Raw genomic sequence first — 72,089 nt, 5'->3', positions numbered from 1 at the left:
AAAGGAATGAAAGGGACTGCTCTGGAAATCTAGGTATACTTGAATACTTTTTACGGTACGGCAATCAATCTTCCCGAATGCTGTGTTCAGTGCATTGCGATCGATAGGGCAGCAGACACGACTTCCTATGGATAAAGGATTAAGCCTATCGGCGCCTCCCAAAATATACTCGACGGTATGTGGGAGCACAAGTCCGTACTGGCACTTATCGTCTCAAAGTGGAGGAATCACCCAACCATGAGTGAGAACAACAGTTACCAGGCTTTACGACGCTGGAATACGTCTCTAGCCTAGACTTCTAAATGTTGTGCATTAGGTTCCAAAGCATTGTTAGATTCATTGAATTTATTTTATAGTTGATCTTGTTTATGAAGTTTACCTTTCAGGTTCACCGCGAGATGTAGATGTAATTCCTAAAATGCAATCTAAGATGATAAAAAATCTTTTTATCTTCTTTGTGCAATGAAAATCCTAGCTACTAAGGAAAGAAAGACAAAATTCTTTCACAAAGAGCAAAGAGCACACTCTAAATGCACTTTCCTAAATCAAACCAATTAGACTGTCTAAATGCAAATGCACATGCATGTATTTGTTTTCGACTTTCTTAGTATATGAATGATAAGAAGAAAGTTGATGCACAAATCTGAATTTCTTTTCAAGCGACAAATATCAACAAGTTCCTTTTCGAAATAAAAAATGGAGACGATCACAACACCTTACGATTTTGAAATGAATACTTGCTTTTGATACTAGAAAAATTACAAATTCAGACCAAAAACAATAGTAACAGGATAATCGACCATCAACAGCGATCAAACTCTTTCCTATGATTGAAATCGACACTTGCGACACTCTCAAATCAAAGGACGACAGTATGATTATGCTACTTTTGCAAAGGAGAACTGAAAATGACTCAACAAACACATAAAAACATTTACAGTTCTTTCGTACAAAGGAGGCAGAATAACAGCAAGGAAAAGGGGTTTCAAACAGACATATACTGATCACAGGCAGCAAAATTCAGGAATAGAACTGGAAAGAATGAATCACAGAAACCAAAACTGCACAAAGCCTAGCCTGATCAGCGCACCTTGTCGCATGGAATAAGTCGATCTTGTGGACAAGATAGACCTTCCTAGAATCTAAAGAAGACCTAATGACAAGCAAACCAACCAGAAACTATCTTTCTCTAAATATGATTTGATAAACAATATCAAACAAGTGTTTTTAGGGCCTACCTTAGGTCCAACGCAAGCTTGTGGATGCCCTCGCTCCTTTGATCCAAATGAGCTCCTTTTCGCGAATCTGCAAACACAAACAAGGCAAACAAATTAAATAGCACCTAAAAAGCCAATTGCATAAAACATATTTAACATGAAAGTCAAGGAGTCCATGAAACAAATAACATGAGATACTTGTTGAGAAAAATGAGTTTGATTGTATTAATTCAAAAGAAGAAGAACTTTACAACCTTTGCCTTGACATTGTACAAGCTCCTCCCAGGGTCCAGCAAGAAGTCTCCTCTACTTTGACAAGTTTCACTCACTCCCCAATGAAACCAAAAAGGTATGTGATCTCTCCTCTTAGGCTTAACTAGGAAGTCTTGATTTCACCGGCATTTACCCTAAAAAATGTTCAGCTTCTAACCTTTCTAGCAACCAGCCCAATGCCTGTATTTATAGTGCAATGGAAGGAGGTTACTAGTTCCTCCTTCAAAGGGATAGCTCCTCTCATCAAGGGATTAGCTCCTTCTCTTTTGGGATGCATGAACCACCTCAGAGCGAACAATCCACGTCAAAATTCCTTCTAGAAACCTCTAGAATTAACCCAAAGTGAGTTTTTTAAGATAAAACTTGTGCCTTTTGACTTTCACAGGGGTCCACACCTACACCGTTAGGGATAGAGCGGGCAGGTCCACAGTTTTTGTACACAGAAGGTGCGGGACCGCAGGTGACCATGAGAGAAAGTGTGGAACCAGAGTTACATTGATTTTTAATGTCTTTCTCTCATTTCCAAAGCTTGATTTGAAGAGCTGAGGTCTGAGACTTGCTTAGGAGGACAGTACAAGTGATGATAGACCCATACTGACTACAAATAATCATGGTGACGATATTTTTGTGTAACAGATTGCCCCCTAAAGTGCGAAGTCTGTAGTATATGAGGATTTTTTATCATTTAGGAAGAGTGAAGTACTTTATCATTTCGAGGATCATCTTGTGGAGAGCCCAGTTGGAACCTGTAAAAACATTCAATGCAAGATATATATATGAGATCATATCATCGCTGAGGTAGGCATTCCCATACTCAGATCAAAACTGACTAGAAAAACTAACTACTGCTCTGATACAGGAATGATCTTGTAAAACATCACAAGTATAGACTCATGTGGACACAGTATGGACGCAACCATCTGTTTATGAATAGTCCATTATATAATGAATACAAAATTCCTCGCAGCCTGGATTGTGGAAACTAGATCCGGGGTCTTCATTTCTACTTCCCGAAACAGTACGATTCTATCCATGCGAATGAATGTGTTGATGTCGAACATGGTAGAAACCACTTGATTACCAGTCAATGATGTAAACTGTTAACAAGTGTGAGAGAAACCACCAGTGATGTCAATGGCTCTCAAAGTACCCAATACAATCCATGAGATGCGAATAAATGTGTTGATGTCGAACATGTCATGGAATCCTTTGATCGAAAGTCAATGATGTAAACTGTCGTCAAAGGCGAGAAACCTGCCATTGAGGCATGCAGATCTCAAGGTACTGATGATTCCTAGATCATCTTTCTAGATAATGAGCTTATGTCGATAGAAAGCGATCCGTCATAGGCAAGCCCACAACACGAAATCATAGATCAAGTTGAAGAAATTTAGTTGCAAGGACTAACTCAGGGATGGTCAAGATGGATGACAGATATTTTGCAAATGAATGGCTTATTGGTAGTGACCTCTTGAACACATAATGACACGACAGGTGGCTTGGTGACAATTGACCCAAAGTTAATACCCAGAAACTGGCTGAAGACTTTCAATGTGGTTTGATCAACTGTTAGGCAAAGGATTTCCCAACCCAGGTGAATGAAAGTGTCATGTTCAAGAGTGGTTACAAAGTATGACAAACAGGCACATTTTTCTCTCTTTTCCCCCACCATTTCTGGCAAGTACCTCTTTATTTTTGACAAGCTTGAGGAGGATAACATTTGCTTGATTATAAGCTCATCCTTCAGATGGGTCCAACTTAGTTTAAATTCGAACCCTAAAAAGGCATGGTTCGTTCCCGTTTTTAATTGAACAGGTCCTTTACTGTGGAATTTTAATGAGTCCAGTATAGGAGAAACTCGGCGTTTTTCAATTTTAGAGAGTCTGAAAAAACTTAAGAAGACTCCAGGGTTGACCTTTTTCGTAAATTTGTGTCTCCCAAGCCCGAAAAAGTATAAAATAATACTTGAGAGAACCGCTTGATCTTTTACGACCAAGGAGTACTTTTCGTCATTAGTGCCTTTGACCTGAAAAAGTAAAAAAGTGATCAACGACACGTCGTTCTATGATCGATATCGAATTTGAAACGACAAAAATCCGGCAATCTTTTCATGTTTTTACGGTCGGAAAAGAGCTGTAAGTGGACCGTCTTTTAATTCTGTTTTAACGAGTTTAAAATAAACACTCGGCAATCTTTTCATGTTTTAGGAGTCAGAAAAGAGCTTAAAGATGACTCTACATGTTTTTCCATCGAAAATGATAGATTTCGCCTGAATAATCCTTTATTCTGCACAAAAATACAAACATTACTCATACCTGTTTGAAATGGATAAAAATGTCGCAAATACCTTTTCAAAGTGAAACATAAACAAATTTGCAATTTATTTACTCAAAAAACTTATAAAAAGGGCCTTTGTCAATTCATTTTTACCGTTTGAGTTTGGGTGAGAAAATAGTGCTTTTGCTCAGAAAACTTCCCGTGAAGATTGCAGAAAATCCAACCGTCAGAATCGAACGCAGTCTTCTCCAGGTAATCCACATCATCCCACTCTTCATTTTTAACCATTTAATTTTGTGTTTTAGTCATTTATTTAATTTTTGGGAGGGTTTTTAGGCACAAAACCCGCGCGCGGGGGCCCGCAGGTTTACCATTGCGGGCCTGTGGACCCCGACTTTTTCTCCATTGGGAAAAAGCTCGAGGTCCACACCTTCCATGTAGACAAAGTGTGGTCCCACGCACTGTGTCTAACCTGGAGGGTGCGGTCCCCGCCACAAGGGTTTTTAACCCAAAAATGCTCAAAAATGGACCACACAAAATAATTTCTAGCAATTTAATTTGTCTTTATACTTGATCGAGAGAGTACATCATGCTAGATTGGCATGAAGAGAGCATGAGGACGTGGATGCTGCCACATGGAATCATCAGCCTTCACTTGATGCTTTGAGGGCATGCGGCTTGTATAAATTCTGGGGCATTCCTAGCATGAGGGCTCAGATGGATTTCTTACAGTGGCTGGTTGACAGATGGAGCATACAGGACCAGTGCTTTTTCATCGGCAGCCACCAGCTCGAAATCAAGCTGGCGGACATATATTTCTTGACTAGTTTGCCTAAGAGAGGCGAAGAATTGACTCTGCACGGGACTAGGCCAGGTGGCCAGTCTGTCGATAGCCTCCGGCTAGAGTACTGCAATAGCCAGGCTAGAGACAAAGGGATAGACATAAAGACAATATCCCGTCCTGAGCTCATGGTGATTGTGTTCACTGTCACCAGACTTTGCGGAGCTGCTGCATTACATATTGCCACCGGATCCCAGATGCGTATGGCATTTGATTGCTTTCGAGGCACCATCTTCAACTGGTGCGATGCTGTGTTGGCCAATGTGAAAGGCCAACTGACCAGGGCCAAGAACGGACGACTAAAGACCTTTGGTTATGGGGCTTTGGTCGTGAGTTTTGGCCTGGAGAGGGTTCCTATGTTGATCCCATAGCACCTTACTGTTGGAGCTGGGCTTCCTCGAGAGCCCAAACTGATGCGATGGGTCGCAGTCATGGCCCGTCACCCGGACGAGAGGACAGAGGTTGCTCGATTCAAACCTGAGTATTTCCAATGGCTGGAAAACCAGGTCTTTTCTATTCAGGACTTCCCTTACGCTGGGATAGATTTTCGTGGTGACCCAGACATGGCTCTTCCACCAGGAGAGCAGTGGGACGAGTCAGGTAAAATCCTTTTCAACATTTTTCTATTTTAATTTTTTTTGTTATTTTTTCATCGTCTCAAAACTGATAGTAAAAATTTCAAATGCAGATGTGGGTCCACAGTGACCAGCCGCTCTCCGGCCTTACGAGAGGAGGCAACCAGTTGCACCCGTGCCAGCCCCACAGGACGAATCAGCAGAGGTTTTGGCCGAGTTGGAGGGTCATCTCGAGCGCTTGACTGTAGATATTCCTGAGACCACTATAGACGACATTCCTCGTCGACTTCAGCGCTATGTGATTGGGGTCCCGGGACCTTTTAGGAGGTTCCTTTGCAAGGTGGCCCATGCAGTGGTTTCTTATAGAGATCATCACCAGTGATAGGATGATCGCCTATTGTGGGCACATGTGACATTTTTGTTTTTTATACTTATCATTTTTGCCGATCATAAGGTGTTTTTCAACCTATGATCGAGGACGATGTATTTTTTGACACACTCCTATATATATATATATATATATATATATATATCACTATTACTGGCTTATCTTGTAAATCATGTTATGGAATGGTTTTAAATTTACATGTATGATTATTGCAAATGTCTATTTAACATTCGAGAAGCAATTGCATCTGCTAATGTATTTAAAGACCTTGGAATATGCTGATATTCAATATAATCAAATTCACGTTCCAAGAGACGCACTCTCAAAAATAATCTTAATAACATTGGATTTCTAATGGCATACACTCTATTAAGCTGTAATACAACGAGTTCAGAATCTAACCTCACTATCAAACTCCGAATCCCAAATGAAATAGATTCAAACAATAACTCAATCACTGCACTATACTCGGCAATGTTGTTCGTTGTTTGACCGAGGCTTACCCCATGCATAGATACTAACTCGTCAGAGGGCGAATAGATAACCCAAGTTGCGGAAGAGATGTTCCGTGTATTATGACAAGCACCATCAAGGAAACCAATGTATGTTTGGAGAGGCATCGACATCTGCAATATCAAGAGTAAAACCAAGATAAGCAGGAATAATGACAAAAAAAAACACTCTAAGCTAAGCACACTGTTTAAACTAAAACACACCAGCTAGAAAGAAAAACTATCCTAACTAAAAATCTCCATAACCATTCTTTTAAGCATAATACCTCTTCAAGTAAAGGCCATTTCTGGGTTTACCCAAAGAGTCCCCATCAAAGTCTACCAATTCATAAGCCCCTTTGGCTAGCTTTCACTTGACAACATAGGGACCATGCCACATAGGAACGAATTTTCCAGCGCCTAATTTATCATTAGCTTGATCGTAAACTAAGACTAGATCTCCTTCCGAAAAATTTCGAGGGGTCACATTTCGATCATACTGAGCTTTCATTCATTTTGCGTGAGTCTCGATCGCCAATGCAGCATCACGTCGATTCTCATCTAATTGATCCAAGTATAACAAACGCTTTTCCTCTTCGGAAGTGGCTGGAAGTAACTCGATGGCAATTTGCAGTGACGGGATTTCGCATTCAATGGGTAACACAGCTTCCAAACCATAGACTAGTTGGAAAGGAGTGAACCATGTTGATGTTTTTACTGAAGTTCGGTACGCCCAAAGTGCTGAAAATAGCATGTTGTGCCAATTTGACTGATGAATCCCAATGATTCATCGGATCATGATAACTAAAAATTTGTTGATGGACTCAACTAGACCATTTGCTTGTGGATAATAAGGGGTTGAACTATCGTAACGTAAACCAAGCTGGCCTGTAAGTTCGGTCATCATAACGTTTCGAAAATGGCGCCCATGATCAGTGATTATTGCTTGCGGGACACAAAACCTAGCAATTATATGATTGAACACAAAAATTGCAGCTGTCTTGCCGTTTGCCTCGAATGTAGGCATCGCCTCGGCCCACTTAGTAAAATAATCTACCGCAAGGATGATATTCGCATGCCCCCCGACCGAGTGAGGGTTACATGTAATAAAATCGATACCCCATTTCGAAAAAGGACCAAAGACAATTATAGGGTGGAGAGGAGCAGGTGGAGCGCGCATCTTACGATCAAAAATCTGGCAGTTGTGGCATTTTCGGATCGCTGTAATACAATCTTTAAATAAAGACTGCGAGAATTAGCCGGCGCGCAATATCTTTTGGGCTGTGGCAAACCCAGACATATGACCGCCACACGCTCCAGAGTGATAGTCATTTAGAACCCTTTCAGCTTCCTCGTGAGTTAAGCAATGTCGAAAAACAGAATCTACCCCACGGCGATAAATAGTATCTCCAATAATCCTGAATTGTTGGGACTGGAATCGAATTTTTCGACGTTTTGACTTGGAAATTTCTGGCCGAAAGGATTGGGTCTGGAGATAAACGATGATATCCCCATACCACGGATCTAAAGTGCTGATTAGAAACAAGGATTCGTCCGCAATGGGCTCCTCCGCCACAGTTTCCGTGTCAGCACGCGGGAAGTCACACATTAACTCCGCAAAAACTAAAGATTTCTTAGACTTAGATTTCTCAAATTCCAAGTCGAACTCTTGCAGGATAACGATCCATTTAGAGTACTTTCCCCCTAGCAATTTCTTGGTCAAAATGTAGATCATAGGGTTGCAATCCGAAATTACCGTAGTTTTACGTAGTAAAATGTAGTGACGAAAACGTTGGACAGCTTGAACGGCTGCCAATGCCAATTTCTCCACATGTGAGTATTTTAGCTCAGTTGGATTTAAAGTTCGACTAAGGTAATATATCACATGTTCAGTTCCTGATTCATCTTCCTGAACTAAGACCATTCCAACGGTGGAATGAGAGGCGGTGAGATACAAGAAGTAATCCTGGTTGTAGTTGGGAGGATGCAACAACGATGCATGGGTCAACGCGTATTTGAGTGCATCAAAAGATTTCTGAGCTATCTCATCCCAATATAATGGAGTATTCTGCTTCAACAACCGGGTAAAACCCTTTGTAACCTCGGCGTAGTTTGGAATGAATCTTCGTAAAAAGTTTTCTTTCCCCTGCAAACTTTGGAGTTGGCAAAGACTCGAAGGAGGAGGAAATTTGATGATAGCTTCGACCTTCGAGGGATCAACGCGAATGCCGGCTTTCGAAACTACAAACCCCAGCAATTGACCCGTTTCTATACAGAAGACACATTTGTGTGGGTTCAACCGAATCCGATAATGCCTACACCTCATAAAGATTGCTCGTAAATGGACGAGGTGATCAGCTCGATGTAAGGAATGAGCAGGCAAATCATCGAGATACGGTTGCACAATGTGTTTGATGTCATGAAACGCATAAGACATCGCCCTTTGAAAAGTTGCTTCGACATTCTTAAGCCCAAAAGGTAATTTGAAATAAGCAAATGTCCCCCATGGAAAAATGAAAGTCGTTTTTGGTTGATCGGCAGGTAGAATATTGATTTGATTGTATCCGGAAAAACCGTCCATGAAGGAAAATATTTTGCTGCCGGGACAATCATCAATGATTTGATCAATATAGGGAGTTGGGTAATTGTCCTTTGGACAGGCTCGATTAATGTCCCTATAGTCGATGCATATTCTTATTGTTCCCTGCTTTTTATTAACCGGAACAATATTCGATACCCAATCCGTTAACGAGATCGGATAAATGAAACTTACTTTCAATAATTTTTCAACTTCTACTTTAATTGCAGCAGCTTTTCGTGGGTGAATCTGACGCAAATGTTGCCGAACGAGTTTAGCGTCCGGGTAAGTCTTGATTTCATGAACAACGATCGCGGGATCAATTCCTGGCATTTCCTCAGTACCAGGCAAACACGTCGTGGAATTCTTGAAATAGGGCCTTATATAATTGAATTTCGTCATTTGTACACGAGGCACCTATATGAATGTTCTCAACAATTTCGGGCTTAACCGAAATGTCAATAGGAATAGTTCGAGAGATGTTTCCCAAATTTAACTCTGAATCGGTTTGTTTCATTGGATTCTGAGGTTCCTTGACATATTCAGTTGTAAAAATTGATGAGAAATCATTTTCAAAACGATCATCCTCAGGTAAAAACGAAGATCTGTGATGGAGATCTTCCCATGGTAAATCATCTACACATAGGATTTGGCGAATTTGCTCATCAGAGTGAACAAGTTCAGCAAACGTGATTAAATCTGAGGTTGATGTGAAAAGTGATTCCTCACGGACCACATTCATTAAGTCATTTTCGATTGAAGATGGGTCGGCAAACGACTGCACGGCTTCATAGGCAAGTTCATATGGACTCAAAGGCATGGCATTACCAAATGAGTCTATCTCAGATTCAGAAGGAACCAAGGATCATCATAAACAATGGTGTCTGATGTAATCATATGAATGGTTGCAAATGAAGATGATGCGTTGATTGGAGGAAAAGGAAAAGTTCCCAGTAAACCGGCATCTTTAACTAATCCTACTCCAACATCCTTATATGGGATAGTCGTTTTACCGACATGCTGAATACTCTCCGAAGAGGCTGGGTCGGATGAAAAGTAAGCCAGCTAGTCTATTGTTACGATCTTTCCATTATGTGGAAACTTTATCACTCGAAAGACCGATGAAACAACCACTGTCATAGCGTAAGACCAACTTCGACCCAAGAGAAGGCTGTAGTTTAGAGGGGCATCAACCACCTCCACATCTAGACTAATGGTTTTTCCTTCAACCCCTATAGGCAAATCCTGTAGAATGCCAAAAGGATGAAACCCACGGCCATCAAAGGCCTTTAGAATCGTCGAGGATTGATTTAGCGAAGGAGAACCAAGCGATATCCAACACTGTATCGACATAATACACATTGAGGCTCCCTCATCAATTACAGTTCGATGAATAGGCCTGTTTTTTACTATCACTGGAATCTGGAAAGCCATTTGATGAGGCAAACGCGGTGTACTATTTTCTAGATTGAAGATTATTAGGTTCGGGTCCTAAACATCAACAGCTCCTATAGCTGACAAAAGTAATTTACGTTGTGCTGGACATGATTGCAGCACTTCCAAAGCTGACATTGCTGAGGGTGAAACAGTTAAATCCTCAACAATGTTATAATTCTGGGCCGCTCTCGCATGTGGATTGAAAGCTGACTTTCGAAGTATACCCTTGGCAAGCGGTTTGATTACCAAGTCTGGATTAGGTTTCTCGATCTGTAGTGGATCGGAACCGGGAGCTGAGGTTGATGGATTAGAATGAGAAGATTCTGCTTCTTTACCATCAACATGACTTTTACTACCATAATCTTGCGATCGAGTCGCAATCCTAACATGGGACATCATCAGTATGGGTTCTTCATTGGCATTCGAGGATGAACCTATCATCTTACTGTCTTGAGCCGGAAAGGGATCCTTCAAAACAACAGGAGTTTGGGAACCCTTGACAATCTTCGCAACCTCTGCACGATGAGGGCAGTCTCTTGTAAAATGTTCATCATTACAAATGAGACAAGGATAACGAGGTTTGCGCTTTTCATCATTGGATTCCACCTTTTCAGGTTTCTCCTTTGAACTTTTGTCTGTTTTATTCTTCTTCTTTCCTTTCTTCTTCCCACCGGATTTTGATTTGGTTGTAGATGACTCTACAACGTGAATATCGGTGCAAATCTCTGCAGAAGAATCTCCTGTGGGGGAATCAGGCAAGGTTATGATAGGGGAAGAATTCTTGAAAGACTTCTTCTTACTTTTAGTGTTAACCGTGCCAATCATACCATCGGCGGCATGAGATCCCGAAGGAGCTGCAGTGATTTGATTTTGCTTGGGAAGATCGGGGGTTTTTTTTGTGTAACGTACCTGACTAAGTATAGACCAAGTCAAGGTACTGTGCTTGAGCAATTACTTGCTCCTCAGTAACAACTCCGGCTTTAGCAACATCTTCAGTGATCTTTGGCAACAAAGATTTTACAAACCACTCAGCCAAGATTTGATCCAGAATAAATACCTTCACCAAACATCGTCGACGTCTCCACTCATGAATATGATCTAAAATGTAAGTGGATGTCGACTGTTTTAACGAAGTTAACAATTCCGTGCCATTTTCATATCGGACTGGCAACTGAAAATGAGTTAAAAACGAGGTGGCTAACAGACTAAAATTATAAAAAGTGCCTCGCGGTAACTCAATGTACCACTTGGCCGCGAGACCAATTAGAGTGCGCTGGAAAAGTCTAAGACGGATTGAATCATCTGTGATGGAGTTAGACGCACACCAGAGGTGGTAAGTCATCACATGGTTCGACGGGTCCTCTCCTGATTTACCTTCGAACTTGGGAATGTCACTGGGAAACTTATTCGGCATGGGCGGCCAAAACGGAAGATAATTAATGGGATCGTTCATTAGGCGCGACAAGTTAGGTAAGTCCAAAGTTGCGATAAATGGTAACTGCCGATTAGGATCCCTAAAAATCTGGGTCATGAGACCAGCCCTAGGAGGAGGATATCCAGGAAAACTAGGAATAGGAATTGCGTTTGGGATATTGTATCCTCCCAGAAAACCAGGATTAATCGGACCGTACTGGGGTTGTTGAGGTTGTTGATAAGTGTACCCAGGGTACGGTTGATGCTGATAGACTGGCTGCTGCACAGCAGGACCGAATTGGTATTGTCCCTGGTACGGTTGATAAGTGAATTGTGGTTGACTTGTGACAACCGTACTTAAACCAGGTTGTCCTACAGGCATCTGAACCAAAGTTTGAATCGTAGATCCAGACGGTGGTAAAAATGTCTGAGAAGTAGATACAGGAACAGTAGAAAACGGAGCTGTCGATACTCCAGAAGTAGGTGGGGTAGATTGAACAGATGTTGCGGCAGTTGTAGCAGTCGTTTGAGGCGGAGTTCGAGGTGTACTAGGCCCAGGCTGAGAAACTACCGAAGGTACAAAAGTTTGAATGTTAGACTGAACTGGTTGCTGGGGTGAACTAGAAACTAAGGGTTGTCCAGTTTGGGATGACAACTGTACACTTGGCTGCAACACCTGTTGGGTTTGCGATGTGTTATCACTCACGTTGTCCTTAAAGCTCCTTAAAGGATACGGCCGAGGTAACCACAAACCAATCTTTGGACTGTAGGTCCTAGCCTACCTGCAATCAGAGAGGGCTCTCTCTTTATAATTTAGCTTTGTTTTGGGTTGATTTTAGGCTAGTTATGATTTTCTTGGGTTTTGTTTTGATTTTGGTGGGATGGAGGATTCTTTCAAACAGAGTTGGGATGCATAGTGTGAGAAGTTCAAACCATTAGGCATGGAGTTGTGGATTAGGCTTGTTGTTGCATTTTCTTGGTCACAAGAGGAATACAGAGCAGGATAGCTACACATAAAACAATATCGAGCTGGAATAAAGATGGAACGAAGGTCAGTGAATGAAAGGCAACTAAGCAGCTCTCATTATGCTAACAAAGGGAAGGTGAATGAACATTTATATAGGAGCAGTCAAGGATTCCTAAAAAACATTCATATATGAAGGAACTAGCGTAAATATGAGCAAATCAGTATTCATATTCAGGACTAATTCAAAGGAAAACATAGATAAATCACAAAAATTGAGAACAGAATACAACTAAGTGAGCTCTGAACTATTCTTTCTTTCTGCTATTTAGATAGTGAAACAATGATGGCATAAAACATATAAACTGTAAACAGAGATAAGAAACACTTATTGGGTTATGTAGAAGCGTTAGGATTCCATAGTCACTCTTCAGTCATTAAAACACAACAGTTAGTTCATCTCCCAAACATTCCAGCGATCTTTGATTATAGAGACTCTCAGAAAATACAATGCAAGTCTAGAGGAATTTATCGACCAACCAACCCTTTTTTCATAACAGAGGGTGGTTTAAATAGAAAAAATATCTACAAACAACAGATTTGAGATAGATCTCATCAAATAAATGCCTTTAACCTAATTTGTACATAAGTAAATGGCAGAAATATCTATCTAACAGCTGCGCTGGGGCAACTGGCATCTCAAAATATCTATTACAGCAGATCTTAGGCAGATCTGAGGAAAATGAGTGCTTTAATTTATTTTATCTTGAAGTAAATGCTTAAAACATTTATCTAAGTGCTGCGCTGGGGTAGCTGCCTCAAAAATGGATCAACATCTGTCCTTATGGCTCTGTGCTGGCTCTTTTAGCCATAAGTGTGCTTTAAATTCATTCATCTGCGCCTGCAAGTGGTTCTGCTGCCTTAAGTGGCCAAAACTGTGAGTTGGTGAGCCTTTATGGCTCAGAGCTGCTTTATTGACTTTGTTGGGAGGCTCTTTAATGATTTCCTGCTTCGGGTTCAAATTTTCCATTGAACACCTTCACTGATACACTTTGCCGCATCCTGATACACTTTGGCACTGAATCTGGGCCTTTTCTCACCGCTGATACTCCTTAAACTGTCCCATCGCCCCCTTTCTGCCTATTCAAGGCGAAATAATTGCCGCAAAAGCTTCCGTTGCCATTGGAATGCTATCGGCGCTCTGGCCGATCAAAACTAGCTTTAAACTTTGAAAAATGGTGCAAACAGGAGGAAAAAGTGTTGCCGATTGTGCCGAGGCCGATACTGGCCCCCTGGAGCAAAAACAGGGCTTGGAGCGATCCAAAATGGCTAAGGAAACCATCATTTCCTTTATACCTGGGCGGGCACGGGCGCCGCACAGAAAACATTTAAATGGCCCTTTTATTATAAACAGGTGGAATGCCATAAAAACATGAATTTTCATTAAAAAACGGCCAAATAGTGACTGTGTTCATTGAATTAAATCGTGGCCGTTGGATCCGGCGTGGGCCGATCCAACGGCCCAGATCTTATTGCAATATCGGCGTCGGGCGGACCGGGGGGTGGCACATAAACAATCGCCGAAACTGCGCGGACCCAATATGCTATAGGCCCTTCCTTTTATTTGGAATCGTGTCCGGCCCATCGGCGATGTCATATCGGCGGATTTACAAAAATTTTCGGCTCTGCCATATCGGAGCAGTCCCGCTTAGCTGCACAAAGGGCCTTTTGGACCCGAAATCCCTATATGCCGAGCTATATAATATTTCGGCTCCGCCAGTAGGACATGGGGAAAGCCGCGAACAAATCATGACCGTTGATCTGGGAGGGCGATCCGACGGCCGGCGCTAAATCGCATCGGGGCGGACCATTGGTCCCAACACATAAAACTTCCGATGGAGCGATATAGCTTGCGGACCCGAAATGCCTTTGTGCCCATTTTTAATGGAGATCGGGTCCGAACCATCGGAACCCATCATATCGGCAGATTTACATTTGAAACGGGTCCAACGGACCCGAAATCCCTTTCAAAACTGCCCTTTATAAATTATCGGCTCCGGAATATCGGAGACCTCCCTTTTCGCTGTGCCCGGGGACCTTACGGACCCGATAGCTTTTATAAGACCCGCCTTTATAATATTTCGGCTCCGCCATATCGGAGCCAAACATAAGGGGTGATCGCCGATCAAACATGGGCCGTTGATTTGGTGAAGGCGATGGACGGCAGAGATTACGTCGGCATTTCGCTATCGGCGGGGTCATGGGGCTGCCACATAGAAATGCCGAAACCCATCGGACCCGAAATATATTTATGCCGCGCTTTATTACTTTTCGGCTCCGCTGGTCGGAGCCATATGGGAGCGATGCGATTACATACGGGCCGTTGATCTGGGGGCCCAAAAATGGATGGTTGTGATTATTTCGGGACTTCGGCAATCGGCGGGGTGGAGGGCATAGCCTTTACACATTGCGATCGCCGAAACGCCGAGGGCCGTTTGATTTGGGCAGAAAGATGGACGGCTTAGATTTGGTCGGCACTTTCGCTGTCGGAGCCATTATTTGCACAAAAATGCAAGGCAAATGAATTCGGAGGGGTATTCTTTATGCTTTTGAATGGTTTATAAGCCATCGGAAGGGGTCTGATAGCCAAAAAGGGAGAATTTTATCATTTTGTGAAGGTTTTTCATGGTTTTTGTATTCTTATGCCTTGGAAGGAGTCCAAAGGCACTTAGGAGGAAAGTGATGTGGTTTTGAGAGGGGTTTAGTGACCAAAGAGGGTTTCATGCCTTCTAAAGGCAAACCAAGGTCAAAGGGGTGATTTTTCAAACATGTGAAGGGAAACTATGCAAAGGAATGAGTCCTTATACATTTGGAAGATGGTTAGAGGGGTTAATGAGGGTTCTTGCTGAGTTTCAGATAAACTTAGCAATTCCCGAGGATATATATGGTTATTTTTCAACCAGGGGGAGGGATAAATATATAGGGGAGTTATATACATAGTTTTAGTAGGGGAAGGGGAAATAGATAGGGAGCTACGTAGTAAAGTTAATAGTTAATATGATAATGATGAGAAAAAGCGCTAAGAATGATGTCTTAGGCTATCAATGGGGGAAAATGACTGATAGAAGAAGTGTGAACATTCCTTGAGTGAAGCAGATCTCCACCAAGGCAAATGATATGGAGAATGATGAATCTAAGAGGTATCAAGCAGATCTTGACCTCTTTAGGGGAAGTTAGTGAGTGACTTGGGGACAGAGGAGGAAGGGGAAGTTAGACATGCCTCGCTTGAAGTCCTTCAAATGGAAAACTGCCTCAAACTTGTGATATGAATAGATATGACACTTGAAAATCTGAAATGGATCACAAGTCATGATTCTGCAACCACAAAGCTACCTACCCGGCTTATTCACCTAGCATTTTCTCTTCTTTTTGGTTTGGGTTCACTTGAACTAGCATACCCAGCTTTTCATTCTTTTCTTCTTGTTGTCCTCCTATCTAAATCTACACTTATTCCATCCAGGGGCTCAGATTAGGCTATTGAGCACCCTTGTTTCTCTACCTATTTACAGATCTGCCAAGATTGAACAGTTTGGACAGATGTTTATTCTCTATATTCTAAAACAGGAAATTGAAACCTAGGGAGACCAAGATTAAGCTATTTGGACCTCCCTTAGCTGAAAACTCATGAAAATGGATCAACTCATCAAAAATGGAACACAGCAGTGGCATTTAGACTAGCACACTCTCATGGATACTTCTCTGGCCATCTGTAGCAAATATGGAGCATTGTAGCAAGCAAAGTATGACATATTTGGCATGTAAAAATGTCGATCATGAAAGATGATTAACCTGCTACAGCACGAGGCTAATAGTGGCTCCACTTGGGGATGGCTTTTCCTTGTGACAAGCCAAGAACAGTAGGTCAGAATGCCTTGATCCTCTGTAGTTGCTGTTAATTGAAAATCTCTTCCGTGCTAACTGTTGAATGACTAGAACTTTAACTTCTGAATGCAGCACTCCTCCTTATATGAAACACTATGAAAAATAAAGCATCGCCTACTTTCTTCTGTGTGCTTGATATTGCATACACTTTTGCTTGAGCACTGCCTTGTGAAATAAACACAAAAAGGGAATAAAACTGGAGCTCTTCTTTTCTTGTCTTTGAAAGGGTGTTGAAGTAAACTGAAAATCCTCCTTTCTTTTTTATACTGTTGACTTGAAGACTACAAGTTGCAAACAGCTTCTCTTTAACATAAATCATTGTGATATGACAGCGCTGCTCTTGCTGTTTTGCTGAGATTACTACAGAGACAGAGATTAAAAATAGAGGACTTGCATTGGCTGTGTCTTCACAAACTTTGTTGATGCTCCTCTAACAATTGGACTGTTTATACAAAATAAAAACAAAAGTGCTGATATATACAAATATCAATGTACAAAGAGATATTTACAAATCTGCGTTATGTTCAACAAAAGGGATCATGATAATGCTTCAGCATACGGCCATTTACAGGGCCTTCTTCAGCAGTGCTGCCCTCTACAGATTTGAGGAAATATGTGTTATTTCCCTGAATAGCAGAAATAACAAATGGCCCTCTCCAAAGGAAATCAAATTTTGCATGTTTTCCCTTGTCTTCTCTTCGTGAGTCCCACCTTAGAACTTTGTTGCCAACACAGAAATTCTCAGCTTTAGTCCTCTTATCAAACATCCTTTTGAGCTTCTCTTGCATAATTTGAGCTCTATCATAGACCTTCTCTCTTGTCTGCTGCAAATGAATTGTTTGGTTTATCCTCCTTTGTATATCATTTGGCTCAGCTTGAATCTCTTGCAGTAGCTTGATAATAGGAATGCCCAGTGATGAAGGAAATCTGGCCTCCATGCCATATACTAGCTCATAAGGGCTCATCCCAATGGATTTCTTGGTTGATAATCTGTCTGCCCATAGGGCATTTGTGAGCTTTCTATGCCAGTTCTTCTTGTTTTCTTCTAAGATCTTCTTGATAATACTGATCAGGCTCTTGTTAGATGACTCGGCTAAGCCATTACCTTGAGGGTAATAGGCTGTAGAGTGGCCTAAGGTAATGTGAAATTTATGGCAAAAATTGATCATCTTTTTGGATTTGAAAGCAGCGGCATTGTCAGTGATGATCTTCTCAGGGCAGCCAAATCTAGAAAGGATATTGCACTCAAGGAATTGGATAATGGTGGTGTCATTGGCTTGCCTGCATGGAATGGCTTCAATCCACTTGGTGAAATAGTCGGTAGCTGTTAAGATCCACTTATGCTGGCCTGAGGAAAAGGGATGGATTTCTCCAATGAAGTCAAGACCCCATTGTTGAAAAGGCTTTTCGGTTGAGATGGGCTTAAGAGGCAAGGGCAACAACTTTCTTTTTCCCTCAAAGATTTGGCATTTGTGACATGAGATAGCAAACTTCTTTACATCTGCAAACAAAGAGGGCCAATAGAATCCAACCCTTAAAATTTTATCAGCAGTGGACTTCCAATATAGATGTCCTCCACAGTTCCCTGCATGGAATTCTTTCATGACATTGTTAGTTTCATTCTTGGTCAAGCAATTGAGCAATATGCCTTCATGATTTTTCCAAAATAATGCACCATCTAAGACACAAAATTTCAAAGCCTTCATTCTTAAAAATCTCTTCTTGGTCCTGGACAATCCTGGGGGAGCACACAGGTTTAACAATACAAAGCAAATATCAGCATACCATGGGGATTGCAAAAAGGTGTCACTGATCTGTGGAGTCGCCAGCTCCTGTTCATTGTCCAGTTGGTTGATGTCTAAGGCTTGAAAGTTTGTTTCGGACACCAGTTTGGCTAAACCTTGCCCCTTTATTAGCTTGGTTGGTTTTATTTCTATGTCATACTCAAGAATGTTAGCAATCCACTTGCCTCTTTTGCCTTCTAACCCTTCTTGAGTTAATATGTCTTTTATAATAGCATTTGGGACATAGGCAGTCACGTGTGAATATAAAATGTAAATTCTAAAGTCTTTGATTGCTTTAACGAGGGCATAGGCCTGCTTCTCCATGATTTGGTACTTCAAAGGGGCATCTCTTAAGGCTCGGCTGAAAAAAGCAATTGGCTTTTCATTTCCTTGGTCATCCTTTTGCAATAGGACAGCAGCTATGGTATTATCAGATGCAAATGAAAATATGATAAAGTCCCTATCAAATTGAGGACTTGTGAGGACTGGGGCTTGAGTTAGGGCAACTTTGATACTCTCAAATGCTTGCTTGGTTTCAAGAGACCACTTTACCTTGGCATCCTTCTTGAGCATGTTGCTTAGCATTCTTATTAATTCGGCTAGATTTGGAATAAATCTTCTCAAAAAGTTGATTTTCCCAAGGAATGCTTGTAGCTCTTTTATGTTTCTGGGGTATGGAATTTGGAGGATGGCCTGTATTCTTTCAGGATCAATTCTGATCCCATCCTTTGATATGATGTGGCCAAGTAATTTGCCTTCTTCAAGGCCAAATAAGGATTTCTTTGGATTCAAGGAAATGCCATATTTCCTGCATGTCATGAAAATTTGCCTAAGATGTTCGAGGTGTTCTTCATCAAATTTTGAAAATGGGGTTAAGTCATCCAAGTAAACAACTAGGAAGTCATGTATTTCTTTTGCAAATGTGATATCCATTGCCCGTTGAAATGTAGCACCAGTGTTTTTAAGTCCAAATGGCATCTTTACATATTTAAATGTTCCCCACGGTGTGGTAAAAGCCATTTTGTCTTGGTCGTCTGGGTGAAGAAGTATTTGGTTGAAACCTGAAAATCCATCTAGCAAAGAGATTCTAGAAGCTCCCACTACTCTCTGCAATATGTGGTCCATTTTGGGCAAAGGATAGTGGTCTTTCAAGGAGACTTGGTTTAAATTTCTGAGATCTACACAAAGTCTGATTTCACCTGTCTTTTTTCTTGTAGGGACCAGGTTGGACACCCACTCAGAAAATCTGATAGGTGCTATGATGCCTGCTTCATACATCCTCTTTACTTCTTTCTCAATCAGTGGGAGAAGGATAGGGTTTATTCTTCTCATCTTTTGTTTAAATGGTTTCTGATTTGGTTTCAAGGGAATTGTGTGTTGTATTATAGAGGTATCATAGGATTTTAAATCCTCATAGCTCCAAGCAAAGACATCTTGGAATTCTTTGAACAAATCCACGTACTTGGGCTTTTGATTAGCTGGTAAATTTTTGGACAGTTTGATCATTTTCGGGTTCTCTGCTGTCCCAATGTTATGTTCTTCTATCTCAGTGTTTATGGGTTGCAATTTTGGTTTTCTGGGGACATCATTTGCATCAAACATGTCTTCTAGTGGAGTGAGGCCAACCAGGAGAAAATTGTCCTTTAGATCAATGATTTCGGCCTCTGTTTTGGCTATTTCCTCCAAATGCATCTGTTTCAACTCTTCTATGTTTTCTTCATCAAAGATGGTTGGCTGTAGCAATTTTCTAGCCATTTCAGCTGTTACAGTTTGTTGGATTTGGTTTATTGCTTGCAGTGGATCATCCATAGCATCCATATCAATGTTTAGGCCTGAAAACTCATGTTGTAAGGTAAGAAAATTGTTGATTTGAGCATCATCCTCAAACACTTGCCAATCTTTAACATTGTTAGGGACAACAGGCCTGTGCTTTATCTCAGCAGTAAAGTGGTGATTGGACTCAAAAGGAAGCTTGCAAGTGCTAGCAAAAGTAGCTAGGCTGTGAGCATGCATGTTATTGTTTCTAGAAATCTTAGCAAGTTTGGATTCAGTGAAGGTATCAAGTATTGCAGTGGCAGCAGTCCTATAAGCTCTTAGCCTTCTATCATTGGTAACGAAGTTGCCCTTCATTTGTTGTATGATTAAATCGGAGTCACCTAGAATGGACACCTTTGCAGCTCCTAGAGCTTTGAGCAGTTTAAGGCCTAAAAGGAGAGCTTCATACTCTGCCATGTTGTTGGTACATCTGAAGTTAAGTCTGTAAGCATGACCCTCTGCATGGCTATTATGTGTATTGTGAATCCATATTCCTGCCCCTGCTCCTAGCTTATTAACAGAACCATCAAACTCTAAATACCATGTGATTTCTTGCTTGTGGTTGACATTAAGAGTTTCAGTCATTTTAGGATTGGGCAGACCTAGGTTTTATGCTTCATGTGGTTCTTCTTGTATGCTGGTTGCGCTGACTGTTTTAACAGTTTCCTGGGTATGAGCAACCGATTCTTGATTGATGTATGTTTCTTGTTCTAAAGGCAAAGGCCTCTGATTAGTTGGAGGACTTGTTTCATCATTAAACAAAATAAAAGAATCCATATCAGAATGGATTGAATAGATATGGAAATTCTGGGGCTTTTCCTCACTACTTACCACATACTTCATCAGTGTTTCTCTATACAGTCTCTTTGGTTGCCCAAAGACTGAAATAGTGGCATAGGAGAGGTCTAATTGGAGAGATCCTTGGAGTTTTGCCCCCCAAGATATTGACAACAGCATGCCATACTTTGGTGGAATGTCAGCAACCACCACATCCATGAGGATTGTCTTGTTTGGGTATTGGACTAAGGAGACACACAAGTCTTTGATGAGGCCTAAACATTTGACCTGACTTGAGTCAAAGGAGAATAGATCTTTGTAGGGTCTTGTTACATCAAGGTTTAGCTTCTCCATTACAGCTTTGGGCATAAGGTTGTGTGAGGCACCTGAGTCAAACATTGCATTATGTAAAACTTTATTATGTATGTGCAGACTGACATAAAAGGGTAGAACAGCTCCATGTGCTGATTTGCCATCAACTTCTGGACCAAAAAGCAACTCAGGTGTATCATCTAAAACATTCACATCATCCCTTTTCTCTGGCATTTGCAGTGATCTTTGGATTTGTTGCCTATACACATCATGCTTTGCAAGTTCAGATAAGGGGATGGAAATCTTAAGTTTGCTTATTTCTGCTTCTAAGTTGAATGGTTTCTCCAATGGAGTCTTTGTGTTGGCAATAGCAGATTTCCCCTTTTCAAGTGTATTTTCTGCATTTTCCTCTTGATTATCAGTGTTATGGTGAGTGATACCTTGCGGTATTTCTATTTTGGGAAGGCTTTTAGGAGTGCTATTTACATTTTCCTTTGAGGACGAAGGTAGCAGAGGCTGATCATTAGAGGGCTGCATGTCTGGTGTGTCTGTTATATCCTCTATTGTGACTTCTTTCGAATCTAGGATTGTTTGTTTGGTCGGTTCTGTGGAAACAGCTCTGTCCTTAATCTTCTTGGGCTGCTTTGATTCCTTCTGTTTGATGGGCTCGGTTACATCAATTTTTCTAGTTCTCAGTTTATATTGTTTGTGCACTTCATAAACAGCTGAATCATAACCTTGTTTGAAGTCAAAAGACTCACCTGACTGGGTCTGAAATTGATTAAAGTCATGCTCATCTTGGTCTTGTTGAGTTAGGAAAATTTGTTGCTCACCCTTCAAATCCAAAAAGTTCATGTGAGTGTCGTCTATGGCGTCACTAGATGTGGATGTTTCTGTATAGTTTTCTTGGAAAGGAGGTCTTATATCATGGTCTGGGCTAGACCTACCAGCGTTTGGATTTTGATTTTTCCTGAAATTCGGGTTCCTGATAGTGTTAGCTTGCTGCCCATCCCATGATGATTTCCTCTCAACACTCTCTACTCTGTCTCCCAGCCTGTGCATGCCATTGATAATAACATCTAGCTTTTGATCTAAGGCTGAAGGCTCTTCCTTGAAGGTGGTTCTTCTCTCAGTTCTAGCTCTGTTTCTTTTGGCAATTAAATTTGCCTCCACAGTGACAGCCACATTTTGCATGTCTGCAAGGCTGTTAGGGGCTCTTTCTTTTAATTGGTAGGCCATATCTGGGTCAAATCCATCAGGGAATTTATATAAGGCAAGGTCAGGTGGGGGCCTTAAGTTTTGTGGGATAGCATTATAAATGCTATTGAACCTTGCACAATAGTCCAAGACTGTTTCTTGTGGACCTTTTTTGATTGTATCGTATTCAGCTAGTATGTGCAAGGGGTCTTTCTTTTTCTCCCATCTGTTGATAAATGACTGGTATGAGGCTTCTGGGTCTGCTTTGGAATTGGCTGGGAGTGCTCTAAACCAAGTCCTGACATTGCCTGTCAAACTTTGGACAAAAATCTTCATTCTCACACCATCATCGTCAATCTCATAGATTTCAAAGTAATCCTGGATTTTCTTTGTATGCTGAAGGGCTGTGCAGGCACTTGTGCCATCAAAATATGTGATTTTAGTTTGGTAATCCTGAGGCATAGCCCTGGGATTTGCAGGCAGCTGTAAAGGTGCATATCTATTCGCCATGTTTGCAGGGATAAATGGAACAACAGGGATAAACGGAACAACTAGAACAAGTGGGATAATAGGAGTAGTAGTGGTAGTATGTGTAGTGAATGGAGGTGTGGAAGGAGTGCTTTGAGAGGTGGATGAAGAACAAGGGGAACTAGGGGTTGAACGAAATAAAACTTTGACAGGGGTTGGAACACAGCTTGGGTGAACTGCTTCAGGACTATTATCAGCAAAATCCTCTCTTCGCTCTAGCTTCCTGAGGTTCCTTGGGATTATATTGGGATTTTCAAAAGCTGCTGGGGGATTTGGGTCTGGATTTGACCTTGTATAACGTGAATTCTTTTTGGGAGCCAGCTTCTAGCTTGTTTTTTGGGGATTTTTCTAAGAATATAAGGGTTAGAAAGAAACTTTTGAAGGTCTGGTTCCTTCCCAGTGGAGCTTTCCAACTTGATTTGTGAAATTAACTGAGGATTTTCCCCAGTGGAGTCGCCATTATGTTATCACTCAGGTTGTCCTTAAAGCTCCTTAAAGGATACGGCCGAGGTAACCACAAACCAATCTTTGGACTGCAGGTCCTAGCCTACCTGCAATCAGAGAGGTCTCTCTCTTTAAAATTTAGCTTTGTTTTGGATTGATTTCAGGCTAGTTATGATTTTCTTGGGTTTTGTTTTGATTTTGGTGGGATGGAGGATTCTTTCAAACAGAGTTGGGATGCATAGTGTGAGAAGTTCAAACCATTGGGCATGGAGTCGTGGATTAGGCTTGCTGTTGCGTTTTCTTGGTCACAAGAGGAATACAGAGCAGGATAGCTACACATAAAACAATATCGAGCTGGAATAAAGATGGAACGAAGGTCAGTGAATGAAAGGCAACTAAGAAGCTCTCATTATGCTAACAGAGGGAAGGTTGTTAGGATATTCCGACACATAGGATATAGTTAAGTTCAACTTGGTCTAGTGTAGAGTTAGGTATAGAGTTAGGTAAAGTGTGTTTCTTTACCGTTGTACATTTTGTAACTTACAATCCGACGATCACGATATGTAGTGATCCGACGGTTCACTCTCTCCTTGGTATTACCGACACTTGATCCGTGGCTTGACACCCGATTGGTCCATGAGTTCTATTTAAAGCGCATGGAGGGTCATTGTTCGGGTAATCCGTGCATGAGAGAAGCTTATGTAAATTTTCATTCTTTGATTAATAAATTGCCTGTAGTAGCCACGTTGGCGCAGGCCGTGGACTGTTTCCCTCTTTGAGGGTTTTAACCACGTCAAAAATACTGATGTATTGATCTGTGATCTGGTTGTGAGCGGTGTCCTTTTGGTGTTCTTTCTGAGGAACTTACCCTGTAAATTCCTACATGGTATCAGAGCTATTTGAGGGCCGCATCCGTTGGTGATCCAAATCTGAAGCTGGTAGAACTGCATGCGGCTGTCGTTTCCTAGATCTGCTGTTTCTGACTGCTTTCGGGCCGAGAGGACTGCTCTGTTGCGTTCGGAGCATCTGTTCCAGTGAGGAACCCCTTTCGTTTCACGCGAAAAGGTTTCCAGTAGCCCTAGCTGCGTCATTTTTCAGATCGGGAGGTATACAGTGTTTTTGCAGTTTACTGTTATTTTCTCTCTGCTTATTTCGGTTTCGGTTTATTTAGCCCCTTTTTTTAACCGGATCTATACTTTCATTTCTGCGTATGCTCTTTGCCCTACGAATCTGTGTGATCTGGGCAAATCAGAAACAGAAAGGAAGGATTTTTTCTCATGCGTATGCTCTTTTCCCTGCACCTTAGTGTGATCTCGGAAAATCAGAAACATTGAGAAAAATATTTAGTTTTTCGGCTAAATCTAACTTTGAGATTTTTTTTTTTTAAATATCTAGTTTTTTTTGCTAAAGCTAACTTCGAGCCGCAAGGTTCGTTTTTCTTTGCATATTCGTGTTGGGTTTTGTGTTTTGTGTTTTGTGTTTTGTGTTTTGTGTTTTGTAGGGAAAAAGAGCTTTCTCAAGGCAAGCACGCAAACCAAGGCCCCCCCCCCTCTCTCTCTCTCTCTCTCTCTCAAATTTTTTGTATAGATCAATTGGTTGAAAGCTATTTTAAGAGAGTAGAGGTCTTGGGTTCAAGTCTCCATTTTGTGGGGGCGGATTTTTTCATTCCCGCACATTCGCGCACTTTGTCGGCCACTTCAACAATTTTTTTTCAAAAAGCCATAACTTCTTCATCCGGAAGCCTTTTTCAGAGCCGTTTTTTTTAAAACAGCCTAATTTTTTGAGATCTATCCATTGGAACACTTACTTTCAACATCTTCAGGTTCAGTTTTTTTTAAAAATGGAGAGTCCATGCCAAGTCATTCTTGACAGCACTAAGTACTTCCAATGGATAGCCTACATGGAAGATTTACTTAGAAGTAAAGGTCTCTACAGAATAGCCACAGACCAAGAGAAGAAACCAAAAGATGAAGACAAGGCTGCAAAATGGGAAAATAGACAAGATCAAGCACGTGGTTTGATAGGGATGTCTATTTCTCCTGATCTTAGATTCCATATTGCAGAACTTGAGACTCCTCATGAAGCATTGGAAAAACTCACTAAAGTTTTTGGGATTAAAAATGAAATTAGAGCCCATCAACTTGAAAATGAGTTGCTTACATTGGATCCTAATAATTTTTCTTGCATTGAAGATTTCTTGTCCAAATTCAAGACCCTTAGATATCTTTTGGAAGGTGTTAAGGTTAAGAAAGAAGATAGTAACCTTATTTATTCCATCCTTACTAAGTTGGGACCAGCCTACTCTGTATTTGTTTCCACCTTCCATTCTACAAGGGAAGCTTTCATTTGTCAAGGAAAAGACTACAAGGCCCCTTCCTTTGACTCTTTTTGTGATTCTTTAATAAGAGAACAAGAAAAACTCTTACACCTTGGTCTTCTTAATCTTGGAAACTCTTCCACGAAAGCGTTAGCCGCCCAGCAGCAACCAAATTCAAAGAATCCTAAGAAGTCATATCCTCAAAAGAATGGTCCTAAACCAACTCAGCCTCAAAATGATAAGACCAATAAAAACAAATGGAAGAAGACTGATAGACATTGTAACTTTTGTAATCGAGATGGCCACTTAGAATCTAAATGCTTTAAGAAGATGGAAGCCTTGGAAGCCGCAATGAAGAAACATAACATCCATGTGGAGCATACTTCAACTTCAACTTCCGGAATGGCACTTTCTGCATGTCGTTGTCAATCATCTCAGTCTGGTTATGCATTAAATGTATCTTCTTCCTCTCCTTCTCATGAGTGGCTCATTGATTCTGGAGCCTCTTATCACATGGCCAAAAACCAAGCCATGTTTTCTTCTTTAAATGATTGTAACACCAAAAATATATATGTTGGTGATGATAGATCTCTTAATGTTGTCGGGACTGGAACTATTCATCTAGACAATGGTCAGTTTAATGATGTATTATGTGTTCCAACCTTATCCTGCAACCTTCTATCTGTATATCAGATAACTCATTCAGGTGAAGGTAAAATTGTTGAATTTTCACCTCATGATGTTGTAATCAAGGATCTAAGAGATCCTAAACAGATTCTAGCTACTGGTATTGCTGATGATTCCACAAGGTTGTATAAGTTTCACAACTTTGGGTCATCAAATCTTCCCTCAGTATTTGTTGCTCATAATGATGAAGTGAGAAAACTTTGGCATGAGCGATTTGGTCACTTAAACTATCGCTCCCTTCAGCATCTATGTAAAGAAAATATGGTGACAGGTCTTCCTATGGTATCTTGCAGAGATGGTGTTTGTTCCGGATGTGTACTCGGAAAACATCATCGGGACAGTTTTGACAAACGTGCCTCTTGGCACGCCTCAACCCCTTTACAGCTTGTGCACAGTGATTTATGTGGTCCACTTCCTATTGCTTCATTCTCTGGCTGCAAGTATTTCTTAACCTTCATTGATGATTTCTCCAGACGCACTTGGGTATACTTCTTAAAACTCAAGAGCGACATATTTAACACATTTTTGGCCTTCAAAGCCTTTGTTGAAAAACAATCTGGACATCAAATTCTTAAGCTAAGAACTGATAATGGTGGAGAATATGTTAAAAACACATTCATCAACTTTTGCACCGAAAATGGAATTCAAATGCAACATACTGTTCCATACACTCCACAACAAAATGGTGTAGCTGAAAGAAAAAATCGCACCTTAAAGGAAATGGCTAATTGTATGCTGCAATCTAAAGGACTCAGTCTTAGTTTTTGGGCCGAAGCAATTAATTGTGCAAATTATATAATCAATCGCACTCCTACTAAGGTTATAGAGAATATCACTCCAGAAGAAGCTTGGAGTTCCATTAAACCAGATGTAAGTCACTTTCGTGTTTTTGGAAGTGAAGCATGGGCCCATATTCCAGATGAAAAGCATAAAGCTTTAGAACCTAAGAGTGAGAAATGTACTTTTGTTGGATATTCTGAAGATGTAAAAGGTTATAGACTTATTCCATTTAAGTCCAAAAATGTTATCATTAGAAGAGATGTAAAATTTGATGAAAATAAATCGGCCTGCGAGCCTAGTCCGGCAGATGTGCCCCCTCTTCCTATCTCTTCTACTTTTGAAAACATTTCTTCTTCAGATGATGAAAGTGAGGATGATAATCCTCCCCCACCTTCTCAGGATCCTCAACTTCCAAGATGGGTCCGTGCTACTCGGGATGCAGCAGGTGATCTTGCCGGTGATCCTACAGATCAGCGACGTACACGTTCTCAGTTTGAAAGAGCCTCTTCTTTACTGGCTCAAGCTCCAGTAAATCATGATCCTGACACTTTTGCAGAAGCTTCAGGCCATCCACATTGGGAAGCAGCTATGAATGAAGAATATCATTCATTGTTGGCAAATGATACATGGGATCTTGTTCCTCTACCAAAGGGACGCAAACTTGTTAGATGTAAATGGGTTTACAGAACCAAGTATGGACTAGATGGGAAAGTTGATAAACATAAAGCTCGTCTTGTTGCTAAGGGCTTTTCACAGGTTGAAGGCATTGACTACACTGAAACCTTCTCCCCTGTTGCCAAAATGAACTCTATCCACCTTGTTCTTTCCCTTACTGCCTCTTTAAAATGGGAAGTCCATCAGATGGATGTTAAATCTGCCTTCTTGCATGGGGACTTACAGGAAGAAATCTATATGGAACAACCCATTGGCTTCATACAAATAGACTCCAGCCTTGTTTGTCGACTTAAGAAATCCCTTTATGGTCTCAAGCAAGCTCCTCGGGCTTGGTATGCCAAAATGGATAGCTTTCTTTTAGAATCTGGCTTTTCTAGGTGTTATTCTGACAATACTGTCTACACCAAGAAAGTGGGCAACTCTCTTATCATCCTTGTTCTTTATGTTGATGATCTTATTCTTACTGGTAGTGATCCCAATCTTATAAACCATATGAATTCCAGCCTTAAAAAGAAATTTGAAATGACAGACTTAGGACACTTACACTATTTTCTCGGTCTTCGAGTCTTGCAATCCAAGGAGGGTATTTTCCTTTCCCAGTCCAAGTATGCTTGTGATATTCTTCGTCATTTTCACATGGAAGACTGTAAGCCAGCCCCTTCTCCCTTTTAGTCTGGAGTCAAACTTTCAGTCTCTTGTACTTCTCCTGAAGTTGATGCTACCTTATACCGTCAACTTGTAGGAAAACTCTTGTATTTAACCCATACTCGTCCTGACCTTTCCTTTGCTGTCGGCCTTGTTGCTCGTTTTATGCAAAACCCCCGTGAAAGTCATTGGAAAGCAGCTAAAAGAATACTTCATTATGTTCGAGGTACAATACAGTTTGGGATTCATTACAGTGCCAAAGAAGCTCCTCTATTAGTTGGTTTCACTGATTCTGATTGGGCTGGTGACCCTAATGATCGGAAGTCTACTGCCGGTTATGTCTTCACTCTTGGTTCAGGACCTATTACATGGGCTTGTAAGAAACAGGCTGCCATTTCTCTTTCGTCAGCAGAAGCAGAGTATCATGGTGCCGTGGAAGCTAGTAAGGAAGCCTTGTGGCTTCATCAGATCCTATCAGAGTTTGGCTTTGAGCAGCAGCATCCAACCACACTTTGGTGTGATAATCAAAGTTCCATTCAGCTATGCAAAGATCCAGTCCAGCATCAGCGCAGCAAACACATTGAACTACACATGCACTTCATCAGAAAGCTCATTCATGACCATGTTCTTGAAGTACAATATTGTTCAACAGATGATCAGGTTGCAGACATCTTCACAAAGGCTCTCACAGAGGCGAAGTTCACTAAACTTCGATATATGCTTGGAGTTCAGGAAGTTGTCACTAAGGGGGGATAGGCTCTAGTGCCTCCTTCCTTCTCCTATTGTGTCATATTTGTAAATCCTTCAATCCTATCCCAAGTTGTTCTTAAGGGGGGATGTTAGGATATTCCGACACATAGGATATAGTTAAGTTCAACTTGGTCTAGTGTAGAGTTAGGTATAGAGTTAGGTAAAGTGTGTTTCTTTACCGTTGTACATTTTGTAACTTACAATCCGACGGTCACGATATGTAGTGATCCAACGGTTCACTCTCTCCTCGCTATTACCGACACTTGATCCGTGGCTTGACACCCGATTGGTCCATGAGTTCTATTTAAAGCGCATGGAGGGTCATTGTTCGGGTAATCCGTGCATGAGAGAAGCTTATGTAAATTTTCATTCTTTGATTAATAAATTTCCTGTAGTAGCCACGTTGGCGCAGGCCGTGGACTGTTTCCCTCTTTGAGGGTTTTAACCACGTCAAAAATACTGGTGTATTGATCTGTGATCTGGTTGTGAGCGGTGTCCTTTTGGTGTTCTTTCTGAGGAACTTACCCTGTAAATTCCTACAAAGGTGAATGAACATTTATATAGGAGAAGTCAAGGATTCCTAAACAACATTAATATATGAAGGAACTAGCGTAAATATGAGCAAATCAGTATTCATATTCAAGACTAATTCAGAGGAAAACATAGATAAATCACAGAAATTGAGAACAAAATACAACTAAGTGAGCTCTGAACTATTCTTTCTTTCTGCTATTTAGATAGTGAAACAATGATGGCATAAAACATATAAACTGTAAACAGAGATAAGAAACACTTATTGGGCTATGTAGAAGCGTTAGGATTCCATAGTCACTCTTCAGTCATTAAAACACAACAGTCAGTTCATCTCCCAAACATTCCAGCGATCTTTGATTATAGAGACTCTCAGAAAATACAATGCAAGTCTAGAGGAAGTTATCGACCAACCAACCCTTTTTTCATAATAGAGGGTGGTTTAAATAGAAAAAATATCTACAAACAACAGATCTGAGACAGATCTCATCAAATAAATGCCTTTAACCTAATTTGTACATAAGTAAATGGCAGAAATATCTATCTAACAGCTGCGCTGGGGCAACTGGCATCTCAAAATATCTATTACAGCAGATCTTAGGCAGATCTGAGGAAAATGAGTGCTTTAATCTATTTTATCTTGAAGTAAATGCTTAAAACATTTATCTAAGTGCTGCGCTCGGGCAGCTGCCTCAAAAATGGATCAACATCTGTCCTTATGGCTCTGTGCTGGCTCTTTTCGCCATAAGTGTGCTTTAAATTCATTCATCTGCGCCTGCAAGTGGTTCTGTTGCCTTAAGTGGCCAAAACTGTGAGTTGGTGAGCCTTTATGGCTCAGAGCTGCTTTATTGAATTTGTTGGGAGGCTCTTTAATGATTTCCTGCTTCGGGTTCAAAGTTTCCATTGAACACCTTCACTGATACACTTTGCCGCATCCTGATACACTTTGGCACTGAATCTGGGCCTTTTCTCACCGCTGATACTCTTTAAACTGTCCCATCGCCCCCTTTCTGCCTATTCAAGGCGAAATAACTGCCACAAAAGCTTCCGTGGCCTTTGGAATGCTATCGGCGCTCTGGCCGATCAAAACTAGCTTTAAACTTTGAAAAATGGTGCAAACAGGAGGAAAAAGTGTTGCCGACTGTGCCGAGGCCGATACTGGCCCCCTGGAGCAAAAATAGGGCTTGGAGCGATCCAAAATAGCTAAGGAAACCATCATTTCCTTTATACCTGGGTGGGCACGGGCGCCGCACAGAAAACATTTAAATTGCCCTTTTATTATAAACAGGCGGAATGCCATAAAAACATGAATTTTCATTAAAAAACGGCCAAATAGCGACACTGTTCATTGAATTAAATCGTGGCCGTTGGATCCGACGTGGGCCGATCCAACGGCCCAGATCTTATCGCAATATCGGCGTCGGGCGCACCGGGGGGTGGCACATAAACAATTGCCGAAACTGCGCGGACCCGATATGCTATAGGCCCTTCCTTTTATTTGGAATTGTTTCCGGCCCATTGGCGATGTCATATCGGCGGATTTACAAAAATTTGGTTTGCGGACCCGAAATGCTTATATACCATGCTTTAATGTTATTTCGGCTCCGCCACATCGGAGCAGTCGCACTCAGCTGCACAAAGGGCCTTTCGAACCCGAAATCCCTATATGCTGAGCTATATAATATTTCGGCTCTGCCAGTAGGACATGGGGAAAGCCGCGAACAAATCATGACCGTTGATCTGGGAGGGCGATCTGACGGCCGGCGCTAAATCGCATCGGGGCAGACCATTGGTCCCAACACATAAAACTTTCGATGGAGCGATATAGCTTGCGGACCCGAAATGCCTTTGTGCCCATTTTTAATGGAGATCGAGTCCGAACCATCGGAACCCATCATATCGGCGGATTTACATTTGAAACGGGTCCAATGGACTCGAAATCCCTTTCAAAACTGCCCTTTATAAATTATCGGCTCCGGAATATCGGAGACCTCCCTTTTCGCTGTGCCCGGGGACCTTACGGACCCGATAGCTTTTATAAGACCCGCCTTTATAATATTTCGGCTCCGATATAATATTTCGGCTCCGCCATATCGGAGCCAAACATAAGGGGTGATCGCCGATCAAACATGGGCCGTTGATTTGGTGAAGGCGATGGACGGCAGAGATTACGTCGGCATTTTGCTATCGGCGGGGTCATGGGGCTGCCACATAGAAACCCCGAAACCCATCGGACCCGAAATATATTTATGCCGTGCTTTATTACTTTTTGGCTCCGCTGGTCAGAGCCATATGGGAGCGATGCGATTACATACGGGCCGTTGATCTGGAGGCCCAAAAATGGATGGCTGTGATTATTTCAGGACTTCGGCAATTGGCGGGGTGGAGGGCACAGCCTTTACACATTGTGATCGCCGAAACACCGAGGGCCGTTTGATTTGGGCGGAAAGATGGATGACTTAGATTTGGTCGGCACTTTCGTTGTCGAAGCCATTATTTGCACAAAAATGCAAGGCAAATGAATTCAGATGGGTATTCTTTATGCTTTTGAATGGTTTATAAGCCATCAGAAGGGGTCGGATTGCCAAAAAGGGAGAATTTTATCATTTTGTGAAGGTTTTTCATGGTTTTTGTATTCTTATGCCTTGGAAGGAGTTCAAAGGCACTTAGGAGGACAGTGATGTCGTTTTGAGAGGGGTTTAGTGACCAAAGAGGGTTTCATGCCTTCTAAAGGCAAACCAAGGTCAAAGGGGTGATTTTTCAAACATGTGAAGGGAAACTATGCAAAGGAATGAGTCCTTATACATTTGGAAGATGGTTAGAGGGGTTAATGAGGGTTCTTGTTGAGTTTCAGATAAACATAGCAATTCCCGAGGATATATATGGTTATTTTTCAACCAGGGGGAGGGATAAATATATAGGGTAGTTATATACATAGTTTTAGTAGGGGAAGGGGAAATAGTGTTGTGGGGAAAAGTATACAACACGGAATGACCCTATCCCACTCTAAGGGTGATAGTTCCTTAGCAACAGCTGAAGCAAAGCTATCTAAAGTTACTTCTTTATGACATGCAAGAGATGAAAGGAAGAGATCCACTTACCGATGTCTTGCGCAAATGGTCGATCCAATCTCCTCTATTTGCCGCTCGCTCCCAGCTCCAAGTCTTCTCACGAGCCCAGCTACACGAGATCCTGCGAACAAGACAAGAAAAGGAAACTACAAGAAGCATGCATTCATAATTGATTCAAGGATTAGCATAAATCAAATACGTAAGTAAGACAATACACCATTGAAACACATGCGAATAGAAGAACCTCAAATGCTTTATTAATATAAGGAAGTAAGGTTCAGGCGGTGATACAACCGTGAGAGGTCCAATCCAGCATCACCTTCCCGACGGAAAGAAATCTCCTCTTCACCTCCCTCAAGCAATCACCCAATACTCACAACTGTAAACCAACAGCAATTCTTTGCACAAAATTCCGGCCTCCAGATCCCATGGGATGAGATCCTTATATAGAGTTTTGGAGTGAAGATAAGTCAGCTTGATGTGTGACTTGTTGTCCTCTTCAACTCCAGTTTTTCTTCAGTCCTTGAGTCCACTCGGAGTTTCTACCCTCCACTTGGAGTTTTAGAACCTCTTTACTCATCATTAGGCGAATCTTCTGATCCAAGTGTCATTTTGGAAGCTTCCTGGGCACTGGCACATTGAGAAAAGATTCCTCCACATGTCAAAGTATGCCCAGCGCAGGTAGCCTTTGTTGCACTTGCTATGCAGCGCAGGTACACCATAGAGCTTTTGACATTCAGCGCAGATGCTTAGTGGAGCAGCTACTTTGATCCAAAATTGACCTGTTTTTGAGTGTTTTTCAGTGGAGAACTGATCTGAAGTGCTGTGGTTTGCTGACCTTGTTCCTCTAGGGGTAGGAACAACATGTTTAGGGACTTTGGATCCCTCAGATTATTGACATTTCATGCTTCATGCTGTAAGGCACAAAAATGTCTATAACAGTTGCCCCCTAAAGTATGAGGTCGTTTATCGGGTGAAATGCTTTATTAGGAGGATCCGAAGTTCATTCAATCGTCGGGAGGTGACCTGTAACAAAATACAATACAATACATTATCTTTTCATACTTTCTTTTCATGATCTAGCTGATGCGGGCATTTCCCATGCTCAGCTTTATAAATACATTTGTTGTACATAAACAGACGATCGTCTGATAATAGACTGATAATTCTCTGCTTTTAATTATCATCCTTTTAGTAGGATGATCATCTGCTGCACATGTCTATGTTTTTATCTCCTGAATATATATCGCAGCCCGGATGGATGAAACTAGATCCGGGGTCTTCAAACTTGTCCGATCTTCACTCTAGTACAAGTCGATCCATGTGAGAATTTCTTGAAGTCGAACATGGAAAGACATCGCTTGATTACCAGTCAATAATGTAAACTGTTAACAAGCGCGAGAGGAATCACCGATAATGATGATGACCCTCAAGGTACTGCAGCACAATTCACGTGGCGTGAATATAGGATCTGACGTCGAACACCACGCAAAGTCTCCCGGTCGAAGGTCATTAATGTATACCTATCGCCGGAAGTGAGAAACTTGCCATTGAGGCATGCAAGCTTCAAAGTACTGAGGGGGTGTTCCTAGATCAACTTCTTGGATAGTGAGCTGATGTCGACAAGAAGTGATCCGTCAAAGGAGGGCCTTAATGAATCCCACATCAGTGACACGGAACGGAGCTAGTGATGATGGTGAAAACGATCTGTGAAATATGATTCAGGGTGGCGGTCATGGAAGGACGAAAGATGATGTATGGTAGTGGATGGGACCCGGTTGACACTTTCTGAATGACATCTCTTGAACATATAACGACACTGATGTGATGGATCGGTAGCATTACCCCATGTATGGATGGTATGGCGAGACCATGGTGAAGGGACCGGTGAATGATAATAACCCAACCCGATATTTACGAAGGCAAAAGTGTCATGTTCAAGAGCGACTTGCTACCATTAAGCTTTGAGGTTCTTCCCAATTTTTCCCCAGTCATTTCTGACCAGTACCTCTTTATTTTTGTCAAGCTTGAGGAGGATAACATATGCTTGTTCTATAACCTGCCCTTCGGGCAAGCCCATCGCTATGTTTTAACGAGCTTAACGATAGGGAAACTCGTTCTCGTCTAAAGACAAGTTTGTCGCTATCTAATATTTTTAACGAGCCCAGCGACAAAGACAACTCGGTCCTTTTCATCTTTAGAGAGTCTGAAAAGGGTACATAAAGTGGACTCCAGGGGTCCTTTTTCGTCATCTAATCCCTTAAGTCCGAAAAAGTATAAAACAATACAGAAGGGATGAATGTTCGATATCTTTATCGAGCCGAACTAGACAAGCGCTCGATCTTTTTGTGCAATAATCCCTCAGGTCCAAAAAGATTAAAATCTAGAGGAGGGATAGCTCTTCCGGTCCTTTTAACGAGCTGGAAGGCCAAAACTCGGCAAACTTTTCATATTTTACGAGTCAGTGAAAAGAGCTCAAAGAAGACTCGTATTTTGAGGAACGAGTGATAAACAAGGATAGCAGCAGATTCCAGGTACAGGTTGGAATTTTCCAATCACGGCAGTGTCACAAGGATGGCTAGGTGAAATCACTCTTCGCAGCTGTTCCTCAAAATAGGTAAACAATCAAGTGGATGTGAATAATCGGCCAAATGAAAAGTGGAGGTGACGGTGCACAAACACGACCAAGGCTTTTATGGCTGATGAATTTACGGTCTCAAATGGTTATTTACCGGTTCATTTTTTCTGGATGAGCTTGAACTCTAGGGGGAAGCCTGCTCACATGCTTATGTTTATTTTTTAACGAGCATGAATTCCGTGTTAAAACTGCTCGGATCTTGCGTTTATTTTTTAACGAGCATGAACTTTTCCAAAACTGCTCGTGTTTTTACCAGTCATAAAGTAGGAAGGTCTCCTGGTAGGTTGCTCGCTATTTTTTAAGGAGCTTCATCTCGCTATGCTTTGCTCCATATCCTCTCTTTATGCAAGCTGGGTATCGGCTAATCCTACGAGTTTAACGGGTTAGACCTACAGGTTTAAAAGGGGGGACCTAAAAAACTAAAAAACAAAATAGCCGCCCGTGCTTGCATTCCAAGAGGTTTGCATGCCCCCAGGTGTAAGTCTAATTTCAAGGTCGCCCCTACTTGTCCGTCAAAAACCCTTGTTTTCAACGGGTGAGGCTTACCTCTTTCTGGTTACCCAAAGAATGGTTTTGTTTGCTGCCGCAAATGAAACTCTTTCTTCGGCGATGTCTATCATTAGGTTACACAAAGATGGTTACAATTTGTTGCAGCAATAGAATCTCTTTCTTTGGAGGCTGCCCCTACTTATCCTTTAAATCATTTGTTTTAATGGGTGAGGCTTGCCTTTTACCCAAAGATGGTTACTACTTGCTGCCGCAAACGGATCCCCTTCTTTGGCAGAGCCTACTTATTTAGACAAAGGTGAATGACCTTTGTCAAACAGGTAACCTTGACAAAAGAATCCTTTTCCAGAACAACCCCATTCCTAACTGCCCCTTCTTCTGCATGAGAGCTCTTGCCGGCTCTTCTGTTTTACGAAGATGAAGGAGGGGACGGGGCACGGACTAGTCATATTCTCCCGCGGAAATTCTACTTTACACCCAAGGTTTTCTCTGACCCCAGCAGACCAGGATGCATGCCCCCTGGGTTCCGGCCCTACTTTCCCGAATCACTCGCACTCATCAGGAAGAAGAACCGGAGGTAGAGACCTTTCTTGATCGAAAAGACCATTCAGGATAGGTATGTGACTATTTGCGATGCGTGATCCCGGAAATGAAAGTTGGTCTACGAGCTTGACCAATCTTCCTTCGTATGGAAAACACATTATTCGAAAGAGTGAGGAGACTATTGCTTCCATGCAATATATGTAGTCTCGTCCAAGGAGTAGGTTATAATCCAAGGGTCCTTGGATGACCATCAAATTCATCTTGACAGCCTTCCCTTTCAATGTAATAGGCACATTAGGTAGAATCCCTAATGGTCGACTGGTTCCTTTGTCAAAACCCGAGAGATTCCTTATCTCAGGCAAAAGCGCTGGGCAACCCAGTGCTTTCCAAGCAATAGAGGACAGGATACTCACAGATGCCCCTTCATCAATGATAGTCCCAGCCATCACCATTTTGTATATTTGGACTATAATTCTAAATGGTATACTGGCTGGTAACCGGGGTCTGCCTAGTTGGTTCCAATCAAAGGACACAACCAGGTTGCTTGGTGGTGGGACCGAATATACGGCCGGGTATGATCCTGACGATGCTCCTTCCTGCGATAAAGGAGTGGGCACATTGCCCTGATGTTCATCAGAATCGGTGTTGATGAAAAGAATCTGGACGGTGTCATCCTTACTCTCTTCGGTAGGGGTGTCAGCTGAAGATGAATCCTCAGTGACTGTGGTATTTGAAGATGAAACTTCTGAAGGGAGAACTGGGTCAACTGCCGTCTCGACCTTTGGACTTTCGTCCGGTCTGGATTCAGTAGGTTCATTTTCAGTGACTGACACTTTAGCTGGCCCTATGAGCGGGGCAGCCGTATTTTCGACCAACGAAGGACTTGGCGCGAGTTTTTGGTATCCAGGAGGAAGTAGCAACGGTGTAACCGGTTGATCTTCCAAAACTCTCTTTGCTTCGTCTAAAAAGGGACAACGGCGGAGGGTGTGATTGCCTTCACACAGTTCGCAGGGGAATCTCATTCCCCTTCGTTGTCTAGAACCTTCACTTTCGTTGGTCGACGGTAAGCATTCCACTTGGTTGTCAGAGGTTGACGCTTCCGAACTGTGCAAATGAGGGGACCAGTCCCTTAGTATCCGGGGAATACCGGGACAATCACGGTGGAGGTGGTCCCCTCTACATATGACACATGGCGATTTGGGCCCGGTCCGTGCTGTGTGTGGATTTTTGTTAGATGCCTTTTGCTTGCCCCCAGGCGCCTTTGGCTCCTTCTGCTTCTTTTCTTTCTTCTTCTTTTCCTTCTTCTTTTCTATGGGAGCTCCACTTTCGGCGGCTTGACCTTTCGAAGAAGAAGGATCGGAGGAAGGCTTATAAGAAGTGGAAGGCTGGAGGGTAGCTCTAGACTAGTCTAACTGTTGACTCGACTGTTCAGGAACCGTGGTGTTCTGAACTACAGTGGTTGAGAATAGCCAAACTGGCAGGCCAATTATCAGTCCTGGAAGCGACAACGTGGCCATGTGGGGCGCACCAACTTCTCCCCAAGAGGAGAAAGGGTTAGGGTTCCCATCATGTGGAATCCCTTGGTTGGCGTGTTCCATGTTCCCAACCTCAAGATCAACGCAGGAATAAGGGATGATTATGTTCCGTTTAGAATGAATTTTATATGACGACGCTTTAGACACAACTTGCTTTTTCAATTTTTAAGAGTCGAGAAAAAGCTAAAGATGACTCTAGTCTCCTTCGATGTATTAACGAGCCCGAAGTGACAAATGCTCGGATGGACTTTTTCAGTTATAGAGTTTGAAAAAGGCCAAAAGAAACTACTCTGGAGTTCTAGGCAGAGGGTGTGCCAAACCTTTCACGAAACCACAGAATACGTTTTACGGTACGAGTGGTCGATCTTCGTGAATGCTGTGTTCACTGCATCGCGATTAGTAGGGCGGCCGACACGGCTTCCTATGGATAAAGGCTTTGTTCCTATAGGGGTCCCCCAATATACGCGATGGTACGCGGGGGCACAAATCCGTATTAGTGCTATCGTCCCTCAGGAGGAATCACCCACCTTCGTAGAGATCGACAGTCACTATGTTTAACGACGCCGGAACACGTCTCTACCTAGACCTCTACTGTGTTTCGTTATGTTTCAAAGCGTTGTTAGATAAATTCAGTTCTTTTTAGGTTGATCTTGCTTAGCAGTTTGCCTTTATGGATCACCACGTGATGTATGATACAACTCCTAAATGCAGTCTAAGAATGATAAGCAAGCTTTTTCAATTCCTTCAACTTATGAAAATCTTAACTACTGAGGGAAAAGAAAGACATCATCTTTTCAAACAGATCATAGAGCACACACTGATGCACTTTTCCTAAATCGACATGCAAACTGTCAAAATGCACATGCACAATGCAAGTATTTCTTTTCTTCTTCCTTAATGTTGATGTATTACAAAAAGAAAGCTGTTGTATAATTTCGAATCCAATTTCAAGTGAAAGAAAACAAGTTTTTGTCCAATAATCAAAAGAACACCTTAAGATTCACTCGTTTCAACACAAGAAATACTGAAATTTGAACCATATAACGAAAGCAAATGTTCAAGCAGCTATGAACAGTAATAAACTAGCTCTTAGAATCACAACGACACTTTCTTACAGGCCTAGATCCAAGAGGTCACAGCAAGACTAGTTCACTTTCGCTGCGGGAAACTGTGAATGAAAGCAAGAAATACAATAAGAACAATCATGGTTTCTTCATACAACTGAGGTGGAATGAAAGCAAAGAAAGGTAGTTTCAGCTGGGTATACAGGTTGACAACAGGCTGCAAAAACAATATTGAAAACTGGGCAACAGACAGTAGGGAACCCCAGTTGCACAAGGCAAAACTGGATCAGCGCAGGTACTGCACTGTCAATCTGACATGCAGCGCAGGTAGCCCCTTCGGGACCTGCGTTGCAGCGCAGGTAGCCTTTGCTGCAGTTGCACTGAAGAGACAACTCTCGTCTCTCTCAGATTCTGGGTCACAGTTTGCTCAAAAATTAATGGTTTTTGGCCAAATCAGAGGCTATCAGCCAAGTATACACTAGAGGATGATTAAGGAAGATGAACACTATCACAAAGAGCTAAAAAGAGTCCTTGTGGATCAGCTCTTCAAATCATAAACATGCCCAGCACTGAGCTAGAGTAGCTGCCCTCTACTTTGCATTCGAAGGATTCGAATGCAGTTCGATTCGGTACTCCCTTTGTTTAGGAAATGAATAGCAAGAAACACAAGCTACCAACAAGACACGATCCCCAGTGGAGTTGCCAGTCTGTTGTGGGGAAAAGTATCCAACACGGAATGACCCTATCCCACTCTAAGGGTGATAGTTCCTTAGCAACAGCTGAAGCAAAGCTATCTAAAGTTACTTCTTTATGACATGCAAGAGATGAAAGGAAGAGATCCACTTACCGATGTCTTGCGCAAATGGTTGATCCAATCTCCTCTATTTGCTGCTCGCTCCCAGCTCCAAGTCTTCTCACGGGCCCAGCTACACGAGATCCTGCGAACAAGACAAGAAAAGGAAACTACAAGAAGCATGCATTCATAATTGATTTAAGGATTAGCATAAATCAAATACGCAAGTAAGACAATACACCATTGAAACACATGCGAATAGAAGAACCTCAAATGCTTTATTAATATAAGGAAGTAAGGTTCAGAAGGTGATACAACCGTGAGAGGTCCAATCCAGCATCACCTTCCCGACGGAAAGAAATCTCCTCTTCACCTCCCTCAAGCAATCACCCAATACTCACAACTGTAAACCAACAGCAATTCTTTGCACAAAATTCCGGCCTCCAGATCCCATGGGATGAGATCCTTATATAGAGTTTTGGAGTGAAGATAAGTCAGCTTGATGTGTGACTTGTTGTCCTCTTCAACTCCAGTTGTTCTTCAGTCCTTGAGTCCACTGGGAGTTTCTACCTTCCACTTGGAGTTTTAGAACCTCTTTACTCATCATTATGCGAATCTTCTGATCCAAGTGTCATTTTGGAAGCTTCCTGGGCACTGGCACATTGAGAAAAGATTCCTCCACATGTCAAAGTACGCCCAGCGCAGGTAGCCTTTGTTGCACTTGCTATGCAGCACAGGTACACCATAGAGCTTTTGACATTCAGCGCAGATGCTTAGTGGAGCAACTGCTTTGATCCAAAATTGACCTGTTTTTGAGTGTTTTTCAGTGGAGAACTGATCTGAAGTGCTGTGGTTTGCTGACCTTGTTCCTCTAGGGGTAGGAACAACATGTTTAGGGACTTTGGATCCCTCAGATTATTGACATTTCATGCTTCATGCTGTAAGGCACAAAAATGTCTATAACAAATAGATAGGAAGCTACGTAGTAAAGTTAATAGTTAATATGATAATGATGAGAAAAAGCGCTAAGAATGATGTCTTAGGCTATCAATGGGGGAAAATGACTGATAGAAGAAGTGTGAACATTCCTTGAGTGAAGCAGATCTCCACCAAGGCAAATGATATGGAGAATGATGAATCTAAGAGGTATCAAGCAGATCTTGACCTCTTTAGGGGAAGTTAGTGAGTGACTTGGGGACAGAGGAGGAAGGGGAAGTTAGACATGCCTCGCTTGAAGTCCTTCAAATGGAAAACTGCCTCAAACTTGTGATATGAATAGATATGACACTTGAAAATCTGAAATGGATCACAAGTCATGATTCTGCAACCACAAAGCTACCTACCCGGCCTATTCACCTAGCATTTTCTCTTCTTTTTGGTTTGGGTGCACTTGAACTAGCATACCCAGCTTTTCATTCTTTTCTTCTTGTTGTCCTCCTATCTAAATCTACACTTATTGCATCCAGGGGCTCAGATTAGGCTGTTGAGCACCCTTGTTTCTCTACCTATTTACAGATCTGCCAAGATTAAACAGTTTGGACAGATGTTTATTCTCTATATTCTAAAACAGGAAATTGAAACCTAGGGAGACCAAGATTAAGCTGTTTGGACCTCCCTTAGCTGAAAACTCATGAAAATGGATCAACTCATCAAAAATGGAACACAGCAGTGGCATTTAGACTAGCACACTCTCATGGATACTTCTCTGGCCATCTGTAGCAAATATGGAGCATTGCAGCAAGAAAAGTATGACATATTTGGCATGTAAAAATGTCGATCATGAAAGATGATTAACCTGCTACAGCAGGAGGCTAACACGATGGATCCCACACTATAATCATTCCGGGGTACTGACCCATAAAAGGTTGAGAATACTGAGGACCATAACCGGGTTGAGGGTAGGATTGATAATTGAAAGGTACATTTCCCATTCTTTGAACATACGTTTGACCTTCGGGTGGTTGGAAACCTTGGTTCGAGTATTGACCTTGGGGTTGATACCCTTGAGGCACATACTAATACTGGGGTTGACCTTGAGGTATAAATTGATACTGGGGTTGACCTTGGGGTACATATTGAGTCTGGGGTTGACCTTGAGGAACGTACTGTCCCATAGGTATGCACTGTCCTTGAGGTTGCCCCCCAGATGCAAATTGTGTACCCTGAGGTTGCCCCCCAGGCGGTAAATGGCCACCTTGAGGTTGAGGATTGGGAATAGAACCTGACATCATAAGAATGTCTTCTACGCTCAACGGCTTAGTACCATTGTTTCCAGTTAATAACTCTTGCTCAATGGGTTGAGGAGATGCTCCCGAAAAAGTACCAGAAAGTGACTGATACCCGGAGGGAACAGAAGGACCGATGTACAAAAAAGATTCAGGCGATTGAGTAAACATGGATGACTGCCATGCCATATTGACGGGAGTATAAAAACCTCTAGGTGTTGGGTGATAAGGAGCATGAGGTGGTGAAAAACTTAACCCTGAGTTTTCTAAAAAATTAGTCAAAGAAAGATACCAAGAACTACTCCTAGGTGGACTGTAAAAAATTGATTCACGCTCCCTTAGCTCAATAACAGGTTGATTTTCAGGGATAGGGATGCCTACTTCTTCTTCCGGAGCAAGTTCTTCAATAGCAATAAGTCCAGAAGGAAGATCTTGGGTGATTACTCTTTCTACCCTAGGTGAACCAGGACCACTAGAAGTTGGAGAAACAAACCCCGATGTCAGAGTAGCAGCAAATTCACTTTCAGGCTCAGATATTTTAGGTTCTTCACCTATATCACTAGTAGATGAAAAGCTACCAGCAATTTCGGAAACAGACACTGACTGTGGATTATACTCTGCTACTAACGGTTGAAAATCAGGATGTATTATCAAAGAAGATTCTCCTTCCTCAGGTGACCCAACTCTACTGTCTCTAGGAGTTACTAGGACTTTCAAGCCTTCAAGCTGGCTCGGTACTTCCTCAGGAGGTTGGCCCCAAAGTCTACGGGACTTCCTCAGTAACTCATCCACGTTTACAAACTTAGGAGACTGGCCCCAAAGTCTACGGGACTGTCTTGGTAATTCAGCCACAGTTAAAGACTTTTAACTACTTCACACGCAAACAAAGTAAAATCTCAATGAAAAGCACCTAAAGTTTCTAAAGAAACAAACAAATTTGAATCACACGCCTAAAGAATCTAGGAGATCAAACACACACAAACAGTAACTTTCCGTACCGAAAACACTAGTTGGTGATGAAATCCAACATCGCAGAGTTCAATACAGAAATGGCGGTTGGAACAGTTACCCCGGCAACCTGCTTAATGAATAGACTGGCACAAGTTCCTCCACTTAACCGTCTCGAGTGAAGAGAATCTCCCAGAAAATCCAAGTGAGTCTAACCGACGTCTGCTCCAGGTACAGTGGGATCTTCCCACCACTGTCACCTTAGGAAGAGTCCTAAAGAATATGGCCACTAAGGTTACCAACTGAGACAAATACACCTGGGGGAACAGTCTACGCAAGGGCAGAGTAGCAAGCTCAATCCCCTTGAAGGCTCCTTGACATAATCCAAGGTTTACCAATAAGTGACCCCAGGCTCCTCGACAATGGTTAATCCGAGGTTTACCATTTTTAATACGTGAATATCTGGCATCGTTCCCAATGAGGAAGGATTAATTCCCACACTGGTTCGGACATGATCTCGTGCTTCTCCTTTAAGAGGAGCTTTCCCAGAGCATAAATGCAACAATTGGATTTCTTCCCTACCACAAGATACAGCTACTTGTTTGTTTTTACTGTCTTGGAGAGTTAATTACTCTCCTACTCCAAGACACTAGCCTAAGCTAAATTGGTGTATCAGAGCCCTAGAAATAAAAATGTTACTAGGTGAATTTTACTTTAAACGTTAATTTTAGTGGTTTTTGTTTAAGTCCAAAGGTGCGGAGATGAAACTCGTGGTATGAAGACTCGACTCAAAATCACTAAAAAATGCACCTAAGATGATCTAAACAATCTTTTTCTCTTCGATGAACTTCTAAACTAAGAAAGAGTTTGAGAATGCAAATACTTTGTAAACACAAATCTTTCTCAATTAAACAAATTAAAAGAAGAGCTTTTCCTTTCCAAAGCACTCAAAAACGAGACAACTAGTTATTTCACAAAAATTTCCCTTTTTCATTTCAAAGCACTCAATCACTACAAAAAACAAACTTTTTTCCAAAAGAGATTTTTATATTTTTTAATAAAACACTCAAAACTAATGAAAATGACTAGCTTTGAGAGCTGCAAACTATAAAAAACCTATTTGAAGTCAAAGCCTACTAAAAGTATTTTTAAGGATGTTTTACTTAGCTAGATGTAAGCTAAGGACTAATTTATGCAGAATCACAAATAAGTCAAGAACAACCAATTTTGTTTTCTTTTTGAAAATAAAAATCCAAACTTTCAAACACAAGCTTTTCGAAGTTTTGTAAAGAGAAAACTCAAAGCAGATTCCTCAAACAAGGGGAGATTTCATAAATGGTCAGACTCATAAGAAGGCTGGTAGACACTAAGGTGATCTGAAGTCCCTACAGCTTCTAAGCTCAGAGCCACTACACAACCAAAATGAAAAACAAACCCAACAAGCAAAACTCCTAGGAATTTCACCTAAAACCCTAACACTAACGAAATCAATCCAAGGAAAGCTTCTGACAAGTTATATGCAGGTCTGGGCAGTGGATAACAATTTCTAAACACAAACTAAGCTGACTAACAGAGGAAATCTTAGGGTTTTCAAAATTTTGACAGGGTCCGTAGGTCCATAGTTGAAACAGGTGCGGTCCCGCTCTGTGCTAAAAGCCAAGCTGCAGGTAAGTACGCACTGTGTCAAACGGCTAGGGTGCGGTCCTCTCCCAAAGCTATGAAAAACGAAAAATAACCCTGGATCTACAAACTCTACCCAATTTTACACACAACAAGCCAAAAACAAAAACAAAAATAGAGTTTCTCAGGTCAAAGTAAAAACAAGGAAAACAATCAAGTCCCCAGCGGAGTCGCCATTTTGTCGCACGGAATAAGTCGATCTTGCGGACAAGATAGACCTTCCTAGAATCTAAAGAAGACCTAATGACAAGCAAACCAACCAGACACTATCTTTATCTAAATATGCTTTGATTAACAATAGCAAACAATCTAAAGAAGACCTAATGACAAGCAAACCAACCAGACACTATCTTTCTCTAAATATGCTTTGATAAACAATAGCAAATAAGTGTTTTTAGGGCCTACCTTAGGTCCAACGCAAGCTTGTGGATGCCCTCGCTCCTTTGATCCAAATGAGATCCTTTTTGCGAATCTGCAAACACAAGCAAGGCAAAAAAATTAAATAGCACCTGAAAAGCCAATTGCATAAAACATATTTAACATGAAAGTCAAGGAGTCCATGAAACAAATAACATGAGATACTTGTTGAGAAAAATGAGTTTGATTGTATTAATTCAAAAGAAGAAGAAATTTACAACCTTTGCCTTGACGCTGTACAAGCTCCTCCCAGGGTCCAGCAAGAAGTCTCCTCTACTTTGACAAGTTTCACTCACTCCCCAATGAAACCAAAAAGGTATGTGATCTCTCCTCTTAGGCTTAACTAGGAAGTCTTGATTTCACCAGCATTTACCCTCAAAAATGTTCAGCTTCTAACCTCTCTAGCAACCAGCCCAATGCTTGTATTTATAGTGCAATGGAGGGAGGTTACTAGGTCCTCCTTCAAAGGGATAAAGCCCTCCTTCAAAGGGATAGCTCCTCTCATCAAGGGATTAGCTCCTTCTCTTTTGGGATGCATGAACCACCTCAGAGCGAACAATCCACGTCAAAATTCCTTCTAGAAACCTCTAGAATTAACCCAAAGTGAGTTTTTTAAGATAAAACTTGCGCCTTTTGACTTTCACAGGGGTCCGCACCTACATCGTTAGGGACAAAGCGGGCAGGTCCGCAGTTTTTGTACACAGAAGGTGCGGGACCGCAGGTGACCATGAGAGAAAGTGCGGAACCAGAGTTACATTGATTTTTAATGTCTTTCTCTCATTTCCAAAGCTTGATTTGAAGAGATGAGGTCTGAGACTTGCTTAGGAGGACAGTACAAGTGATGATAGACCCATACTGACTACAAATAATCATGGTGACGATATTTTTGTGTAACACACCTGTAACACAGGGAATTTGAAATGCAATGCACCTTCTACACTCGGGAAGTGAGCTGAATTTCAGATTCTCAGAACAGTACCTGCACTGGGCCAGAAACGAGACTTTGCTTGGGTTCCGGGTCACAGTTTGCAGTTCAGTTCATGGGTTTTGGTCGAGCAAAAGGTAATCAGTAATTCAAAAATCAGGGGTAGATCTAAGGGGGATCTAAGAGCTATCACAAGGGCAATCAGAGAGTTTGTGAATCAGTTGTTTAAATCATAAACAGATCCCGTAGATGGACTGAAGTGGCATTTATCTACTTTGCATTTTCTATGGCAAATGCAGTTCGAATGCTACTTGTAAGTTTATGAAATAGACAACAAGGAAGATAAACAAACAAACTAATTCGTCCCCAGCGGAGTCGCCATTTTGTTACAGGGAAAAGTGTCTACTCAGAATTGCTTATCCCACTAAGGTGTGATAGCTACCTTAGAAACAAACACAGTAAAGCTACTTTCGTTTTTCCTTTATAAAGTATAGATAGAGAGGAACAAAGAAGACCAACCTCTGTCTTGCGCTAATCTCCTGGTTTGATTCCTCTCTTCCTTGATAGTCTTTCGCTACTTGTTCCCTTGCACGCCCAGCTTCACAGAGTACCTGTAAGATCACAGTAGCATAGCACTATACAAAGACATGGATCTATAATTATAAACAATCTAGGATCAGATGTAAATTGACCATACAAATGCAGCAAACATAAATGCCACAAGAGTATGGAGGAAAACTTGAATAGCTTTTATTGATAAACAAGAAAAATCCAAGAGGAGTTACAACCAGTTGTTCTGACCCAGCATCAACCTCTCAGCAAGGAAGCCCCTCTTCACCTCATACAAAGCTTAGATCACCCAACAATCTGATGTTTGTCTCAAGAAACCAATAGCAATTCCTTACAATATGCAAAATTCCAGCCTCTGGATCTCTGGGATGAGGGATCCATATATAGATATATGTAATGGAGATGAGTCAGCTTATGATTTGATTAGTGTCTTCTCTCTGATAGTTCTTGCTTCCACTTGGAGATTGATGATCTCTTACTCATCCTTGTTCGAATTCAGAGAGGCAAGTGTCACAGGAGAAGTTTCTGGAAGCTTCCATTGCCTCTCCACTTGCGGAATGACACTGCCATTTGTCATTTCTCGCCCATTGCACCCCATAGAAGGGATTTTTGAAATGCAACGCACCCTCACAGTGTACTTAGGTGAGATGCAACGCACCCTCACAGTGTACTTAGGTGAGATGCAATGCACCTGGCCTGTGGAGCAGCTGAAATGATCCTGTTTTGACCAATTCTAAGCAATTTTTCATGGAGAACTTCTAGGAGAAGCTGTAATCAGTTGACCTTGTTCCTTTAGGGGTTAGAACAACACTTTTAGGGACTTAGGAGCCCTTGGTTTATGGACATTTCATGCTTGGGGTTGTAGGGCCCAAAAATGTCTATAACAGATCCTGCAACTTGCATTTATTCCACAAAGAAATGCAAACAGATGCATCAATAGACATGCAGTCTTAATTGGATAAGAATTCTAACCATTTCTTACCAATCCATTTCAAAGGTCCCTCCTTTGTTTGTAAATCAGCATCAATATGTGAATCATCCTGAAACACATCAATCATGGTATATTTATTTCCATCCTTGCCACTTTCTTTTTCCACCTTCTCCTTCATCTTTGGTGGAGGCAGTGTTGGATTCAAAGTCCAACACCTTTCATCAAGATGCCCTTGCTTATGGAAGTAAGTGCAACACATGTGCATCCTTTTGACAGATGATTTGCCTTGTCCTGTGGACCTTTGGCTGCTTGCTTCTTTTCCTTCAAAAGTTTCTTGTATGTGACAATCCTCTTCCAACATCTAGAAACATAACGGTTATCCAAACCACAAAAGGAACATGCAATTCTTCTTCCATGCTTTACAAAATCAAAAGAAATGTCTTTAGAACCAGATTTATACCTGCCTCTTTCACCTTTATTTCCTTTATGAGGAGGTGAAGCAAACGAAGAAGTGGCTTCCTTTGGAATACCATCACTTTCTTTAAGGCTTTCAGAGTTTCCACAACTCTTTGGTTCAAGCATGTGCTTCTGAACACCTGCATCCTGTGAATGATGTTTTGAGCTATTGCATTCCTCCTGAACACAATCCTCACACTTCTGAGGTAGAGGACCTACATTGAAACTCCTTTTTGGAACTGTTTCAATGGCCATCATGACAGCTTTAGAACTCTCTCCATAAGACTATCCATAGCCAAGACCCAAATACTTATGCCTTTCCTCAACCATTATTGGCTCAACAATACCTTGTGCATGTTTACCCAATCCTTTTCCTACATAGCCCATCTTGGACATTAGCTTGGAACCTATGCCTCTGGTATGTTTTTCAAAAGAACCAATATAAGCATTCTTAGAAGAATTTGAAGACAAACAGGAATGGTTTACCTCTTCTTCAAGCTAATACTTGGCCAAGGCTTCTTTGGCAACAAAGAGTTGTGACTCCAACTCATGCATCCTTTTTAGGTTCATATTTGCAATATGAAGTTGCCTCTCCATTTCCTGCATTTTTCCATAAAGCAACTGCTTCTCTTCCTCCACGGAATTCAGCTGCTCTCTAAGTATGATGCTCTTCCTTCCCTCTTCATACATTTCTCTCACCATATCCATCATGGTGGACAAGTCTTGCTTCATGTCCCCATTAAAGGAACTTGGGAAGCAAGAAGAATTTGAGAACTCACTTGTAGAAGTTGTCATTTTCAAAGTGCACAAAATAACTTCAAACAAGATTATTAAAGAGCTTATTCAGTAACCTCTTGCAACAACCTTTTGTGCTTCAAGGATTTCCCTAAGGTCCTTTGGGATAGAAGAATGCCTTCAGCCCTTCTTCCTTCTTGTCCTTCCTAGACTGAGCTATCAATAGCTTTCCCTTCACCTCTACAAACTCAAACAATAGTCAGTCTGCAACCAAGCATACAATCAATGAGGTAATCAATCCTTGACTATCCAAACACCTTTCAGACAAGCAATCTTTTCCCTGTCAATCAAGCATTCTGATACAACCTTCTTTGAAGGTGGGGTTAATCAATCTTAAGCTCTGATACCACCTGATCTGAAAATGGGGCTCTTAGGCTTCTTGTCTAACTTACAAGAACCTCTCCCACTTCCAAAGCTTTAAATTTTCCCAAATCTTAATGATTAACCAATGCGGAATTAAGAAATGCTTGAAAATATAGGTGTATGCTTGTATTTGTTTTTTACTGTTGAGTGCTTATGTTCATTTGCTTATGCTGATGTGAAACACAAATAACAGTAAATAAAGTAGCAATTCAACAAACCCATAAGACAACAATATAATATGGAGTTCACCCTGATATCTTGGGCTATGTCTCCTTAAGCTCTAATCAACTCGATTAGACTCTCTAGGATTATGGCTTCAATTCTTTTACAAGTGCTACACTTAACTCCATTGGTTTAAAGCTAAACTAATGGGCTTAGAATGTCATCTTACCCCTGGTTGTCCTTGTTTGCAGACAGGTCTAGGCTTCTATGGACTTGACTCCTTCAGTTAGTGCTCTGAGCTTCTCGAGTTTTTGGCTTCTCTGACTCCCTCGGAATTCTACATTTGTCTCTGGAACTCCTTCTCCTATCTTCGACACACCTCAGACAACCAGCCACAGCTCGATCATTCGATCTCCTGTTGGGCTGCAACTTCACTACAACCTCGTGGCTCTTTAGAAGTCTATTAGAGCTCTCTGGCCATGCGGCTCTGCCTCCAACCTCTGGTGGCTTTACCTATTATAGTGAGCTAAATTTGAGTCTTATGCAACAGATACAATCAGTAGAACTGTACTTGGATCCCCCAAGTCTCTCTAGAGTACATAGACTCTCTGGAGTACTCTCTCTGTCTTTGTCTTAACCCTGGCTCACTTGCTTCCTTTACTTCTTTAGGTCAGCTTGGTTCTAGTTTCTCTACTTCAATGTCTGCTTACTACTTCCTAGGCTGCCCCTCTCCAACCTCTCTATCAATCTATGGCTTTTAAGCCAATTTTCTTTCTCACTATTCGTTTCTGCTTCTCGGCTTTCTAGTTCCCTGCCTTCGTCCATTTGAATCCCTTCTTTCGGTGGTTATAGTAACTGCATAACACCTTATAGGGAGGTGGCCACCCATTCCTTTAACAAATGAGTGTGTCCGATTCACCGGAAACACTTGATCGTTTGAAACAACCGTTATTTCCGTTTACTCCAAGAATTCCCGCGAAACATGAATCTCTGCCAACTCATCATCCACGTCAGACTTCAGAATCCCACATAATTTGCTTTATAACTTTGTCAAATCCGGTCATCCATTGGCTCGCATCTCTACCATTGATCTGGACCCTCCAGATCCTATGGTCATCACACATATCGGGCGGATAACTTACTTGATGTTTACCTGTCCGATGTGAGCGGTTTTCTCTCTCTTCCGCTAAACGCGTGTTGCTCGCTGTGGGGCATCGGGCGGGACTCGTCTAAATCGCTTACCGCTTGAAGCCCTTTTGATATCCTTCCGGTTTCTGTGGAATCCCGCCTCGAACGAAACTGAAACACTTTCTGCTGCATTTCATGCTTTTTCGGGTTCGGGCGCATGTGGCTCTCCTTCTTCGAGGGGTTTGCCCTGCGATATCGCATATTAGATTCCTCACCCATTGACTCAAACCATCACTGACTTTGCTAATTCACGACAGCGCGTGTTACCATGGTCCGCTGCTGTGTGCGCTTGATTGACGACCCTTGTTGATTCGTGTTGATCGCAGTTAGCAATTGTCATGAGGATTCCTCTGATAAGCTTTATCTTCACAAGATTTTTAATCTTTGGCATAAATTATAGAGAGTTCATGAAGACTTAGAGAGTTTCAGGGTCCATTTTGGATCATGTGATTTCCTGCCGAAGGCAGATTACAAGTAGTAAAATCAATGCCCCACTTTGTGAAAGGATCGGCGGTGATCACAGGGAAAAGCAGAGCTAGATGTGCACATATTTTCTAAGTATAAACTTGACAAGGATGGCATATCTTGACCGCTTCAATACAATCTTAGAATATCAAAGGCCAAAAGTAGCTTGCTCGAAAAGAAAATTGGGTTGTAGCAAGTCCAGATAGATGACCACCACAATCTCCATTGTGGCAATCATTAAACATTGACTCAGATTCTTCCAAGGTTAAACAACGTCTAAGGATTGAATCAATCCTGCGACGATATAAAGTGTCACCTATAATAATATAATTTTTAGCAAGGTGACACAATTTTCTATGCTCATCCTAGGAAAAAGCAGGCAGAAACTTCGAAGTCTCGAGATATATAATGATATCTCCATACCAAGGATCTTGCGAGGAAATAATATGTAGATGTTCATCAGGAAAAATTTCTTCATGAAAGATTTCTTCCTCACAAGGCAGCTCTGAGATCAACTCTACAAATGCTAAATATTTCTTAGATTTAGTCGACATGAATTCAACATCGAATTCTTGTAAAATGACAATCCATCTATTATATTTGCCCCCAATCACTCGCGTACTGAGAACAAACTGAAATGGATTGATGGCTACTAAGACGAAATTTTTTCGAAGCAGAATATAATGTCGAAGCCGTTTGATGGCATGAACAGTTGCCAAAGCTAATTTCTCAATTGGAGAATAGCGCATTTTAGGACCAACCAAGCCTTGGCTCACATAGTAGATTACATGCTCACACAAGGCATCATCTTCCTGAACTAGAACCATATTGATTGTTGATTCTGCTACAGTGAGATACAAGAGGAAATCTCTATTATAATCAGGCAGACTCAACAAAGGAGCAGAGGTTAATGCTTTTTTCAAAACATCAAAAGATCGTTGCATGAAATCATCCCATAAAAATGGGACCCCTTTCTTAAGAAATCGCATAAATCCTTTTGTTATTTCAGTATAATTGGCTATAAATCTCCTCAAGAAATTCGCTTTTCCTTTAAGACTCTGAAGTTGACATATGGAAGACGGGGGAGGAAACTGAAGTATTGCCTCAACCTTGAAGGGATCTACATGAATCCCCTTTGTTGACACGATGAATCCCAACAACCGACCATATGTGACTCTGAAAATGCACTTATTCAGATTCAACTGGATTTTATAAAAACGAAATCGTTCAAAAATCAACCCAAGATGTTTAGGATGATCAATTCTCTTTCGAAAACAAGCAGCTAAATCATCCATATATGCTTCAATAATATGCTTGATGTCGTGAAAAGCATATGACATGGCCCGCTGAAAAGTGGCTCCAGCATTTTTTAGACCAAAAGGCATCTTTTTGTACACAAATGTACCCCAAAGACAAATAAAAAATTTCTTGTGTTGATCTTTTGAACGAATAGTAATTTGATTATAACGATAGAATCCGTCCATAAACAAAAAAATCTCATTACCTGCACATTCATCAATAATCTGATCAATAAACGGAGTGGGGTAATTGTCCTTAGGACAAGCCTTATTTAGGTCCCTAAAGTCAATGCATACGTGAATTGTTCCTCTCTTTTTGTCTACGGGGACTGCATTAGAGACCCACTCAGTTAAAGGAATGAGGTATATGAAACCCACCTTAAGCAGCTTCTCGACCTCAGCTTTGATAGCTACATCTTTTCTAGGGTTAACTGATCGAAGTTTTTGACAAATAGGTTTTTCATTTTCGTACGTCTTAATCTCATGTTGGAATATAGATGGATCTATTCCAGGCATTTCCTCATAAGACCAAGTGAATACATCATGAAACTCATTAAAGAGATCGATATAAGTTTGAATTTCTTCAGGGGAACTGTCAGCTCCAATGAAGACATTTTCAATAGTGTTGGGATTCCTAGAGATTTTCACCGGTACAATTTGTGAGATAACACACATGTTACCTTCGGCAGAAAACTGTGTTGGGGCCAAAGGGTTTAAAACTACATGAACATCACTAGTATAAGGACAGGACAAAATTGACTGTACTTCCTACAAATGAGGGAGGAAATACGAATGATTATGCAAATCATTCCATGGTTTTTCAACACCCATCACTGCTTCTAGAATTGCTTCTTTGAATGGCAATAAATATCTAAGCAATCCGGAGTAGAAGTCGAATCAAGAGTCCAAGCCAGAGCCACATCTCCATCCAGCTTCTCTGGTGAAAAAGGATTATACAGAGTTAACAATACACTGATAAGGAATTTCTGCTACAGACATACGACATGACATTTCACGTACCTGCCCCTCACCTAATGTGGTGGTAGATGAGGGTAAGGGCCAAGGGTCCGAAAAATAATGAGTTCTAAAAAACTCTCTTCAAGAAGGTCCCTTGGAAAATGAAATACCATTGAATCTAGCTATAGGAGTAGGAAGATCAAAAGTACCCATCAAGGAAGATTACATTCCAACTCCTAAATTCTCTATAGGCTAGTTGGGATTTTCCACTAATGGAACAGTAGACTCAGAAGATACGTGGGAGTCTCTCAGAGAATAATCCATCTGATCAACCTTTACAATTCTCCCTTCACAACGAAAGCAAAGGATGCGAAATAATGATGATACAATAGCATCCATCTCATAAATCCAATTCCTGCCTAAAAGGATGTTGTAATTTAGATTTATATCGACTATCTCTACTTCAATATTCACTACCTTTCCCCCAACACAGATGGGAAAGGTTGGGATAATCCTGTGCGGCCTATGAGAATGACCATCAAATGTTGTCAACAAAGTTGGTGAAGGAACAGCTTGAGGTGATCCAATATCCTTCCAACATGACATGGACATTACACATGTGGAAGCTCCCTCGTCGATTACAGTTTGAAAGATATTGGTCTTTCAATATGTAGACTTTATCTAGAAAGCCATATGATGCAGGAGTCTTTTCTTGGTGTTTGACATATCGAATGTAAGCACAAGAGAATTTTTTCGATCAACTGCTCCAATCGTAGTGAGTAATGCACTCCTTTCTGCGGGGCACAACTGGAGTACCTCTAACGCTGACATAGCACAAGGGCTTTGAGCCAGATATTCTACAATCGAGTAGTTTTTAGCTGCCCTAACATTAGGGTTAATGGTCGAGCCTTTTGCGGAGCCTTTTGGCATCCAAGGTATAGACTCAACAAAGGGCCTCTAAATATGGAGTGGATCTAAAGCATCAGAAGAAAACTTAGCCTTAGATGACTTTGATTGACCATAATCATGCAATTGCGTAGCAACGTCAATATGTGAACTCATCGTGTAGACATTTGATGTATTATCCCCTTCCTGGTTTCCCCCTGTGGGGGTACCAATACTAGAGTTCGCACTAGCAAGTAATTGCTGCCCTTGGGGAAAAGGGTTAGTGAGGACAACCTGGGAGCTAGAAGACCCCTGCTGAACTAATAAGCACTGAGCATCTTGGATCTTAGGGAAAAGATGAGTCAAATGATCTCCATTGCACAACTTGCATGGAAATTTTATTTTTTTCTTAGACTCTTTCCTACCCCCTCCAGCATCATTTCCGAGTTTGTTTGCGTTGCCCTTCCCATCCTGGTTCTTTTTCTTACCTCATCCTTTCTTCTTCCCATCGGATTGTTGGTTTCCTTTGGGGTTAGAATTTTGGATGGCATTTATAGACGTAGGTTGAGAAGGCATAGGCATTGATGGTGATGCCTGCATAGAAGAAGCAGTTTGTAAAGACAACTGCTGCAATTGATTTAGCAGGTTAGCCATGTTAGTATCGATCGATCTGACTAGCCTGTCGGCATGGGGACCTAGCTTTGGCTTGGCTATATCAACCTTGGACCTAGGAGCATCAGGCATAATTTTTTAAAGAACCCCAGATTGAGAATATATAAGTTCTAACTGTTGGGCCCTAAAAATAGCCTGTTCTTCGGTGAACACACCAGAGAGCAACACATCCTTAGAGATCTCGGGTTGTAAAGATTTAAGAAACCATTCAAGAAGGAATTATTGTGGAATATCAAATTTAATGAGCCTATTCCTTCTCCTCCATTCATAGATGTGATCCGAAATGTGGGTTGCCTGATCTTGGTGAAAATTAGCCAATAGCTCAGTTCCAGCATCATAGCGGACATGCAACTGAAAATGGTTCAAAAATATTGTATCCAAATCACCGAAAGAAGCGAAGGTGCCCCCTGGAAGTTCAATGTACCACTTAGCTGCATTTCCAGTTAGGGTACGTTGGAATAATCTCAACCTAATTGAATCATCTATCAAGGAGTTTGACAAATGCCATAAGTGGAAAGTGGTTACATGGTCACCTGGATCTTCACCAGTCTTTCCTTCAAATTTAGATATGTCTGAGGGAAGTTTGGTCGGAACCAGAGGAAAAACTAGGTTATATCTAATCAGATCATTAGTCAATTTAGAAAGATCTAGCAAGTTTAACGTTGCCAAAAAAGGTAGTCGTGGAGGACCCTAAGGATTCCACCCGGTGTGGGCAGAATTCCCAATGTTCTGAAAAGAATGCCCTGGATTTGTGAAGGCACCAGGTTGCCTAAAGTAATTCGTAGACCCAGAGGAGCCATAAGGAGCTCCTTGTGGTCCAAAAAAAATCGAAGTTTGACCAACTCCTACCGAAAAATTTCGTAGCCAATGAAATTGCCCCCTAGAGAGGTGTTAAAAGGAGAAGAGAGCCCTTGGTAAGGGTTCCATGCATGAGCGTAGGGAGAAAAGTTTTGGAATGAACTGATAGAAGAATACGACATATTCCCCTGTTGGCCGAAGTAAGATTGATTCCCGTCTCCAAGTCCACTAACTGTAGGGTTTGTCCAACCTTGAAAAGGATTATAACTTTGACCTATAGAGGGAAAAGGTATTGATCCTAAAGATGGGTTGGAATGTGGTATATGACCACTCCCAAAAGGGAAACCCTGAAAAGAAGCTGACCCACTTGCCATGGAAGTCATGGATGTGGAGGCAACTGATGGAATACTTAACAAAACCGAAGGAATAGCATTGGTCGACATTCCAAAAGGGAAAAAGCCAATGCTAGAGGCAAAAGCTTGAGTACCCCCACTCGAAGATGGAATGGAAGTAGAGCCAAATATAGCAATGCTAGGAGTAACGGAAGGTATGGAAATTGTTCCTCCTCCTTGTATGGATACAGGAGTTTGCATACTAGCAGAACTCATGGTGGACGTCATGCTTCCAATAGTGGTCATCAAAAGAAAAGATTGAAATAAACCTAGGCTTCAAGGTCTGTTGTTCAGAGTCTCGACATATAATAAAACGTCCAGGTGATTGGGAGGAAGAGGAGAATTAGGATCCAAAAGAGACTCTTGAACATCTTTGACCTCAATAACGTCTTCCAACTGGAATAGGACTCTTGAAATAACTGGAGTGTTCCTCTCCAATTCTGTACTTGTACCAGGTCTATCTTGTAAATCAATAACTCCAACCGGAGGATCAATCTCTGATGCATCTTGCTGCCACTGATTGAAAATCACTAGTAGAATTTCTCCTACGCCTTCAAGGAGAAGGCTCAGGACTCGTAGGTGAAAGCCCACGAAGCCTCCTAGACCGACGAACTGGTCGATCAGCCACTTTTAATTATTTTTAAGAAATCTAATTAAAGACTCAAAAAAGTTGTAAAGCTAGGCCAACTAGGAGCAAAGAGAACTCTCTAAAAATCCCTAAAGATGCATTCAATCAAACTACTTCCAAGTATTTCTGTTATAAGTGATGAGGATCGGACACCAAAATACAAGAAAGTGAAAATCAAGGACCTTCCAAAAATAGTATGGGGTAATGACAGCCCAGGCCTACTAGCGAAGGTAACAGAAACAGCTACGCTAACCTCCAGAAAACAGTCTTTGTCGGTGCAAGCGCCCAAGCTTCACAAGGGTACCCTCCAGAAGTAATGATGAATGTGATGCAACGTTTGCCTCAGGTGCCACATGATTCCCCTCCATAGCCACCTATGTGATCCCTAGGAAATGCAACTATGGGCAACAACTCGTATAAAAAATTGGGCGGAACAGTCGTGAGGCGGGATCCAACAAGTAGGAGAGGGGGTATCTCTCTTCCTTGTCTTCACTCTCCCTCATGCTTAACTCCCAGTCACAAAGCTTTCCCAGTCTTTCTAACGATATTGGATTTCGCTTGTTATTCAACTTCTATGTTTGATAATTTGAGTGGCCTTGGAGAGTTAACTCTCCACTCACCTATTCCAAGGCCCTAAAGAACTTAAACTTGTTGGTGTTTTTTAATGACAAAATAAAAAAGTTCTAGTTCTTTTTATTAGATCACTTGATTTTAGAGGGTTTTTCTTTAAGTCAAGGGTATAACAAGAGTGAAACTAATGATGTTTTCAACGCAAAAGAAACCAATAGAAACTTAACTATATGCATGCAATTATTTTCTTTCGATGAAGAGGGATTTCTACTTGGTTCTACGAAAAACTTATATAAGAAAATTTCTTTTTCTTTTCTTTTCATAAACACTCCACACGCACTCAAAATCTAAAAAGACTAGGAATTCTTATGATGGAAACTAACCTAATGCAAATTTAAATGACAATGCAAGATCCTATGAGTACTCACAACATAAGTGAAAGTGTTTCTTTATAAGGTCAATAAGCCAACTTGACAATGAAGAGGGCACAAAATTTAAAAACAAATTTCCCTCAAAACCAAGCAAAACAAATTGACAAAAAGATCACAATTGCTCAAAAACAAAACCAAAAGAAACCAAAAAACCAAAAGCTTGGAAAGAAAAAGAAAGGCAAAAGCTATGTTTTTGTCTTTTTCTTTTAAGGAAACTAAAGAAACTTTTGAGGTCACAAAAAGAACTACTAAATTCCAAATATCAAGAAACAAGCACAAGGAGTCCTTATATCTCGCAAGTTATAAAACTCATTAATAAATGAAACTTGAAACAAGAAGGACTACAAACTCGCACAAACTGACCCAAACAGTAGTAAAGGATTTCAGCAAACTGACAAAATGTCAAGAAATAAAAACTCTCAAGATTTCCAAAGAGACACTTAAAAAGCATGAAAAGCAACAAGGCCAAACAAAAATGAAAGCAAAGCAAGGCAATTTGAAATCTGGATTATAAACAAAATCAAAACCAATTTCTTGTTCTATGTTAGTTCCTAAATCTACCTCAGGCTGAGAAAGGTAGGTCTAGGGTAACATCAAACCATGCTTAACCTGGTAACTAGCCCTACCAGGTCAGGAGAGGGCTCTCTCCTTGTCAATTTCAGGAAAATATAGCAAGTGAGGCTTGAGATGACTGATGTAAAGACTAATTTTAGGCTAGGTATATGCTCAGAGGAGTTTGATTGAATTTTTATGGTTGATTGCTGGATCAAATGTGAAAGGCAGTTTTGGGTCTGGGGAATGAACTCAGTCTTGCAGAGATTTTTGTGGGGTGAGGTAGGCAAATGGTTTAGTACCTTGAATTAAGTGAGATGGAGAGTCTTTAGATTGGTCAGGAGTTTCAGAGGGCATGAAAGTATCAGGAATCCTCTTCGAATTGTTGAAAACATATAAAACTAAACAAACCCTAGGTAGAGCACTGCAACATCAATGATTTCTACCTTTATCCTCGATTCATTTAGTTAAGATGAAAAGAGAGATATGATGGCACACATAAATACATGTAAACTTAAATGAAAAAATGGAAAAAAATTACTAAATCACCTTGCCACAAGAATCGCACAAAATGCTGCAAACCTTAGTCTATTTCCTTGCCAAACTGCAAGGATGAATGTACAATAATGCTCAAAGCATTCACAAGAGTCCAACCTTTACAAATGATTGAAAAAGTACCAGATATAGGCAAAAAACCACCCATGCTAGCCTTTAGGGGTCGAAATCATGAGTTTAGGAGCTATTTCAACAAGATCTAAACTAAGAAGTGAAAAATAAGCAGTGGAACAACTTGCCTCTAAAACCTAGGAAACTGATTCATTCAGTTCAAAATCACCTATACATGATGTATCTACCTACTTGAGTCACTTTTCATCATTTTAACATAAAATTACATCAATTTACATCATGAGTTTGACAATAAGAGAGAAAAAGTCAAATTGAGAAAAAACTAGGTGAAAAACAGAGTTTTTTAGCAAAAATGGCACTTTTTCATCCTGTGCATAGCACTTTTTCCCAGCTGATTTTGGAGGCCTTCCCCTTCACCAAATTTTCTCCAAGTGTGGTTTTTTGAAAGGTATGTCTGTCTACCTTTTAGAACAGGTGGAATTTTTGAATTTGGCATCCATTTTCCCCTCCAAAAATCAGTTCTCCCAACACTGCTTCCTGTGTGGCCAAAAAGTGGCAGAGATGGCATTTTTGAGGTGTTTTTGACCCTTTTGGAGGCTCAAAACTTGTCAAATATTCCTAGTAATTTTTGGGTATGCATGATTTTTTACAAGGAATCCAAAAATGTAGATTTTTCCTCCAGAGGAGGTCCCTATCAAAAGTGAGCGTCGGGTGGCGCTACGCACCAGCCGGAAAAACCTTATTTTTCCTTCAAAATTTCAAAATTGCCAAAAAATGTGCAAAATTTCTTGAAATTTGGCATGAGTGACCTGCATCAAGTACTATTTTTGGCCAAGGAAGCTTCAGCCAAGATATTGAGCTTATCTTGCTCTTTCTTGCTCCTCAAAGTTTTCCTCAACTTGGCTTTTAGGCTCCTTATCCTCGCTTTGCAAATCTTTTTTCTAGCCAAATAATGAAAAGCCATATGCCTCAACATATTTTTCTCCTTGTTGGCTTTCTCAAGCAACTTCTCCAAGTGCATATTTTCCCTCTCTAGCCAAGATTAACAGTCAATATCAATCTCTTGCTCAAGTGGTGTGAATTTGACTTTTCTCCTCTTTGTTGCTTGCCTGTTTTACCTTATGTTTTGCAACTCCATGATTATCTGCTTATCCTCCAACTACTTGTTCTATTGCTCAAGGTAATTTATGATGCACTTAGCTCTTTCAAGGTTAAGAGATAAGTCATGAGTTTCAATTTCTTTTTCTTTGATGATCTCCTTAAGTTTTGAGCTTTGGGAGCCCAAATCAGTATCCTCATCTTGAATCAAAATGAAATCTCTCTCCTAACCTTTAGAAGGCCCTTCATCATGCAATGGTTGTTTCCCTTTATCTTGTACCTACTTTTTTGAAGAAGAAGGAAAAGCCCCTTTCACCCCGGGTAAAGATAGAATTTGCCTATGGTCTGATGAAGGAAACGAGACCCCTTCCACCCCAGGTGGAGATAGTACTCGTTTAGTAGCTGCAAATAATATCCTTGTGCCCTTTGATAAGTGATAAATACTGGCACACTGGTGGCTTGAGTCTCATGAACCTCTTGCCGATTTGAAGGCCCTCTTGCCTCTTGAAATACTGATGGGGTCACTTGAGGGCTTTTGAAAACCTCATGTGAAATGAAATCATCCCATGAAACATTCAGCAAACTCAGCTGATGCAAAACAATAATCTTGATCAATGCAAAGTGATAAATGTTGTTGTACTATTGATGAGGAGGTTTTCTTTGCGCCAATGTGGTCATTTTCTCAATATTTCTGCATATGAAATATGGTAGGTTCATCATCCTCACTCTAGTGAAATGCATCAATAATCTAACATGATAAGTGTACAAGTGAGAAAATCTCCCTTCACAGCTGAAGTATTTGATAATGAGCTTCATGAGTGGAGCATAAGTGTCCTGTAGGTATCTGAAAGGAAAGACCCTACTGATTTGCTTCTGATAACTAGCCTTGATATAAGGCTCATAATGCTCTTTGTCCACAAGCTGTCCTTTGTTCCACTATTCACCCACATTAGGAATACCTGTTGCTTCAGCTATAGTTTCAGGTGTCAAAGTGAAGGTAACACCTGCTAAATTGACCTGGCCATTGTGAAGATGGAGAACAAATAGTCTAGCAAGCTCATGGTGGTATTTCACTCGTTCTACCATCTCACAAAACTGATAGCAACATTGATGTTTGAAACAAGCTACTGCAAGAGGGCAAGCCAATAATTATGTGAGTGTAGTGGGCTCCTCCCGGATGTGTTTTCCTCCCTTATGTGGTTTTCTTGGTGCATGAATCTCTTGGGAGGAATCACTCACAGTTTCCTCATCCCTTTCATAAGCTGAATCTGTTTCCATATTTGCCACTGTATGGTGTAAAATGATGAGTATGAAGAGATTTTAAGTCAAGAATAGGTGACTATTGTTTGATGAATAGGACTGATGAGTGGGACTAATGAGGGGAGGTTTTGATGCTGGTTGTAGGGTTTTTAGGGAGTGATAGGGTTTAGGAATGCAGATTAGGGTTTGGGGAATAGTGGAAATTTGTTGTTAGGGTTTTAGGGTTTTGGGGATAGGGGGATAGGATGAGTGTGAATGAGAGAGGGAAAGGGAAATGAAATGAGTGAAATTTCAATGGAGAGGGATGTGAAAATGATGCAAGGGAATAAAACAGCAAGAATGACAATTTTCAAAACTCTAGACAGTTTTTCAATATAACTGTGCAGCAAACTAGGGTTTAATTTTGCACTTATTAGCACACCATCAATGAGGACTAAAACTCTTGAAATGGCAATTTGGGATGTTTTACTTACTTAGTTGTATCCCTTATTAACATTGTTGTGCTCCTATTGCCCCCATATTTTTATCATTGTGCCCCATAGAATCTCTCTATTGTTATTTTTGTGGCTTTATATTATTATTGTTAGGTCAGCTGGGTTATATTGTGACTCCTTAGACTCCTATATATAGAAAGGAGGTTTTGTCATTTGAATCATCCAATAATTGTTCATTTATGTAATGTAAAGGAGGTTTCCCCCTCGAAGAGGCTGAATTCTAAGGCGTTGATCTATCTTTTCTATCTTTTCTTGAGCTGGTTTCATAACATTTGGTATCAGAGCTTTGGATTCTAGGGTTTCGCTGCTCCAAACAGGTCATCGTGGAATTTTCACTATAACTTTTTTTCTGCGACGTTTCAGAAGTTGCAAAAAAAACACATTTGAGAAGAAATCGCGCTAAACTTCAGGTCCGAATTACAGAGCTTTTCGTGCTATATTTGCGGAGATATGATCTGAGGAAGTTGGTCTTTTTGCAGACTCCTGAATTACATTCCAAACAGGTGACCTGGGGAAAATCGTCATAACTTTCTCTCTGGGAATCAGATTGAAATTTCGTAAGAAGATACAGAAAAAGGATGGACTTTAGTTTCTTGTATGCATTTTTCAGATCCAAAGGTTTAAACAGTGACTCATGGTACGTCGTACAAGTTTGCTCTACTGAACTAGTCTATAAGCAGGTCACTGTGGGAGATTTTGCATAACTCTTCCTTGGAGAATTCAATTTGGATCAGACTGGTGGCATTGGAAATAGGACGCAGAAGGCTACTACAAGTCACAATTTTAGAACTTGATGATCCAAAATTACAGAGATACATCAGACTCAATATCAGGCTTCTACGAAGTGAAAAAAGGTGTGTCCTTTTTTTTTTTTTAATTTTTATGTAAGCTTGGTTTGAAGGAATTCAAAGGGCATAGTAAAGTATTATTATCGGTAACTGATTCCCCAAGGAAAGAAAATGCAAACACCTAGTAAGGAACCTGAAATTTCTAGCATGACTCATGAAGAAGAGGAAGAAATGCTACATGATATATCAAAATTACAAGAACAAGTGCAACAAATGTCGCGCTCACAAAAGCTAACAGAAGCTAAGATAAATAGCGTGGAATCTAAGATAAATGGTGTGGAATCTAAGATAAAGGGCATGGAAGCTAAGATGGATGATTCGAAGATAGATTTGAAGAGAGACATGGCAGATTTGAAGACAGATTTGAAGAGAGACATGGCAGATTTGAAAACAGATTTGACAAATTTTCTACAAGAAATACTTACTAATTTTGAAAAGGTTGTAAAGGAAACTCATGATGCGAACAAAAGAAATGTTAATCATGATTCCATAGACTATATTGTTGGATTGAAGACCCACCATATTCCAAAAATCGATATGAGGAAGTTTGATGGCAAGGATCCCGCAACATGGATATTACAGATGGAGCAATTTTTTGATCTCAATAATGTGCAAAACACACAATAGGTACGTATTGCAACTTTATATTTGGAACCAAATCAATTTTTATGGTATCAATGGCTTTGCTCTCATAAAAAAATTATCACTTGGGCAATTTTTACGGAATAATTGATAGCACATTATGAGGATACAAAAAGAAACACTTTTTTTAGCCAATTGATAAGTCTCAAACAAAAGGGTTCAATAATGGAGCACATTGAGGAGTTCCAAAAATTGAACATAAGGGTAAAAAATATTCCAGAGGAGCATAGGATTGATGTGTTCATAGGGACTTTAAAGGAAAATATCCAACATGATGTTCGCCTTTGGGAACCTGATTCATTAGAGAAAGCATTCAGGTTAGCAAGAAAAATGGAAAGCAAAAATATGGCAACCAGGAAGCATACCAGTCACAACTATAAAGATGGAAGTGTTGTTACCCCTAGCCTTCCACAACATATAAGGTTGACACCACAACAATTGGAAGAAAAAAGAGCAAAAGGGCTTTGTTACAGTTGTGATAGCAAATACACTAAAGGTCATAAGTGTGCTGAGAAGAAATTATTCTACATAGATTGTGAAGAGGAAGAAGAAAAGGAGCAAGAAAGGTCAAAGGAAGAAGATATACTCCAAGAACAAAGCCTAGATAAAGAAGAAATGAATCCGACCATATCTTGTAATGCATTGGCTGGAATTACCACTCCTCAAACCATCAAGTAGAAGGACAAATCAAGAAGAAAAAGGTAATAGTGTTGATTGATTCAGGAAGTACCCACAATTTTATTCATTGTAAGGTAGCAAAAGAATTGAATTGCTTCCTATATCCAGCACCAGAGTGTCAAGTGATGATTGCAAATGGAGGAACGATAAATTGTTGGAGAAAGTGCCATAATATCAAGCTATCCATGGGAGAATATGTATTGACTAGCCCAACGCTTTCCATTCCAATGGGGGGTGCTGATGTTGTACTAGGAGTCCAATGGCTACAATCCTTGGGTACAACAGCTTTTAATTTTCAAGAACTCTTCATGAAATTTTCTGCGAAAGGAAAGGAAGTTGAATTAATGGGTATTACAGGGAAACTGGGAAAGATAATCAGCTCTAACAGTATGACAAAGCTTCTAAAAAAGGAACAAAGAGGTGTAATTGCACAATTATGTTCGCTAGATGTTTCCACATTGGAATCATCTATTTCTCCAGATCTCCAAAAAGTCTTGGACAATCATTCCAAGGTATTTGAGACTCCCAAAGGTCTCCCACCTATTCGTGATCATGATCATGCTATTCATCTGATTCCAGGAAGTGTTCCTCCAAACATCAGGCCGTACAGATATCCCTATGCCCAAAAGAGTGAAATTGAACGCATGGTTGCAGAAATGCTAGAGGTTGGTATAATTCAACCTAGTCAAAGTTCTTTCTCTGCTCCAGTAGAATTGGTGCACAAGAAGGACGGATCATGGCGCATGTGTCCGGATTATAGGGAGCTCAACAAGCTCACTATTAAAGATAAGTTTCCCATTCCTGTCATTGATGAATTATTGGATGAATTGCATAGATCAGTTTACTTCACCAAGTTGGACCTTTGTTCAGGATATCATCAAATCAGAATGAAGACCGAAGACATTCCAAAAACAACATTTAGAACTCATGAGGGTCATTATGAATTTTTGGTCATGCCTTTTGGCCTTACCAATGCACCTTCTACATTTCATGGTTTGATGAATTCCATTTTCAAACCCTTCCTTAGAAAATTTGTGTTAGTATTTTTTGATGATATACTAATCTACAGCAAGTCTTGGAAGGATCATGTTGAACATGTTGACAGGGTGCTACAACTATTGGAGGAGAAACAATTATATGCAAAAATATCCAAATGTTTCTTTGGAGTACAAGAGGTGGAATATCTGGGTCATATTGTATCTCATGAAGGAGTTAAGGTAGACCCTAGCAAAATTAAAGCCATTAAGGAATGGAAAATCCCCACATCCATAAAGCATCTGCGAGGATTTCTCGGGTTGACAGGGTATTATCGCAAGCTTGTTAAGAATTATGGGAGAATAGCAGCACCTCTAACAACATTATTGAAGAAAGATGCATTTTCATGGACTCCAGAAGCAACAAAGGCCTTCGAACATATTAAAGACGCAATGTGCCAAGCACCGGTCTTAGCTACACTAGATTTCACAAAAACCTTTATTGTGGAATGTGATGCTTCAGGAAATGGAATTGGTGCTGTTTTAATGCAAGATGAAAGACCCATTGCTTTTGAAAGTCATCCAATCAAGGGAAAGTTTTTACACAAAGCTATTTATGAGAAGGAAATGTTGGCAATACTACATGCACTTAAGAAATGGCGACCCTACCTAATGGGAAGACACTTCAAGGTAAAAACAGATCATTATAGCCTTAAATACTTTTTAGAACAAAGATTATCTTCTGAAGAGCAACAAAAGTGGGTCACAAAGATGTTGGGTTATGACTTTGAAATCATCTACAAAAAAGGGAAGAAAAATGTGGTGGCAGATGCACTCTCAAGAAAGGATGAGGATGTGGAAGCGTTGTTGTGCGCCATTTCTATTATCCAACCAGATTGGATAAATGAAGCAAGGGAGGAGTGGAAGAATGATGAAGAAGTGTGGGCACTTATTCAAAAGTTACAACAAGATTCCAGTACATCTGATACATTTAGCTGGCAAAATGATTCATTATGGTACAAAGATCGCTTATACCTCTGTAAGAATTCGTAACTCAAACAAAAGATTATTATGGAATTGCACACTTCTCCCTTAGGAGGGCATTCAGGATTTTTAAAAACTTACCACAGGGTTAAGAAGATTTTTTTTTGGGATGGCCTTAAATCAGATATTCAAAAGTTTGTGGCTGAATGTTTGGTTTGCCAACAAAATAAAGTTGAAACAATTAAGACCCCGGGTCTATTACAACCTTTATCCATTCCAAGCCAACATTGGGAAGAGGTTTCAATGGATTTTATCACAGGTTTACCCAAGTCTGAGGGAAAGAGTGTCATCAGGGTGGTAGTTGACAGACTTACCAAGTATGCACACTTTTGTGCATTATCACATCCATTGAAAGCCAGTACAGTTTCTACTACATTTATGGAAACAATTCAAAAGCTACATGGAAACCCAAAGATTATTGTAAGTGATAGAGATCCCATTTTCACTGGAAATTTTTGGACATAATTATTTTCTTGTCTTGGTACTCAGTTAGCTCATAGCTCATCTTATCATCCTCAATCTGATGGGCAAACTGAGATAGTAAACAAATGTTTGGAAGGATATCTTCGTTGCTTTGTATTTGATAAACAGACACAATGGGTCAAATGGTTGCCTATAGCTGAATGGTGGTATAACACTTCCTTCCATACAGCAACAAAAATGACCCCATTTATGGCACTTTATGGATATCAGCCACCATCCATCACATCATATTTAAGAGAAAATTCTAAGGTTCAAGCAGTGGAACATCACATTGAACATCAACAACAGGTCCTCCAACTCTTAAAGGATAACCTCGTGTTGGCACAAAATAGAATGAAACAACAGGCAGATCAACATCGCAATGAAATAACTTTAGATGTAGGCGATTGGGTATTCCTACGGCTACAACCATATAAACAAATGTCCCTCAAGCAAGCTAAGAAGGATAATAAATTATCACCAAAGTATTATGGTCCGTACAAGCTGTTGCAAAAGATTGGTACTATGGCATACAAATTGGAGCTTCCTGCAGCATCTCGAGTGCACCCAGTTTTCCATGTTTCATGTTTAAAGAAGGTTATAGGTGACAAGCTCCCAGTTCAAACAATATTGCCAAAACTTGAAGAGGAAGGAAAAATTATAGTGGAACCGGAAGCAGTCACGGATACAAGAACTTGACAGCTACGAAATCGATCAATTTCGGAGTATCTCATCAAGTGGAAGAACTTATCTGCTGAAGATTCCACATGGGAGGATGAGAATTTTATACAGAAGCATCCAGAACTACTCAAGCGTTGAGGACAACACTTTTTTTGAAGGAGAGGGGCATGATAGGTCCCTATAATACCAATGATTACCCCATTACTATTGTAGTTGTATCCCTTATTAACATTGTTGTGCTCCTATTGCCCCCATATTTTTATTACTGTGCCCCATAGAATCCCTCTCTTGTTATTTTTGTGGCTTTATATTATTATTGTTAGGTTGGCTGGGTTATATTGTGACTCCTTAAAATCCTATATATAGAAAGGAGGTTTTGTCATTTGAATCATCCAAGAATTGTTCATTTATGTAATGTAAAGGAGGTTGCCCCCTCGAAGAGGCTGAATTCTAAGGAGTTGATCTATCTTTCCTATCTTTTCTTGAGCTAGTTTCATAACACTAAGACTGCTGACCCATCCTTAGATTTATAAAACCTCACCTCTCATGCATTGACAACAAATTTATAACTATAATATGCTCAAGGGAAGAGGTCAATAATATTACATACCTATACCTAGTTGATAGTTGTTGGAAAGGGATGCATGTTGTTGTTGAGTTGATGATCGATCCATGCTTCCCGGGAGGTGCTAATTTTCTTTGCTTGCTTCTGCATAGGTCTTCATAGCTTGTTGATTCTTTGATTGATAAGGTTTTTGTGTGAAATTTTCTTTCCAGTGTTCAATCTTTTGCTGGTGGAGTGGATGGACTACTTCCTAAGGAGGGTGTGCCCCCTTTTCAATCTTCAGAAATGGCTTCATGCTACTCAAGGTGGCTAGATCTTCTATTGTGTGAGTGAAAAAAGAATTGATGTTGAGTTATGTTGTAACTGTGTAGGCTGCTTACAGGAGGAATCCTCTTCTTGTAGTAGTCATTTAATTCCTCTTCGAGACCTCATTGATGCATGTGGGATTGATGGAAAGTCATAGGAGGTATAAGGACAGGGTTAAAATCATCAAGAGGTGGTGTAGGTGGTGGAAAAGTTGATGACAAAGTTTTTTTCTAATTTTTTTCATGTAAGGCAGAGTGGAATTTGAAGATGGATTTTGGTTAGATGGAGTGGATGAGTGATGAAAGTGGTGTTGGGGGACCTATATCAACCTTCCCTAAAGAATACATGACCTTTTGACCCCTTTATCCAATCAGATTGCCTCATGTAGCTTCTTCTTGGTCATCCTATAGTATTACAAGATCTTCCTGTAGTAATTCAGGACAACCTCCTATAACAGACTTCTTTTGTCCATATATCCCAAATGGTAGAATGGATTGATTTGAAATTTTTTGAGAATGTTTCCATCATCCTTATGCACCTCCCCATAAAAAAAACTTGGCCAATGGATGCATGAATCTCGAGAAAAATAAATAATGGTTGTAGGTGATGGAGGTAGATTTCTCAAAAAATGTGCACTGGAATTTTCTAAAATTTCTTGGGCATGTTACCATCATCCATGTGCATCTCCCCGTGAGACAAATTTTCAAATGGATGCGCGAATATCGAGAAAATTAAAAAATGGTCGTAGGTGATGGAGGTCAATTTCTCAAAAAGTGTGCACCGGAATTTGCTGAACTTGCTTGGGCATGTTACTATCATTCATATGCATCTCCCCATGAAACAACTTGGCAAACAGATCCATGGTTTTCAATATATGACAAAATATTTTTATATTCTATGTATTTTTGTTTCATGTAGTAACTACAGGATCTTCCTATTGTATTTTAGGACGTCAAGGAAAATGAGTGGTAAAATCTTGGGAATGATGAGTAGGTGGTGGAAATAGATGAGGGTGATGGATTGGCATGGCCTTGGTCCTTCTGGAGCATCTTAACAAAGTAGGAGAAATTCCAAGTTTGACTTCCTTTGACTAGGCTTTTGATCAACTTTTCTTTTGGTGGCTAACTTGTTTTTGTTGCTTGCAGAGGTTGGAGAACACATGCATTCATGAGAGAGAGATACATGGAGAAAAGATTTTATTTTTTTCTTCCTTTTTTCTTCTAGGCCTACTAGCCACCTTAATGAGGTTTTCAACTAGTAGGTCTGCCTAGGTGCCTCAAGGAGGTTATCTTTTTTTTTCTCTTTTCTCCAACCCATTGACTGCCTCATGGAGGTTTTCAATCAATGATCAAATCTCAAGCGCCTTAAAAAAGGTTTTCACTTAAGATTTTATTTTTTCTCTTATTTTTCATTTTTTTTATTTCTTTCCTATCCTACTCTACTTGAAAAATAAAATCTCTTTCAAGTATAAGAATAATTCCAATGGGGCCATGTGCACATCAAGATGACAGATAAACTGATGTGTAGGCTTGAAATGTATTCTTTGACATGTACCTGAATATGAGAGACCAACTTCTTTGACTGAGATGAGATCAAGAATTGTTGAAGAAGAGTGTGTGGTTGCAACTTACTGATTGTCTGGAACCATATTTCAATATAGTTTTGATGCCCCTAGTCCACTTGTTGATTTGGATCATCTTGGATGTCTTCTTCCATGAAATTAAGATCTTCTTCTTTTTTCTTATTATTCTCTTGAACACATAGAGGATATGATGGTAAACATGAGGGAACTTTCTCAATCTTTGATTCTAATGTCTTCTCTTCATCAAGTGCAACCCATGATTCTTTGGTCTTCTTCTTTGAATCTTCTTTTTCTTCATGTTGTCCTTCAATGGCATCAAGGGAATCTCCTTTTTGAAATACTCTTCCTAAGCTAAGATGAATACCATTGAGATCAACATGAGATATTTGGAAGTGTTGTACCTCAACATTGTAAGTGGGTTGAGCTATTGTGGGATTGAAAATGTTGGTATAGGAAGTTGAGTGGGAGTGGATATTTGAGATGGATGTGGTTGGGGTTGTGGTTTTGGTGGATGTGAATGGTAGGGATAACATGGAGTTGGGTATGGAGGATATTAAAGAAAATATTGAGGATATTGTGGATGGCTCCCATAAGTTCCTTGCCAACCTTGTTGCCAAGATTGGTTTTGGGGTTGAGATGGCCAAGGTTGCCAAGCAAAGGGTGTGTTCCAATTACTTTGAGATGGATGTGGATAAGCTTGAAATTGTGAATTAGGCTCTTACATCATATCAGGTTGAATAGACTTCCATGGTCCTCTTGGAGCTACAAAACATAGTTGCATTGGCAATTGACTTGCTCCATTGTCCTCTTGGTAAACTTCATTCAACCTTGGTAATGAGGGGCAATATTAAATAACATGTGATTCTGCATGGACACCACAAATATCAGCATCTTTTTTTTCCTCATCTTTCATTCTTAACATTTCTACTTGTTTGATTAGATTGCTAAGAATTTATGTTTTAAAGTCATCAAACAAATTTCCAAGTTTAGCTTGACTTACCGATCTTGATGTTGATTTACTTACTCTTGCTCTTCCTCTTGATATGTGTTTGCATGTTTCAAAAATTTCTTCAAATGATAATTTATATACATCACCTCTACTAATGAGGTCAAGAATATCAATCCACTCAGCCCTAATTGTTCTAAGTAAGAGGGTTTTTAGTCTGTCAGATCCTAAATGATGTAATTTTCCCCTCTTAACATTGTACATGAACATCTCTATTAAATCCTCAAGGCTTTCATCTTATTTTTTATTCATTCTAAATATTTCTTCTTTAAGATCATGATCTTTATATTTTTCTAGAAACATATTTTGCATATCATTCCATGATCTTATTGAATTAGTCCCTAAACTCATGAACCATTTAAGAGCTTTATCCTTCAATGTCACTGGAAACAATCTCAATTTTTTAGTTTTTAATAAGTAACCATAAGATCTACAAACAATTTCAAATTCAAAGAGAAAGGTTTCTGGATCCTCTTACCTTAGACCATGAAAGTTTGGAAGAAAAGATGGAGAGATGTTCTTCATATGCACACTGACATTAGTATCTTGAATGAGAAATCCAAGAGGATCTTCTTCATTGTTATCATTTCCATCCATTTCTTCTTCCTTCTGTTCCACCTCTTCTTCTTCTACCTGCAAAAATGAATGGTGATGTGGCTCTTACTACACCACATGATGAAATGGGGGGGATTGGTGTTGGAGAAGTATTTTTTTTTTTGAATAAGAATGATAACACAATGCAATTTTCTATTTTTGAAATGAAATAGGCCTAATGAAAAAAATAAATAAATAAAATAAAATTATGCAGAAAGTAAAAGAAATTAATCAACTAGGGAAGAAAACAATGCAAACTTTGACACCTCCCCAGAAACGGTGCCAAAAAGTGATGAACCTCAGTATTGCAACAAAAATGTTGCAACTTCCAAGGATGCCAACTTTAATTATCAACCCAAGGTTCATACAAACTTAAGAGGTATCCGCACTATATGTGCAACATACAATGTGTCCTTCCTTCGTTGTCATGATGTAATGGAGTGAATGTAATAAAATCAGATCCTAAACTAATTGTAGAAATGGAAATGTTCGAAATGGAAAAGAAATTAATCCTAGGTAAGAACAACAAAGTGTAATTGAAATCCTAAGAGTATGAATTCAAATAAATAGGCCTCGTCTACAATGTCAAAAGGAATGTCCTAATTGGTGTTTATTTTTCCTCAACCATTGATTTAGAGCCTAGGGGTCATGATTCAACGCTAAGGGACCAAAACCAAGCTTCTTGAGCTAATCTGGGCAAGTATATACATGTTGGAAGGTTGCTACAGGAGATCTTGTAACTACAACAAGATGTTACATATTTGTTACAAGAAGTTATAATTTACCGAATGACTGAGAAAATAAAATCAAAAATTGGATGGGACAAATTTTGTTATTGACTAGGATGTCTTAGGTCTCCATTAAAAGTGGAATCACTCAGAAATACCTTTGTTAACCCATGCTAAAAAATAACAGAAAATTACTAGTCTAAAATCAAGAAATTCGAGAACTAGTGAACTAGTAAATCTATCAAATTCCTAACCTAATCAAGTGCCAATCCAATGGGGTAAATTTTTTTATCAAGTATAATGTTTTTATGATCTAATGCAAGTAGAATCAACTCGATTGAAGCTCGTTAGCATGCTCTAAAAAGTAGCAGAGATTTAATATTATTTCCCACAAGGGACTTCC

This window comes from Pinus tabuliformis, chromosome 3_1 (genome assembly GCF_031772625.1).
Source record: "Pinus tabuliformis cultivar Carrire ecotype Pingquan chromosome 3_1, CPIR1, whole genome shotgun sequence".
Lineage (NCBI taxonomy): Eukaryota > Viridiplantae > Streptophyta > Pinopsida > Pinales > Pinaceae > Pinus > Pinus tabuliformis.
Note: the sequence above shows the minus strand (reverse complement) of the source record.